The sequence below is a fragment of the Chiloscyllium plagiosum genome, unplaced genomic scaffold (assembly GCF_037043375.1).
Source record: "Chiloscyllium plagiosum isolate Xiang-an unplaced genomic scaffold, Cpla_swu_hap1 HiC_scaffold_47, whole genome shotgun sequence".
Taxonomy (NCBI): domain Eukaryota; kingdom Metazoa; phylum Chordata; class Chondrichthyes; order Orectolobiformes; family Hemiscylliidae; genus Chiloscyllium; species Chiloscyllium plagiosum.
In genome coordinates, this window is record NW_028270185.1 from 24,069,786 (window position 1) to 24,141,874 (window position 72,089).

Genomic DNA, 72,089 nt, shown 5'->3' on the forward strand with positions numbered 1-72,089 from the left:
TGGTCCATGTGTTGGACCTCGGCCTCACCTTCACTGCGGGTGCTGTGGCTTGCCCTTGCTTTTGGTGCATTTGCTGGGTCTTGGCTTTGCCTTCAGTCTACACTGGGCCTCAGTTTCACCTTCAGTCAGTGTGTTGGACCTTGGCCTCACCTTCGGTCTGTGTGCTGGGCCTCAACCTCACATTTGGTCTGTGTGCTGGGCTGCAGCCTTGCCTTCAGTTATGCATTGGGCCTCAGCCTCACCTTTGGTCTGTGCACTGGGCCTTGTCCTCACCTTCGGTCTGTGCACTGGGCCTTGTCCTCACCTTCGGTCTATGCACTGGGCCTCAGCCTCCCCTTCGGTCTGTGCGCGGGGCCTCCGTCTCACCTTTGCTTTGTGCGCTAGGCTTCAGCCGTACCTTTGGTCTGTGCGCTGGGCTTCAGCCACACCTTTAGTCTGCGCGCTGGACCTCACCCTTGCCTTCGGTCTGTGCGCTGGGCCTCCATCTCACCTTTGCTTTGTGCGCTAGGCTTCAGCCGTACCTTTGGTCTGTGCGCTGGGCCTCTGCCTCATCGTCAGCCCATTCACTGGGCCTCAGGCTCACATTCGGTCTGTGCACTGGGCCTCTGCCTCACCTTAGGTCTGTATGCTGGGCCTAAGCCTCCCCTTTGGTCTGTGCCCTGGGCTTCAGCCACACCTTTAGTCTGTGCGCTGGACCTCAGCCTTGCCTTCGGTCTGTGCGCTGGGGCTCCATCTCACCTTTGCTTTGTGCGCTCGACTTCACCCGTACCTTTGGTCTGTGCGCTAGGCATCGTCTCACCTTTGCTCTGTGCTCTGAGCCTCTGCCTCATCGTCAACCCATTCACTGGGCCTCAGGCTCACAATCAGTCTGTGCACTGGGCCTCTGCCTCACCTTAGGTCTGTACGCTCGTCCTCAGCCTCACTTTCAGTCTGTGCACTGGGCCTCCGTCTCATCTTCAGCCCATGTTTGGGCCTTGGCCTTGTGCTCTTTGGTCCATGTGCAATCCTTGGTCTTGCCTTCAGTCTGCACACCAGGCATTGGGAACTCACAAGAGTCCCAGGTCAAGCCCTCAGTCATTGCCTTGCACTGGACATCGAGCCGACTGCCAAATTCAATAAAACCTGACAGTGCTACTGTCCAGAAGTTAATAGAAAGAAAACTAAAAAAAATTAGTAAAACTAGAAAAAGAAACAGTAAATGAGAAAAGAAGATAATGAAAGGGGACGAGAGTGGATAGGGTTGAGCCTACTCTGCCTCCATCTTGCAGAGATGTTGACTGACTCAAATCCATGTTGGCCCTACTCGCCAACTGCTACAAGTCCATGCTGGGTCTACCCACCAGCCCCGATGAGGCCACATTGGGAATATTCACTAACCACCCACGAGTCCATGTTTGGCCTACTCACTGCCGATGCCATCGCAACCAGTGTGTATGACGTATTCAGCACATTTCAACCACATTTCTATGCAGACCAAGCCAAAAAAGATATTTTCTATTTTGCCTTGTTTATTTTCTTACTCCCAAATGACCTTCTACTAGAATTCATGTGCTAGAATTCAGCACCTCCTTTCTGTAACCCACCAGTATTGTAATTTGATGAACTTCTGCCCATTTCTCATCTGCCTGAATATGTGATGGTCTCCATTCCCTCATCAAGATGCCATTTTTATTCTCCTTATTGTGCTGTCTGGGGCGGGGTGCATGTCTTCATCTGGAAGGAGTCATGGTGGTATGAGCGCCCCCTGTGGACAAGGGGGAAAGTTTCCTTTCATTTATGATGTATGTTGGTATGTTGTAGAAGTAGCTGTTCGAAGTTTTGATTTAGTAGTTTTGGAAGTTGCATTTTTAAACTTATACAAATTGTTTATGGTTTTCACTCAGTGTTCTTCCTCCCGATGGGTCACGGACTGTTTCGGGTGATCATGGCTAGCTATTCGTTTAAATGGTGCACCTGTAATGTTAAGGGGTGTCATTCACCAATTAAGAGCAAAAAGATACTCTCAAGCCTTAGAAAGGAGAGGGTCAATGTGGTTTTGTTACAAGAAATGCACTGAACTGATAAGGAGCATTTGAATTTGCAACAGGGAGGATTCGGCCAGGTGTTTTTCTCATCCTTGAATTCGAAAAGTAGAGGCATTGCTATTCACATCCGGAAGAATCTCTTGTTTCAAATGCTAGGCTAAATTAAGGATGAGTGCGGGTGATTCATAAATCTTACAGCTTTACTACATGGAGAGGAATATGGGATTCTGAATGTATATTGCGCCCCGGCACATCGCCTTAAATTCTTAACAGATCTGCTTTCTAGGTTGATAGCCCTAGGGGTGCGTCATACAATTATAGGGGGAGATTTTAACTGTGTTATTGACCCCGAGGTGGACAGGATGTCTCAGGGTCTTGCAGGTATGTCTCCACAATCCAAGCAGTTGGTGGACCTGAACAGGGAGTTGGGGTTGTGGGGTGTGTGGAGATGTCTTCACCTTGAATGGAGGAACTTACCTTTTTTCCGAATCCATATCAGTGCTGTACTAGAATTGACATATTTCTTGTCCCATTGACTTTTTGAATTCGGTGCAGTCTTGCAGAATAGGGAACATAGCAGTTTCTGACCATATGGCAGTGTACATGGAGGTCAAGGCCAGCGGTGGTGGGACGGGCTGCTAGCACTGGCACATGGACCCCCTTCCTCCTGAAAGATAGCAAGTTTATAGAATATTTCTCGCTGGAGTTTAAAATCTTTTGGGATATTAATTTAGGTATGGCCAGTAACCCATTGGTGCTGTGGGAGACTGCCAAGGCCTATGCACAGGGTTTGATTATTTCTTAAATTCTTCTATTCTATCATTCTCTTCCTCGAAGTGGGAGAGCAGCAATATTTGCTAGAGGCTCGCCTGAAGGCAGCTGAGACAGCATACTTTGACAGACTGTCTGCAACCAAATTGCAGTGGATTAGGGCAACTTTGAATGCTGCACTCACCCAAACAGCAAAGAGGGAAATCTCTTTTGTGAAACAGAGATTATTTGACAATGTTGATAAATCGGGTAGATATCTAGTGTACTTGGCCAGAAAGAAGAATGCCCCCCAATCTACTACATCTATCAGAGAGAGTGCTGGTACTGTTAATTGCAATGGTAAAAAGACAAATGCGGCATTTAGAAAGCTTTATTTTGAGCTGTATTGGTCGGAGGGCTGTGAGGACAGAATGATGAAGACTGATTCCTTTTTTAAGACCCTGGAAATTCTGGGTGTAACCCTAGAACAGGTCCCCTTTCTGAATGCTCCCCTGACAATTCAGGAACTACAAGAGGCCGTGAGGCTGATCCAGAGTGGTAAATCACCCGGACCAGATGGATTTCAAAGTGAGTTTTTTAAGGAGTACAGAGACAAGCTGGCCGGGCCACTCTCGGATACGTACAATTACTCATTCAGTCAGGGCTGCCTCCCATCTTCTTTGAGAGAAGCAAATATTTCTCTTATTCTTAAGAAAGGAAACACCCCAGAGGATTGATAGGCCCATATCATTACTGAGCATGGATTTTAAAATCCTGTCGAAAATTAAGGCTGGAGAGGACATTACCTTTTATTGTAAAGGAGGACCAGATGGGTTTTATTAAGGGTAAATAGGTCTATCAACAATATTAAAAGAGGATCAAATATGGTCTAAATATGCCAGCAGAGATCAATCCTTGGTAGTCTCCCTGGATTGCCAAATGGGTGGCAGTGCTGTATAGTGATCTGAACAGTGAGCGGTTCTCACTAAGGGTATAAGGTCAGATAGTTTTAGTGTCGCTGAGGCTACCATAAAGGGTGCTCTCTCTCGCCACTATTATTTACAGTGGTGATTGAGCCACTGGCGGAAGCTATTCGGATGGATCCCAATATAACTGACCTGCAGGTTGGGTCAGGTAGGCATAAAATCATCCTCTATGCAGATGACGTCCATCTCTTTTTAACTCATCCAATGACATCTGTGCCATGCTTAATACAAGTGATTAATTTATTTGGTTTGTTTTCAGGGTAAAAAATTAATTTCATAAAATTGGAGGCAATGCCTGTGGGGGGCCTTACTAGTATATTCAGTGTTGGGGATGGAACCCGTTTCCCCTTCCGGTGGTCACAGGGAGATTTTCTGCATTTAGGCATTTTTATTATCCTAGTGTTTGAAAAATTATATAAAGCCAACTATGTGCAGTTGTTAGAGAAGATAAGGCAGGACCTTTGATGCTGGGAAGATCTTCCGATATCGTGGTTGAGCAGAATAGCACTGGTTAAGATGAATGTTCTTCATTGTTTATTATATCCAATGCGAATGCTCCCTTTGATGCTGCAAAGGCAAGCACTGTGCAGTGTTTGCAGTTGGCTTGGATCTTTTATTTGGCATCATAGGCTGCCTATTATTAAGTTGGATAAATTACAGCTTCTGCAGGAGAGGTTTGGGGTCAAGATTTTCTGGACTTTAAGAAATACCAATTGAGTTCTTTACTATTCTATGTGGCTGAATAGGCCTGTCAGGATCCGTGATCAATCTGATTGCACATTGAGGCCTCCCAGACAAAATGCCCTCCTATTAATTTGTTGTTTCTGGACAAGATGAGAATTGTTATGGATCACTGCAAAAACCCAAATGTCCTAAACACAGTTAAAGCATGGAGTATGATGTGGCAGTGCGAGGGCAATTTACAAAAAACTTCCCCTTTCACTCCAATAGTGAGAATGTTGGGATTCCAGCCAGGGTTGATGGATTCTGGCTTTAAGCTCTGGGAGTTCCAGAGGAATCTCCTATTTTGGAGATCTATTGGATGGGGAGGACATGATGTCCTTTGAGCAGCTGAGTCAGAAGTTCGAGTGACCGAGGAGAGATCTCTTTCGTTAATTCCAGTTTGGAGACTTCATACACAAAATGACTACATTGATGGCTAGTCCCTACAAGTCGGATATGGAGATGAGAGTGCTCCAGTCTATGGGTACCCACTCGGTTAGCACTCTCCATCACTTGTTAGGAAGTTATGGTTTGAAGGACATTGAACGGCTATGCAGAAACTGGACTCAAGAATTGGGGGTGGAAGTCTTGTCAAAGATATGGGAGGATATCTCGAAAAAGGTTAGGAAAATCTCGATTTGTAATAGGAGCTAGGCTATTCAACGAAGGTACTCCATTGGGCTCACTTGGCACCAGAACAGCTTGCAAAATTCAAGTCAGGAGTGTCCCCAATGTGACCGAAGTGTAAAATGGAGGTTGGTACTCTTACTCATTGCTTGTCGTCATGCCACAAGCTCCACAGGATGCCAAAGCGATTGTTTCCTCAAAGGATTTGGGAACTGAGGTTAAGTTGAATCTGGTGTCCCTCCTTTGGGTCTTCCAAATCTTCCCTTTTTGGATGCGCATGGGAATAAATTGGTTAATATTCTTTCATTCTGTGCGAGAAAGAACATTTCTGATGAGCAGGGTGTCAGAGATTCCCCCTGGACCTTCGGGCTGGCGTAGGTTAGTCATGGAACACATCCCCCAGGAATTCCTTACGAGTATGGTGCACTGGAAAAGGGAATTTGTTTACAGAACTTGGCGGCACTTTTTGAATTATATTGATGCAGACTTACCGGTTATATTGTTCAGGGTCTTTGTGTACCTGTGAGGGTTGTGTCTGTCGGTCTTGGGCCCCCTGGGGGGTGGGGGGGGATAGACTCCTGAACAAATATGTTTTTACTTACTATTGCTTCCAGTGGTGGGGCGCTTTAGTGAGATTGCACTGAGTGCAGTAATTTAAATGAATATAATTTGAGTTACCTTGCTACAACTTGGTTTAATTTTATTTTGTTTGTTTATTCATTTTTCTGTTTTCTCCTTGGTTATTTATTGAGTTGCAGTTTTTGTAGAGATTTTTTGCTTTTTTCTCGTGTTTCGGTAGTTTGTGGAGTAAAGTAGTGTTTGTTTTCTATTATTGTTATTATATTATAAAGTTGTCACACTATTTTGTACCGATTTTGTACTTTTGTAAGAAACTTAAAATCTTATTTCTCAATAAAAGTAATTATGAAAAATTATTATTTTTAATACTCTGTAATAACATTCTGTTTCTCACTTTCTTCTTCAATGTACGCTTTTTGACGCAACTGCTTTAGTTTTTCATTTTCTGTTGTAATTCAGCTAGCTTCTTTGAAATAAACATATCTTTGTCCTCCACCTGTTCTTGTTTTGTCTCAATCATGTAATCAAAGATACTTTCTGATAATTGAACTTCAACTTCCTTAACTTTCCTCTTTGATTCCACCTCCTGTTGTAACCTATGGCTTTGTTACCACACAGTCAGGAAAAACACCAGGATATACTTCATGTAACAGCTCAGTTGTCTGATTTTCCACTGGCTTTTCAACCACAGTAGGCATCTCCCTGTACTTTCAGAACCACGAATTTCTCTATCACTGCTACCACCAGTTTTGACCAGAATCTCCAACCACACTTTATATCATGGAAGACTGCTTTTTCACCCCGAGTTTCACTCACTCACTCTCTCTCTTTCTCTCTCTCTGTCTCTGTCTCTGTCTCTCTCTCTCTTTCACACACACACGCACACACCACTCATGCCTCATCAGTACTTGCCATGACTTGTCTCTCATAACCCCACATTCCTCTGTCCATCCCCATAGCAATTTCAAGACCCATTTCCAATCTATGCATATTTGCCTATTTTTCATGGTCCTTTGTAGTCTCTATCCCAACTTACTGGCTCAACCATTCGCCAGACCATGAAAGTCAACTCACTAATATCCATCATGGGCTGACCTCAGGAATCATGAAAAATGAGATAAAGTAAAGTTATATAAAAATAAGTGATTAGTGTTTATTTTGCAAATTTATTATATTGAGAAAAGCTCTCGTGCCACACGAATCCAGTAAACTCTCAGCCTTCTGTCAATTGAGTGAAATGGCAACAATTGTCTTTTTAATACTGTACTGTTTTAAAAGTGCAACAGGGATAAATCCCCAGACAGTGTTAACATTTCCAATGCGGTTTGACAGTTTGAATTTATCGTTGACGGTTCATTGACATCTCAACAATTCTTCAACAGCTTTGACCATTCTTTCATGTGCAATTATAAACACGTTCATGTGCAGTGTTAACAATCCCAAAAGACACCTGACCTCTTCCAAAGGGAATGTATCACTTCCTAAGGTGTCCTGGGACCACATCCTTTTGACTTCAAAAGGTTACGCTGTCTCTCCAAATGAATTCTCAACTTTAGATCTGTTTCTACCATGTTTAACTTGTACACTTTAAGGTTTAGATACCTATTCCTCCCAAATCACATGACTAGAGGCTGCTGATGATTTATATGAGCAGTTTCCTTCAGGAAAAATGATTGCACAGTTTAGAACACATCCCTATTCCACCCACCACACTCCCAACTTCCCACAAAAGCAGCAAAGGCTGGCTTTAATCGTGGGACTCTGAATTCAGACATGATCATGTGACTGAAGAGCTTACCTATGTGAAAATTCAGGCCTCGGTCTCTAAAACATCTGGCAAGTCTCCAATACAAACAAAGCAGTACAAAATGGTGAATCTAAAACTACTGTGTATCAGATTGTGATGGATATTCTCAAATGGGACAGACGGTTACTGGAATCCTAGAGATCAGATCAGACCAACCTCCCAAACGTTGCACATTGTTTTATTTCTTCAAATAAAAGAACACAACTAATTTAGTGACGATCCTCTTCATACAGTTAACAGGTTTGTGTAATAAAGAAGACACAATACCTTCGTTGAAACAGAAGGAGATGAGGAGAGATGTTTTTGATGGTGGCACAGCTGATGGTGGCCGATATATTGTGAGGCATGAGCCATTGAATGTAGAGGCTGGTGGGGTGGATGATGAGCAGGGCCAGTGCGAGGGTATTTTCTAGCCTAGATGAGCCTTCAGCACAGGTAATCTTTGTACTGGAGAAATGCCAACTTCCGACTTTGCACACAATGTGAAGCAATAGATAGTTGCTTCTAAGTTGAGAACTCAAATTATCCGCTGTATGAACACATCCAAGGAATGAGCAGGGCTGTGAATCAAAGCTCTGTTAGTTAAGCTCCAGTTACAGTTATTTATGGAAGTAATACAAGAAAGTTTGCATGACTTGGAGGTGCCGGTGTTGCGTTGGTGTGGACAAAGTTAGAAATCACATAACACCAGCTTATAGTCCAACAGGTTTATTTGGAAACACTAGCTTTTGGAATACCGGTCCTTCCTCAGGTGTTTGCAGTAGATTTTCAGTAATCCTTAAAAACAACTCCCTGACCAGATCAGAAGTATTTTCTTTACTCATACATATGGTGTGGGCGTCGATGGCTAGGCCAGCATTTGTTGACTGCCCCTTCCTTTAATTTCAAAAATATACTTAATTCATAAAAATATCGTTATATACCTACATAGTCATTGGAACAGTTTGTTCCTGTGCAGTCTTTGCATATTGAGAGCAAACAGTGGAAGTTTGACTCCTGACAGTTCCAACAAACCAAAGAGCTTTCCTTTGTTATGCAACATATTATTTACATATATTTGAGGCACCAGGAGTGTCCGATAACTGAATGGATACCAATTGCAGAAAAACAGTGGTCTTTCCTGACTGTGACTTGGCGACAGCTGCCCCAAACATTCATACGTCCTCAGCAAGTAGTTCTGAACCTTGGAATGTACCAATCTACAACACTCTATTGAGGACATCACGGAAGAAACAACACATTTTGGGAAGACCAAAGAGCATCTTTCACCAATTTGATTTTCTTGTGGTGCAGTTGATGTTTGTCTCGGTGTGTGCCCTGGGGAACAGACCATAGAGCACAGAGTCCCACGTCTCGGAGTAGCTCGGAATGAATCTTGACAAAAACCACTGCATTGTTCTGCAGATACATTGCAGCAGGAGATTCTTTTCCCTGTATTTTGTACCAAAATATATGTGACAATAAATAATTAAATCAAAATGAGATGTGTGACAGTCTCTAATGTCTCACATTCACATCAAGGGCAACATGTGATGGTGCATAGAGTCCGGGTATATGTGAGGGATCTCACAGGTGCTGCTTTTCTCAGAGACAGCCAAACGATGTCATACAAAGTTCTGGTAATGAGGCATTCTGCTGCAAGTCTTTGACAATCTGCTCAGGGAACAACCCGACATGATCCACCTCTCCTTTTCCCACAGGGTCTCGAGGACGCTACATGCTGACCACTTCCCGATGGACATGGGGCCCAGTGAATCATCATAGAATCCTCATATTGTGGAAGCAGGCTATTCAGCCCATCAAATCCACACCGACTCTCCAAAGAAACATCCCACCCAGACCCACTGCCCTACTCCTGTATCAGTGCATTTCCCTAGCTAACCCATCTCGCCTGCATATCCCTGGATGCTATGGGGTAATTTAGCATGCACCTAACCTGCACATCTTTCGACTGTGGGAGGAAACTCATACAGACACAGGGAGAACCCACCCTCCACTTCCGGCACCTTCCGTTGCCTCCACAAGAGGTGCAAAACCTGCGCCCACACCTCTACCCTCACCTATGACAAAGGCTACACATCTGACAGAAATTTTCCTGGACTTCCACACACGTCATCTACTGTGACCATTGCTCTCGATGTGGTCTCCTGTACATTGGGGAGAAAGGATGTCAACTTGCAGAATGTTTCAGAGAACATTTCTGGGACATACACACGACTCACCCCCACTGCCCTGTGGTCGAACACTTCGATTTCCCCCTCTTACTCCGCCAAGGACATGCAACTCCTTAGCCTCCTCCATCGCCACTCCCGAACCAACCGACGCCTGGATGACGATCGCCTTTTCTTCCACCTTGGGACCCTCCAACTGTACGGGATCAATGTTGATTTTACCAGTTTCCTCATTTCCCTTCCCCCACCTTATCTCTGATCCAATCTTCTCACTCAGCACTGCCCTCTTGAACTGTCCTACCTGTCCATCTCCCTTCCCAACTTTCTGCTCCATCCTATTCTACCATCACCCCAACTTCATCTACCTATTGCATTTCCTCCAGCCCTAACCCCCCTCCCATTTATCTCTCAGCCCACTTGGGCCAACCCCCCCCAATTCCTAATGAAGAGTTTATGCTCAAAACGTCAACTCTCCTGCTCCTTCAATGTTGCTTTTTTAGCACTAGCCTTTTTGACAGGGAGGATGTGCAAACTCCAAACAGACAGTCACCCCAGGGTGGAATCGAAGCCTGGCCCCTGGTGCTGTGAGGCAGCAGTGCTAACCACTGAACTATTAGACCGGTCCAAGATGGTTTTATCTGCATATTTCTCCACGAAGGACAGATGATACGGAAAGGTCCAACTGCTTAGAGGCCAATGCATCCCTTTGCCACACTGGTGACAGTAGACCCTCAGTAGCTGGTGTTTGCGTACTGATGTAGTCATTAGGATGAATCAAAAAGCTGTGGTGCTGGAAAAAGCACAGTTGGTCAGTCAGCATCCAAGGAATAGGAGAGTCAACGTTTCAAGCATAAGCTCCCATTCCTGATGAAGATGCCTGAACATCAACTCTCCTGCTCCCCAAATGCTGCTGACCCACTGTGCTTTCCCAGCACCACATGTTTTGTCTCTAATCTCCAGCATCTGCAGTCCTTGCTTTTTCCTCGGCCATTAGGATGAGGGCAGTGCTGGGTACATTTTTTTCCCCTACCCCCGCCTTCCCAGAGCTTTGTCCTTGGTGTCCCCGTGGACACAATCCACCTTACGTCTCAAACTAAGTGGAAAGTGGCTCAGGTGACTGCAACGGCACAGGTTTGGGAAATGGGCCAGACCTGCACCACATACATCAACTGAGAAAGTGCCTCAAAACTGATGACCGGGCAGTGGAATGGGAGTGAAGCTGTTGGTGTGGAGCAGTCAGATCCAAATACGGATTCCCTCTCCAAAGTCTATTTTGGAGTGCACATCTCTCATGTAGGTGTGTGATATCCTGTCAAAGGCCCTCTCCTGATCCAGACTGATGAGGCAGAAAGGACTACTACCACCACCACCACCACTCCATCCTTGCACGTAGGAGATCATATCCCCGAGGGTCTCAGAGATCATCCTGTTCGGTACAGCGCCAGTTTGGTCAGGGTGAAGCTCTGATCCTACAGCAGACCTGACCTGGTTGGTGATGACCTGAATCAGGATTTTGTAATCTGCAGTCAGCAGTGAAACCAGTCACCAATTTCTGATTTCCCTGATGTCCCCCTTTTCACTTGTAGACGAGATACATTTCCTTATGGATTCACTCTGGCCGGAAGCATACTGTCGTACCCCTCCAGCAGGTCCTGGCCTAAACAAGTTCCACAGAACAGAATACAAGTCGGCCAGTAAGCCATCCTTTCCAGAAGTGTTAATCTTTTCAAAGGACTCAAGAGGTCAACTCATCTGGAGATAATGGCTGGGCCACCCTCTCCTACATGATATTGCCTAAGGTCTCTATGACAGAGGATTGAAATGCATGGGAGACTGCTCTGCCTGTGAGCTTCATGTCATTTAATTTGGCGTAAATGGAGTTGTTGATCCTCAGGATGTCACAGTGAGATGACGCTGCTAATGACCAAATATGGGGCTGACGCTGATTGTTTAGAATTCGGGTTTCTTCCCATCCAACGCTCACCCTTCCAAAGTCTTCCACCTGAGGCAACCATCTCGTTTGCCCAGTGGCAGCACCTACTTTGACGGTGAGCAGAATGGGAACATTATTGTTGTTCCAGGAGACCAATAAAGTAACAGTGCTGGTGTTTGAATAAACACTATTTAGGGCTCTGCCAGCGATTTTATTACAGAATCCCTACAGTGTAGAAACAAGCCCTTTGGCTCAACAAGTCAACACCAATCCAGAAAATAATTGGAAACAATTGGTTTCCTCATCTGAGCAAGCATGTTGGAAATGGAGAAACTGGGAAAATGGAATAGTCCTTACATGAAGCTGCACGGTGATATCACTAGTCCCTATCATACTTCTCATTATCTCCTTCCAATCATTTATGCGTAATGGCTCACTCTAACTATAATATCTATTCCTGCAGAACTAGCCTTTTCACTATTATATTTGTTTCCGGCCCATTTGCCAATAACACGTCATATAGAGAAACGTAAGAATGCGCAAGCTCTGAGCCACGTCACAGTCAATAGTGGAGAGAGATAGAGAGAAGCTTGATGGAAAGCAGTGACACAGACAACATAGTTCACAATCAGCTTCCTATAAGGACTCCAATTCATTTTCATCACATCTGTTCCAGAAACGTGGAAGCATTGAAAGTCGGATCCGGAGTAGGACATCTGGCCCTTCAAACTTGCTCTATCACTCAATATGACCATGGCTGATCATCCAACTCAGTACCTTTGATTGCTTTGGCCCTAATAACAATATCTAATTATAACTTATTGAAAACATTCAATGTTTTGGCCTAAACTGCTTTCTGCAGCAGAAATTCCATAGGTTCACCCTTCTTTGGGTGGAAATCTCTCTTAGTCCTCATGCTAAATGGCCTTCCCTGATTCTGGAACCTTCCACACCAATGCTTCAATGTGACTTCACTTCCCCAAGGAGGATTCCTTGATTGTTAGAGACACCAGTCTCATCCATTCCATTATCAATACTTCTGCTCTCACCCATTTCTCTCTCTCTCTCAGAGGCTTTGCACTTTAATCTGCCAGAAGAGAACCATGTCTCTTCCCAATCTTCATTATAGGAATTTTTTGCAAATCTTGGTAATGACATTGTTTTCTGGCAAATTGATGGTCATCCATATTTTCAATGCTGGTCAATCACTATACATTCATCTTTTGATGTTGAATGAGAAACCAATAGAATTTGATGATTGTATCATTGAGTTGATGTGGAAGACTGTGTGAATTGTTTTGTTCTCTGACGGAAATCATGTAAATCTTGTGTACCACTGGTACAGGCCTTATATTCGGAACTGTCATCTTCCTTCATATCTCTTGAGAGTATGAGGTTACAGAGTTCTGTGGATGCCAGACAATATAACCAATGCCCATTCACTCATCCTGTTAATTTTCAACCCAGATGAAGCCACTTGCTTGCTCTTCCTCTATGGATGCATTTACACCTTGGTAGCTTTTCTGTTAGGTTGACTGGATATCTTTCTACAGCCTGTGATCACTTCCCATTTTACATTGAACTGCATATTTGCTGTTCTTTCACAAAGACCCTGTTCTAGATCATGTGGTACACATTGGTCTTCTCAGTTGGCTGGGAAATTGCTGCAAGAATTTGCAGAGGGAAATCTGAGGTTTCTACCTCTGTATCTATTTTTACTCTTTTAGTATTTGTGCATCTTTAAATTAATGAACCATAGTGATTACTGGTAAGTAATTACACATTTGCACCATTACACATTTCATTCCTGTGAAGCCAGAGTTAACATCTCCATGAGGTGTATGAAAATCTGTGCTTTTGCTCAGCCTGGAATTAATTAAGTTGGTTTTCATATCAACTTTCACTTGAGTTGATATGGTGTACTTCAGTCTGTGTACATGTGTGTCCATCTATCAGATGACCTCTCAACACTGTCTGTTTTTGTTTGTTCAATTATTCATTTCTGATCAATACTTTGACTGCATTTTATTCCTGGAATCGGTCATGATGAAGTTTGGAATGTTTACTCAAAAATGAATTCTGTTTACAGACATGACAGGATTGGGGATAACTCAGTTAATTATTAATCAAACTCCTGCTTTAAGTCAGCCCTAAAATAAAGTTAAAAATCACACACAACAACAGGTTATAATCAAACAGGTTTATTTGGAAGCACTACATTTTTAGAAATTTAAAACTTTTAGAATCACTAAATTCACCTGGAGAACACGAGCCGCCCACTTCTTGAACTTGGATTTAATTATCCCATCACAACTTTATGGATGAAGGTACAATCAGAATTGTTCATATTGTCGCAGACTTTCAGAGCTGGGCCAGATGAGTGAAGCTTGGCTCAATAGCTGTGGGATACCAATGTGTGTCTCTACACAGTGCGTGAGGAGACTGCCAAATAACCTTAGATCCCAGGGAGCAAGAGTCCATTTTGAACGCACGCAAGCAAATCAATTCATGTTGTCTCACTGTGAGGAAGAGACGCTTGCTGAAATACCTGCACTACTGTGTGTTTTAAAATGCCAATGGAAATGTGGTGAGTAAGAATGAAAGAGGGAAAAAGAGAAAGAAAGAAAAAGGGAGAGAGCAAAAGTAAAGATGAAAGATAGCATTAAAAAGTTTGAGTTTCTATCATTGTCCTAACTGAACCAACGGGCTATGCAGATTCACGTTCTAAAATATGTTTAATCACTGTTGCTATGTGGAAAATGTGGTAGGCAATTTGTATATAGCAAGATTCCACAATTAGGAATCTGACCAGGTAATCCGTATTTTCTCATGATCATACTTGAGTTTTAAATATTGGCCTCAGGCACTGTGCCATATTCCCTTCTATGCCTCAAATATTGTCATGAGATTTTTTATGTCTGGATGAAGAACAGATCTGGTGTCAGTTTAATGCTTCAGCTAAAAGCTGGCACATCTGACATTGCAGCACTCCCTCAGTAGGGCACTCCAATAACACAGCACTCCTTCAGTACTGACTCACTGACAGTGCAGCACTCCCTCAGTCGGGCACTCCAACAATGCAGCATTCCCTCAGTACTGACTCACTGACAGTGAAACACTCCCTCAGTATTGACTCACTGGCAGTGCAGCACTTCCTCAGTGTTGGACGGCACGGTGGCATAATGGTTAGCACTGCTGCCTCACAGCGCCAGAGATCTAGGTTCAATTTCCGACTCAGACGACTGACTGTGTGGGGTTTGCACATTCTCCCTGTGTCTGCGTGGGTTTCCTTCGGGTGCTCCGGTTTCGTCCCACAGTCCAAAGATGTGCAGGTCAGGTGAATTGGCCATGCTAAATTGCCCGTAGTGTTAGGTGAAGTGGTAAATGTAGGGGTATGGTTGGGTTGCGCTTCGGCAGGTCAGTGTGAACTTGTTGGCCTGAAGGGCCTATTTCCACACTGTAAATAGTCTAGACTAGATTAGATTACTTACAGTGTGGAAACAGGCCCTTCGGCCCAACAAGTCCACATCACCCCGCCGAAGCGTAACCCACCCATACCCCTACATTTACCCCTTACCTAACACTACAGGCAATTTAGCATGGCCAATTCACCTAACCTGCACATCTTTGGACTGTGGGAGGAAACCGGAGCACCCAGAGGAAACCCACGCAGACACGGGGAGAACGTGCAAACTCCACACAGTCAGTCGCCTGAGGCGGGAATTGAACCCGGGTCTCAGGCGCTGTGAGGCAGCAGTGCTAACCACTGCGCCACCGTGCCGCCCAGTGGTTAGCACTGTACTGACAGTGCAGCACTCCCTCAGTATTGACTCACTGACAGTGCAGCACTCCCTCATTACTGACTCACTGACATCAAATCACTAGCAACTAATAGACAACAAGAAAAACTATTTGTGTCCTCAACATTCAGTACAATCACTTTGTGTGTATCTCTGTCTATCTCTTTCTCCTCTGCTTCTTTAGGATAATTGTGTCGCTCCTTCTCATGCGCCCGGCTTTCTGCAGCAATTCCCTGGATGGTTTCCATGGCCAGTTCACATCTTTCAATTATCCCCAAGGCTACCCTGATAATGTGCAGCAGAGCTGGGATATCCAAGTTCCTAGGGGCTATGGCATCAAACTCTACTTCAGCCACATCAATATTGAGCCATCAGCCAACTGTGCACATGACTCTGTGCAGGTAACCCATTTAGCTGAGAACAGCCTTTATTGTCATGTGCACTCGAATCAATGCAATGTAAAGTTTGTAATGTCACCCCTTGATGCCATCTTATGTACAGAACACCTAGATACAGATACTTTAAGTGTCGTTGCACATTTGAAAGAGCGAAAAAAGACTAATACCGGATTACAGTGCTTAAGAGTCCAGAATAAGAATAAAATGTGTCTTTACAGTACTCAGGTTATACTCATTTTCCAACAGGAGTCTGTGCCCACTGGGCTTCAGAACACAAGGCCATGCTGCCTCTAGGTTCTGGCCTCAGTCCCCGACTCTCTCTGTTACCTGCTCCGGGACGTGACCATGACTCGCTCAGTTCCCAGCTCTGGGATTTGGCCCGCACTTACTCTGCTTCCCACTCCGGGACTCAGCCTGCACTCGCTCTGTTCCCCACTCCAGGACTCAGCTCACACTTTCTCTGCTTCCCGCTCCGGTACTCAGCCCACACTCTCTCTGCACCCTGTTACGATACTCGGCTCACTCTCTCTCTGCTCTCCACTCTGGGACTTGGCCTGCACTCGCACTCTTTCCCGCTCCAGGACTCGGCCCAAGCTTGTCCATAGAGAGCACAAATTGCCAAATTGTTAATACAGTCCTAGTTGAAGTGATGAACATGAATTTAGTTGCCAGTTTTTCCTCCTAACAATAAGATAACTTGCTTGCCTATCCTTATATTTATTACTGCGACAAGTCTAAATTCTTGGTAATAATCTCTTTGTTTTTATAATGTACATCTCTATTACTTTAAGAACATGGGAACTGGAGTAGGCCATTCAGCCATTGAGCCTGCCCCATCCACTCTAGATTATTGCTGATCAACATCCCAATTCCACTTTAGAACCAGAAGTGGAAGCAGAAGAAGGCCTTTCAGTCCATTGAACATTTACTTTACTTTTATCACAATAACAAATGATTCCCTTAATGATTGGGAATCTGTCTATCTCAGCCTTAAATAAAAGTTATCGTCCAGCCTCAAGACTCCTCTGTGGTAAAGAATTTCACAAATTCACCACTCTCTAAGAGAAAGAAATCTCTTCATCGTTGTTTTAAAAGGGTAACACTTTGCTTTGAGATTGTGCCCACTAGTCTGAGGCTCCACATTCAAATCGTTCCTATAAGAGTTGTAAAAACTTGTAGACTATACAGTCTGCCTTACAGTATCCCATTAGCAAAAGCCTGATAGCCTAAGAATTATCATTTCATTCCAAAACTTTGCTTTCTATCTATTAACTAATCCTCAATCCATTCTAGTATATCTCCATAATTCCACATTGTATAATTCTATTTACTAATTTCCTATGGGACCTTAACAAAAGCCTTCAGGAAATCCACACAAACCTCTATATTGTCTATCCTCAATATATCCTCAAACACTAGGACAAGTGTGTCAAATATGATTCTCTTTCATAAATCCATTTTTATTCTGACCATTCTTGCCATTTTTTCCAAATATTCAGATATCTCACATCTTATAACTAACATTTTGTTCCACCACAGATGGCAAGCTAACAGGTCTGTTGTTCTCCACTCGCTCTTTCTCTTCCTTCCTTCTTAAATATTAACGCTATATTTACCAATTTCCAGTCAGCAGAAATCTTTCCAAAATTGATGGAATTAAGAAAGGTAACCACCAATGACTCTATGTCTCTTTGCTGCTTCCTTCAACACTCTGGGATGAAGCTCAACTGCTCCAGAAGGTTTATAAACCCTTAATTCATCCACTGTGACCTCTTTACTGATACAAATGTTTTTTTAGCTTTTCAGTTACACAGGTCCCTTGGTTGCCTCACCTCTCGGAGGTTTTCTGTATATTCAATGTGAAGACAGATGCAAAATAACTAGTTTATCCACATTTACCAATTTTCCACATCCCCTTCTAATATTTTTCCTTTCATGAGTAGAAACTTCCATGGTCAGCATTTATGTTCCTTGCTAGCTTGCATCTATATTTGGTTTGCCCTTTGCTTGTCAGTTTCTTGGTTCTCCTTTCTTCAAGTTTGCTCATTCTCCCCGTGTCTGCGCGGGTTCTTCCTGGTGCTCCGGTTTCCTCCCACAGTCCAAAGACATGCAGTTTAGGTGACTTGCCCATAGTGGTCAGAGATGTGTAAGTTAGGTGCATTAGTCAGGGGAAATGTAAAGTCATAGAGGAGGGGAATGGGTCTGGGCAGGATATTCTTTGGAGTGTCGGTGTGGACTGTTGGGCCTAATGGCCTATTTCCACAATATAGGGAATCTATGATTCTGATTCTAAATTTCTCCCAATCCTCATGCCCGCCATTATTTCTGACATTCTTATATTTCCTTTTAATCCAATGGAACAGTAACTTATTTCCTTTACTATTGTTGATGCATTTGTTTTCCTTTGGTTGGAGGTGCCTTAGGAATGCATATCTGTTATAGACATGATAGTATTCTTTAAATATTCCCCATTGTCTGTCGATTGTAAAATAATTTAAAGTATTTTCCCCAGTCCACCTCAGCAAGCTTACTCCTCATTGACTCAGAATTTCCTTTGCTCAGACTTAAAACTGTAGTTTCAGAAAGAACCTTGTTGCATTCAAACTTCATTTAAAATTCTATTGTATTACAAACATTATTTTGCAAAGGTCCCTTTACAGTGTGATTATTAATTAACCTTTCTCCTTAAACAACATCAAATATAAAATATACTGATTCCCTACTTGGTTCCTCAACATATTATTCCAGAGAGCTATCTCGCACATACTCCAGGGGTTCATCCATTTGTGCTGACTTGCTTACTCCTGTTATATGCAGATTTACATTGCCCATTAATACTCAGGTTACATGTACTTGTAATTTCTTAATTTAGAGCATGCCCAATATTGGAACTATGTTTTAGCATTCTATAAACAATTCCCACCGATTCTACATCTTGATCTTATAACCAAAGAACCTACTGTACTAACACACTCATATATTTCCTTACTGGGAGTGATACTCTACTTCCTTTTGTTTTGTCCAAGCCTTCTAAATGGAAGATGTTCTTGTATATTCAGTGCCAAGTCTCTATAATGGCAATTAAATCATATCCATTTACCTCAGTTTGCACATTCAAATCATGAACTTCTTTTGTGAATGATGCATGCTTTCATATGAAGTGCTTTAACTCAGCCTTTTGAATATTATTTTCCATTTAAACCTATTTGATTTATCTGCCTGCCTGCCTATCCATCAACTATCTCCATCATCTGTCTAATGTATCTATAATGTGTTTTTAACTGTCCACCAATTTAATTGTCTATCTTTATGTTTCTTCACAGCCGTCCTATATTGTCTAGCTGTTTTTATATTTTTACATTGATCTTATGTATGTTTCCATTAGTCTTGCAGTCTATCCCTCAATCTCCAAATTTTTCGATGTAACTATTTCCATTGATTGTAGGTCTCTATTTGAGGGTCTCACAGTTGAAACTATGAAACTAATATTATTGTGTCATTTCATTTTCCCAGATCTTTTGTGATGAAGCTATTTATTCTCCAATCTGTGACAATAGCAAAGAGGACGTAGATTTCCAAGTCCCCCAAGAATACCACACCACAGGAAATTGGATGAAAGTCACTTTTAAATCAAATTTCTCCAATGAAGAACGTTATACTGGATTTGTTGCCCATTATGCAGCAGTTGGTATGAAGTTACTAGAAATTCACAGTCAGAATAGCATAAGGTCATTTGGGCTTTTAATTTGTGCTGATGTTTGTTTTAACATGATCCCTCCTCCTTTCTCTTCGTTTCATGTCATCCTTCTATTCCTCTTTCCCCGTGCATTAAAGCAGGATGTATATCTTGTGTCTGCACTTCTGAGCATTTCTGTGCTATTGAACCTGTGTGTATGAGTATGTGCATGTGTGTCTATGGTCATATGAAGTTTGTGTATGCGTGTAAATCTCTTCATATATCCGTCTGTGAATGAGTCTGTATGTGTTTGAGAATGCAGATGGGGGTATTTATGTGTTTACGTGTCTATATTGTTTAATTGTGCGTGTGACAGTGAATGTGTTTTTGTTGGAAACCTACATTTTGCATTTTTCTGAGTATATATCCATGAATCTGTATCTGTGTGCATTCGTGTTTCTATGTGTCCATATGTCACTATGTCGCTAGGTGTGTGTATTCTTTCATATGCTTTTGTTGTATGTTTTCCAAGAGAAGTGATGGTCCAGTAGTATTAGCACTAGACTATTAATCCAGACACCCAGATACTAATCTGGGGACCTCAAAGTAAGAGCCTCTGACATCAAGGCCACATTTAATAACGTGAGCAAACCTGGCATCAGTAGAATCAGGGCGGAAACTGTCCACTGGTTGGAGTCAATCTGACAGATAGGACGATGGTTGTGGCTATTGGTCATCTCAACTCGAGGAGATCTCTGAAGGAGTTACACTATATAGTGCTCTCGGCCCAATTACCTTCAGCTGCTTCATCATCACATTCTTTCTATTACCGGGTCAGAAGTGGGGATGTTCGCTCTCCACTGGCCCGCATGAGTGCAGTTCCAACAACACTCAAGAACCTTGACATAATCCAGTATAAAGCAGCCTTTTGATTGATAGCACATCCATAAACGTTCAGTCATCCCACAGTTTTGAAATTCTCATCCCAATGGCAATTTGGTCTACCTACAACACATGGATTTCAGCTGTTCAAGAAGGCAGCTTACCACTACCTTCCCAAGGACAATAAATGTAGATGCCACGAGTTATGCCCTCATCCAAAGACTGAATTTAAATAAAAAATGCATCAAGACCTGAAGGTTTGAGCTGACAAGTGCCAAGTAAACTCATACCAGGTTAATGTCCATCTCCAACAAGAGAGATTTTAACCAATCTCGCTTGACATTCAGTGACATTACCATTACCACTGTCACCATCCTCAGGATACCCATTGACTACAACCTGAACTGGACTTGGCATATAAATGCAGTCGATGCAAGAGTTTGGAAGCCTGCAGTGAGTAACTCACCTCCTGACAACCTGAATCTTCTCCACTCAGCACAAAGCACAAGTCAGGAAAGTGACAGAATAGGCCTCACTTGCCTGGATGAGTGCAGCTCAAACAATGTGCACGGATCTTGATATTAAGCAGGGCAAAAGAAGCCCATTTTATAGACACGATATCCACCATCTTAAATATTTAGGTCTTTATCCAATGTCAACATGGTACATCATCGACAAGATGATCTGCAATAATTCATCAAGGGGCCTTGAACATCACCTTTCAAATGTGAAACATCTGCCACCTAGAACATGAGCAGCCGATGCCGGTGAACACCACTTCTGTAAATTTTTTTTAATTCACTCATGGGACCTGGACATTGCTGGTTGGCCACCAATTTATTGCCCATCCCTGTTTGCCCTTGAAAAGGTGGTGGTGAGCTGAAGTTTTGAACCTCTGCAGTAGACATGTTGCATGTAGGCACATAAAGCCTTTAGGGAGGGAATTCCAGGATTTTGACCCAGTGACACTGAGGGAACAAAGATACATTTCCAAGTCAGGATGGTGAGTAGCTTGGAGGGGAACTTGCAGGTGGTGGTGTTCCCGTTTATCTGCTGCCCATGTCCTTTTAAATGGAAGTGGTCTTGCTGTCTGAAGATCTTTGATGAATTTCTGCAATGCATCTTGTCGACAGTATAAACTGCTATTATTGAGTGTCGCTGGTAGAGGGAGTGAATGCTTGTGGATGCAATGTCAATCAAGTGGTCTGCTTTAGCCTGGATGGATTAAGCTTCTTGAGTTTTGTTGGTGGTGCACCCATCCAGGCAAGTGGTAGCCTACCTTTTATCTTAGCCTGCTGGACACACTTTCCTCATTCCTGAAGAAGGGCTTATGCCTAAAACGTCGATTCTCCTGTTCCCTGGATGCTGCCTGACCTGCTGCGCTTTTCCAGCAACACATTTTCAGCAGTATTCTATCACACCCCTGTCTGTGCCTTATAGTTGGTGGACACTTTGGGGAGTCAGGAGTTGAGTTACTCATTGCAGTATTTCTAGCCTCTGACCTGATCTCATGGCCACTGTGATGGGTCCGGTTGAGTTTTTGGCCAATGGTCACATCATTAGATGTCAAGTGCTAGTGATTAGATTGTCTCTTGTTAGAGATGGCAATTGCTTGGCATTTTTGTGGCCTGGATGTTATGTGCCACTTCTCAGCCCAAGTCTGGAGATTGCCTCGAGCTTGTTGCATTTGAGTAAGGATTACATTCACTATTGACATAGTAACGAATGGTGCTAGAAATTGTGCATCCATTGTTGAAAATCCCCACTTCTGACCTTATGTTGGATGGGATTATTGATGAAGCAGTTGAAAATGGTTGAGCCTAGGACACTTCCATCTTCCACAACCATCTTCCTATGTGCCAGTTATAACTACAAAAAGCAGAGTGTTTGCCCTCTGATACCCATTGATTCCTGTTCTGCTGAGGTTCCTTGATGTTATACTTGGTTGAATGCAACCTTGATGTCAAGGGTTGTCACTCTCTCCTCAACGTTCTCCTTTCTGCCACATAATATCCTGATTTGGAACCATTCCTTCAATGTCACTGGGCGAAAATCCTGGAACGTACTTCCCAAGAGCACTGTGTCCTAACACGACCTGGAATGTAACAGCACGAGAGGGCATCACCACCTTTCTCCAGCACAATTGATGCTGACCTATCCAGCAATGCCCACGTCCTTTTAATGATTAATTAAAAGATTTTCACACCTATTTGTGATTCCTAATTCAGTCTCTGCCCGAGCAACATCACGGCAGTACTGTGAACAAAGATCAGACATCATGGATGCGGAAATCAAAATGGTCTCATCTTGGCATGATGTGAGACCATGTGTGGTCTGAGGCCAGTATTCTTGACTATAATTGTCAAACTCTGCCCAATCAAATCTTCAACTTCACCAACACATCAGTATCTGTGCCAGCTGTCAATAGTGCCTTGTGCACTAACACCATCATCACTACCACCATTCTGGCATGTGTCCCTTCCACTGCCTTGTGCATTTGGGATGGGAATTTCAGCATCATTGACATTCTGAACAGTGGGCACCCTGGCAGTGCCCATCATCTTCTTCCCCCTGTACAAATTAAACTTAACTTGATGCCCCCATCTCAGAGCAGGATGGGTCAAATGGAGCTCTGAGGAAGGGTCACTCGACCTGAAACATTAACTATAATTTCTCTCCACAGATGCTGCTAGAGCGGCAGAGCTTTTCCAGCAATTTTTGTTTTTTTTTCTGATTTTCAGCATCTGCAGTTCTTTCAGTTTTCATCCAGAGGTTACAGGCTTAGACTGTCTAGTATTTCCTGTTATGGCAATGTGCTCATTCCAGTCTGGGTGTCGAGTTATCAGCCCAAACTCAGCTGTTGGCATAACTTACTGCACTGCTGCAGATGTGTGACAGTGTCCAACCAACCATAACTCCCAAGAATAAGAATACCAAGGAGAAGGGTAATCCTCTGTATAGAAATGGGTTTGAGAGTTGGGAACTTGCCCAACTCCCAGTTATTGTTCCCTTGACAAAATCCTATATTTCAATTCTTGACTCTGTCTCTTTCCTCTTCCCTGTCCCACCCAACTGTCCCTGGCAATTTTGCTCTGCATCTGCCCAAAGCCCAAGGAGAGAAACCATAAAACTGACAAGTGACATATACCTGTCTCTATTTCATTGTAGATGTCGATGAATGTAAGGAAGAGAATCCTTGCAGCCATTATTGCAACAACTATATTGGAGGATTTAATTGCTCTTGCCACCCAGGCTACTTCTTGCAAGAAAACCAAAGAACCTGTGGGGGTAAAAAGTTTTCTATCTTTCACTTAAATATTTCATTGTGTTATACCACCATAAAGTTGGAATTAGAGAATGGAATGGATCCTAACCATTAATGCCCACGTCCTTTGAATGATTAAATAAAAGGTCACCTCTATTTGAGATTCCTAATTCAGTCCCTACCAGGGCAACATCACGGCAGTATTGTGAACAAGCATCAGACATCATGAGTACCTGGCGATGGTGACTCACATCAAAGGAAAGGATCCATTTTGATTCACTGTCTCCATTCCAGTGCACTAAATGAGCCAATCAGCTAAAGCCTCAACCCTTCATCTACAACTTTGCAATGTCAGTTTTGTTTTGGTTGCTTCCTTGCTTTTCTTGATGTCAACATTTCACTGCTTTTGAAAACAGCAATTTTCATCTTTATGTCAGCCTTGGTTCGTGGAAAGGTGTACACTTTTCTCAGCTCAAGCTAGTTGTGAGTTAGATCCCACTCCAGAGACTAAAGCACAACAATTTAGGAAGGGAACTCCAATGCAGTGCTGGACTGTCAGAAGTGCTTCTAAATGTAATCGAGTCGTGTTCCCTTCTGTAATGCAAGATAACCAGACTGCCAAATCGGTCACATCAAGAACCTATGTGAAAAACCAAGAGCTCAATTTCTTTTTTGATTGAGTTTTTAAAGGATTTAATATTGACCCACTGTAGCGGGGAGAACAACTATGTCATTTATGAGAAATAAATAGCCATTGGACTTCCTGAGGATGGGTGACAATATCTTCCTGAATCAATCCTCAGCAATTATTCTTTTGAAGGTGTCCCTGACAGTTGAAACTGGTGCCTAGATCTGATTACTATCCCATTGAAGAAAGTTCCAATATTACATCACCCTTTATTTTCCATCAGAGGCAAATGTTTAATGACAATACTCTCTAAATGGCTAATAGGGTTATAAGCTGAAAATGTGTTGCTGGAAAAGCGCAGCAGGTCAGGCAGCATCCAAGCAGCAGGAGAATCGACGTTTCGGACATGAGCTCTTCTGGATGCTGCCTGACCTGCTGCGCTTTTCCAGCAACACATTTTCAGCTCTGATCTCCAGCATCTGCAGTCCTCACTTTCTCCTCGATGATTTTAACCTACTGTGAATCCTCTTGCAAGGATGCCTTCCTTGAAGAAGCTCTCTTCCAGAAGGGCTCATGCCCGAAACGTTGATTCTCCTGCTCCTTGGATGCTGCCTGACCTGCTGCGCTTTTCCAGCAACACATTTTCAGCTCTGATCTCCAGCATCTGCAGTCCTCACTTTCTCCCCATAGGGATATAAGACAATATCCTTTGATATTTCAAGTAACCTCCTGAAATACATCTGCTGAATACGAATAGAGATTTACGGTATAAACTGCCCCATGTAGGATATATACACCAATCTGACAGAGTAAAAGAACACGTCACAGAAATATAATCCGATCTAAAGTAGCACTACTTTTGAATTAACACTGATTACAGTTGTTATTCTGTCAGTCTGATATCCATCCTGTGCTTTTCCAACAATAGTGAACCGCAGTGGGGAAGTGTTCACAAAATTCAGTGGTATCATCACCAGTCCAAATTATCCCGAAGTTTATGCAGAGAATTCTGAGTGCCATTACAATATCCAGGTCGACCCAGGATTTGAGGTGGTCCTGCAATTCGCAGAGGACTTCGAGGTGGAAGGGGATCCTTCAACTGGCTGTTTGTCCGATATCCTAAAGGTATGGCTATCTTTTATAAATGGCAAGTCCCTTAATCCCTACAGCAAGTTCCTAAAGGCAGTACTGGGCCTGTTGAGTCTCTCGATTTTGTTTCACTGCAAAAGGAGGAAGGCCATTCAATCTCTTGAACTGTATTCAGTAATGGTTTTGAAAGGTTAATTTTGGAGGCTGCATCATGGTGCACCCAAACTCTAACTCAAGATCCTGGTGGGGTCAAATGCACTTTCCCTAGCTCCTGATTATCTGAGTAATTATATCCAGCTTCTCATGTAACATGTGCTATTGTACAGTAAACTAAATTTCATTGTTAATACAAGTGAATCTTCTTGATGAGACTCACTCACAGTTAATTCATTAACACTATTAATGAAACAGAACCTTAGGGCAGTACAAGACGAGCATTCTATATTCTCTAATAGTATTTGGTTCCATATCACAAATAACATGTATACACAATATATTGGAATAATGAAGAGATTGTTACAACACAGCATAAACCCCTCTGCTAATTTTAACCAGCAACACTGAAAAGATTCAGTCTGTGCTATAATCTGTTAAAATTCAAGAGGCAAAGAACTATCTCAAAAGTCACTATTTAAAGTAAAAATTAACAACTTTATTTTTTAAAGCCTGACAGAGAATAATTAACTAACAACTACTTACAACTCCTTTCTCAAAACTATATTTTACCTACCCCTCTACAATACTGGTCTGATAAAAAAAAATCTGATATACAATTTACAAAAGAAAAATCACATTTCAGCACCAGTCAGCTTTGCCGAGTGTCCTCTGTAGATTTTCCTCTGTCTTTTTTTCTTCTCCCTAGGGACTCTGCTTCCCAGGTCTTTGATAGATAAAGGTACCTTTAAGAGAGCATATCTCGCTGCAGCAGCTCTCTCTAGTTGTTTATGCTAGCTACTCTTTGACACTGGGTGACTTGCCAAAATGTCTGTTATTCATAACCCAAAACATTGGATCATTTTGTTGGTTTGGTGTTGTCAAAACATTATTTTTTTTTCAAATTTGATTGGATTTTGGCCAAATTTGAATTTAGTTTTGTACCCTGGCAACACAGCTCTTAACTATCAAATATTACATTGTTAACTTGTTCCAGACTCTCTGTGCTTCTGTAAGTCCTTGCTAGCTTTCCAACTCTCTTAAAGGTACAGTATCCCTACATCTTCATGACAAGGCCCATTCTGGTGCCTGTTATATAAAAACAAGAGACCCATTCAGCCCTATCTGAAAAATATTGAACTAACATGGATGGGAGGAGGATAATTCTAAGCTCTTTGAACCTTTAACACAGCAAGAGAAAGGCCATTCATTCCCTCTTGAGCCTTCTACACAGGAACAGGAGGAGACTATTAAGCCCCTTTCAAGACACCTACTTGACTGGCTCTCTCTTGATGCTCAGAACATGACATGAAGCAGCCCTTCAATCACTCTATCTCTAACTGACAGAGTGTGAAGGCAAATTAACATAAACTAGTTTTGTCAGCAGGTCCAGGATTTAGAATGACAGTTCTGAGGAGAGACCTAAAGAAACTGCTGTTGGTTTCCTTTAAAGTAAAGAAAGCCAAGAAGGGATGTAATGAAATGTTCAAACTCATTAATGGATTAGATAGAAGACAAAGGAAGAAATAGTTTCTAATGGCATTGATTTGGTTTGATTCGATTTGATTTACTTGATTTGATTTTATTCATTGTAGTCATATGCACTTAATTACGGTGAAAAGCCTTGTTTTGCAAGCAGTACAGGCATATCATAGCAAACTAGGTAATACAGATCATAGGGCACTTAGACAGAGTAAGGCATTCAGGTTACAACTGCACAGAAAGTCTGCAAACCAAGATCAACGTTATTTGCAGTTAGAGAATCTATTCAGTGGTCTAATAATGACAGGGGAGAAGCTGTACTTGAACCTGTTGGTGCATGTGTTCAAGCTTCTGTATCTTCTGGCTGACTAAAGAGGTTAGAAGAAAGCATTACCGGGGTGGGAGGTGTCTTTGATGATATTGGCAGAATTTCTGTGGCAAGGAGACATGTAAATGGAATCCATAAATGAAAAAAAAGCAAAATTATTGGAAAAAGTCAGCAGGTCTGGCAGTTTCTGAAGAAGAATCAGAGTTAACATTTCAGGTCTAGTGACACTTCCTCACTTGTGAAGCAGGGTCACTGGACTTGAAACAGTAATTTTGATTTAGTTTCATAGATGCTGCCAGACCTGCTGAGCTTTTGCAACAACTTCTGTTTTGGTTTGTGATTTACAGCATCTGCAGTTCGTTTGCTTTCCACAAATGGAATGTCGGCTTGCATGATGGTCTGCGCTGTGTTTACAACTTTCTGTAGTTTCTTATGATCCTGGGCAGAGCAGTTACCGTACTAAGTCATGATGCATCCAGATCTCTACGGTGCATCCGTGAAAGTTGGTGAGAGCCCTTATGGACATACTGAATTTCCTTAGCCTCCTGAGGAAGAAGAGGCATTGTGCCTTCTTGACTGTCACATCTACATGGCAGGTCTAGGACAGATTGTTAGTTGCTGTCACTCCTAAGAACTTGACGTTCTCAAACTTCTCCACCTCAGCTACGTTGATGTAGATAGGGGTGTGTCCTCCTACTTTCTTCCTGAAGTAGACGATCAGCTATTTATTTTCACCAACATTGAGGGAGAGATTGTTATCTTTGCACCAAGCATTCTATCTCCTTCCGGTATTCTGAGTCATTATTGCTTAATATCTGGCCTAAAACAGTAGTGTCATCAGTGAACATGTAGATGGAATTCAGACAAAGTTTGGTGACAAGCTCGTGAGGTTGAGGTAGTACAGCAGGGAGCTGCATTTGCATCCTTGCGGAAAGCTGGTGGTGAGGATTATCGTGGAGGAGGTGCTGTTGTCTACCTTCACTGACTGCGATCTATGGGTCAGGAAGTTGAAGATCCAGTTGCAGAAGATGGCGCAGAGTCCCAGGTCACAGAGTTTGGAGATTAGATTGGATGGGGTTAAGATGGTGCTGTAGTTGATAAGTAGAAGCCTGCCACAGGTATCCTTATCATCCACATGTTCCAGAGATGAGTGTAGGGCTGGGGAAATGCTGCCTACTGTGGGCCTGTTGTACCAGTCAGCACATTCCAAGCGATGAAGGCAGGCTGGGGGGCTAGATTTGATATGAGCCATGACTAATCTCTCAAAGCACTCCATAGTTATGGAGGTCAGAGCCACCAGGTTGTCATCAATGAGGCACATTGCATGCATTTTCCTGGGTACTGGGAGGATGGTGGTTTTTCTGAAGCAGGTGGGGACTTCAGATTGTAGCAAAGAGAGGTTAAAGATGTCAATGAGTATTCTCGCCAGCTGGTCTGCACAGAATCTGTGCATGGCCGGGGACTTCATCCAGACCAGTCACTTTCCATGGATTCACTCTCAAGAAGGTCAGGCAGCACACAAAGAGCAGGAGAATTGACGTCTTGGGTAAGACCCCTTCATCAGGAATGAAGCTTGTGAGCCAAGGTGTTGGAGAGATAAATGGGAGGGGGTGGGGCTGGGAGAAAGGTAGCTGAAAGTGCGATAGTTTGATGGAGGTGGGGATTGATGGTGATAGGTCAGAGAGGAGGGTGGAGAGGATAACTGGGAAGGAGGATGGATAGGTAGGACGGGTTATGAGGGCGGTGCCAAGTCGGAAGATTGGAGCTGGCATAAGATGGGGGGAAGGGAAATGAGGAAATTGGTGAAGTCCACGTTGATGCCGTGTGGTTGGAGGGTTCCAAGGCGGAAGATGAGGCGCTCTTCCTCCTGGCGTCATGTGGCTATGGCATGGTGATGGTGGAGGTCCAGGACCTGCATGTCCGTGGCAGAGTGGAAGTATTCGGTCACGTTGCAGTGGGGTTCGTTGGTGCAATGGAACCTTCCAACCACATGGCATTAATGTGGACTTCACCAATTTCCTCATTTCCCTTCCTCCTACCTCATTGCTGTTCCAACCTTCCAGCTCATCACTGTCCTCATGACCTGTCCCACCTGTCCATGTTCCTTCCCACCGATCTGCTCCATCCTCCTCTCTGACCTATCACCATCAACTCCCCAGCTCCATCTACCTATAGCACGCTCAGCTACCTTCCCCCCCAGAACCACACCCCCTCCCATTTATCTCTCCACCCCCTCAGCTCACAGCCTCATTCCTGAGGAGGGACTCATGCCTGAAACATTGATTCTCCTGTTGCACGGATGCTGCCTGACCTGCTGCGCTTTTCCACTCTCGACTCTGATCTCCAGCATCTGTAGTCCTCACTTTCACTCTCTTGAAGGACAGTCTGACATGTTCAGTGGTGACCGAGGGAGTAAGTCATCCAGGGCTTTTGGGGCCGGTGATGCCATTCCATTGACACTCTGCTCGAACTGAGCATAAATGGCATTTGGCTCATGGGAAGGGGGCTGTGTTCTTTTTCACTATTCTGTTCTGCTTAATTTTTTATCCCGTTATGTCAACGGGGGATTACATTGGGGCCAGCGACCATAATTTTACTAGTTTTAAAATAGCGATGGAAAAGGATAGACCAGATCTAACCTTCCAAGTTCTAAACTGGAGGAAGGCTAACTTTGACGGTATTAGGCAAGAACTTTCAAAAGCTGATTATGTGCAGATGTTTGCAGATAAAGGGATGGCTAGAAAATGGGAAGCTTTCAAAAATGAGACAATAGGAGTCCAGAGACAATATATTCCTGTTAGCGTGACACGAAAGGCTAGTAGGTGTAGGGAATGCGGGGTGACCAGAGAAATTGAGGGTTTAGTTAAGCTAAAGAAGGAAGCATGTGTCAGGCATAGACAAGAGAAATTGAGTGAATCCTTATAAGGGGATAAAGGCAATAGGAGTATTCTTAAGAGGTAAATCAGGAGGGCAAAACGGGTATGAGAAAACTTTGGCAAATAGGGTTAAGAAGAATCCAAAGGGTTTTTACAAATACATTAAGGACAAAGGGTAACTACGGAGCAAATAGGGCCAATCAAAGATCAGCAAGTCAGCCTTTATGTGGAGCTACAGGAGATGGGGGAGATATTAAACGAGTATTTTGCATCAGTGTTTACTGTGGAAGATATAGAATGTGGGGAAATAGATGGTGACATCTTGAAAAATGTCCATATTAGAGACGAGGAAGTGCTGGATTTCTTTAAACTTATAAAGGTGGATAAATCTCCAGGACCTTATCAGGTGGAATGCAGATCTCTGTGGGAAGCAAGGCAAGTAATTGCTGAGCCTTTTGCTAAGACATTTGTATTGTCGATAGTCACAGATGAGGTTCCAGAAGATCGGAGGTTGGCTAACGCTGTAGCATTATTTGAGAAAGGTGGTAAGGACAAGCCAGGGAACTATAGACCAGTGAGCCTGATGTCTATGGTGGACAAGTTGTAGGAGGGAATTCTGCAGCATAGGATTTACACTTATTTGGAAAGGGGAGGACTGATTAGGGATAGTCAAGATGTCTTTGTGGTGGGAAATCATGTCTCACGAACTTGATTGAGTTTCTTGAAGAATTAACAAAGAGATGAGGGCAGAGCGGTGGACGTGATCTATATGGACTTCAGTGAGGTGTTCAACAAGGTTCCCCATGGGAGACTGGTAAGCAAGGTTAGATCTCATGGCATACAGGGAGAATTAGCCATTTGGATATAGAACTGTTTCAAAGGTAGAAGAAGACAGAGGGTGGTGGTGGAAGGCTCTTATCAGACTGGAGGCCTGTGACCAGTGGAGTGCCATGAAGATCGGTGCTTGGTCCACTACTTTTCATCATTTATATTAATGATTTGGATATGTACAGAGGAGGCATAGTTAGTGAGTTTGCAGATGGAGTTTTAGTGGACAGCGAAGAAGGTTACCTCAGATTACAACAGGATCTTGATCAGATGGGCCAATAGGCTGAGGAGTGGCAGATAGAGATTAATTTGGATAACTGCAAGGTGTTACATTTTGGGAAAGCAAATCCTAGCAGGACTTACACAGTTAACGGTATGTTCCTAGGGCATGTTGCTGGACAAAGAGACATTGGAGTGCAGGTTCATAGCTCCTTGAAAGAAGGTGCTTGGTATGTTTTTCTTTATTGGTCAGAACATTGAGTACAGGAGTTGGGACATCATGTTGTGGCTGTACAGGACTTTGGTCCAGCCACTATAGGAATATTGCATGGGATTCTGGTCTTCTTCTTATCAGAATGATGTTGTGAATGTTGAAAGGGTTCAGAAAAGATTTACAAGGATGTTGTCAGGGTTTGAGGACTTTAGCTATAGTGAGAGGCTGAATAGGCTGGGGCTGTTTTCCTTGGAACATCGAAGGTTGAGGGCTGACGTCCTAGAGATTTATAAAATCATGAGGGGCATGGATAGGATAAATAGACAAAGTCTTTTCCCTGTGGTGGAGGAGTCCAGACCTAAAGGGCAAAGGTTTAGGGTGAGAGGGGGAAGATATTAAAAGTGACCAAAGGGACAACGTTTTTACGCAGAAGGTGGTGCGTGTATGGAATGAGCTGCCAGAGGAAGTGGTGGATGCTGGTACAATTACAGCATTTAAAAGGCATCTGGATGGTTCTATGAATAGGAAAAGTTGAGAGAGATATGGGCCAAGTGCTGGCAAAAGAGACTAGATTAGGTTGGGATATCTGGTCGACAGGGACGTGTTGGACCAAAGAGTCTATTTCCATGCTGTACAGCTCTATGATTCTCGGACTCTATTTCATGTCGGCTTTGCCACAGGCAGTGGGGCTTGGGTCTCTAACTCAGTACAGTATTACCTCTTGTCATCTCAAATCACCTTGCGGATGTTGTATCTGGATTTCCTGTAAAGGTCTGAGTTGTCTGACTTGAACGCCGCACACCTGATCTCCAGTTGGCAATGGATTTCCCGGTTCATCCATGTCTTCAGGTTGGAGAACATAGAGATTGATTTCTTTGGCACGTAGTCATCCATGCATTTGCTAATGAAGTCCATGCTGGTGGTGGCATCCTTGTCTGGGTTGGCTGCAGAATTCTCAAATATGGATCAGTCCACCGATTCAAAGCAGTCCCACAGAAGGTCTTCCACTGTCTCAGACCAGCACTGTCCTATTTCTATGCTGGGTCCTCACGTTTCTACTTCTGTTTGTCAACTTGGAGGAGGAACACAGTGTTGTGATCTGACATTTCGAAGTGCGAATGGGGTATGGAGCAGTAGGCATCCTTGATGGCTGTGTAGGATGTTTGGCCCCCGGGTGGGACAGAAGATGTGATGATATATCGATAGCACCCTCTTGCGGTTGGCCCAGTTGAAGTCACCAGCTATGATGAATAAGGCTTTGGGGAATTTCATCTCGAGTGGGTTTGTACTGGTGTAAATTTCTTCACTTCCACCTCTGGTGGTCAGTCAGGATGGCAGTGATAAATTTGCACAGCAGGTAGTAGGGATGACATGAATGGTCAATAACTTGATGCAAATAAAGAAGCCTGAGGGACAAGGCCAAGGAAGAAAAATCTTCTCTCTGTGCAATAACTGACTGGGATTTGGAATGCACTCTCTGTACAGATGGTGGAAGCAGAATTAATTGTGGTGTTTAAAACTGAATTGGACAGATACTGTGAAAAAAAAATATTGCAAGGTGAGAGGAGTTTTTGTGAAATTAATCAGACTGCTGCTTGAGAGAGCCATTTCAATCCTGATGGGCTGTCTGGCGTCCTTCAGTACTAGAGTCTTCCATGATTCTGCAACTAATATAGATTTCCTGATTACAGATCACATCCGGAGCAAAGGAATATGGCCCCTTCTGTGGAGATAGTGCTCCGGTTATTCATGATCTTCTGTCAAATGAGGTGGAGATAACTTTCCGCACCGATGATCAAGGGGAAAGGAAAGGGTGGAAAATAATGTACAACTCAACCGGTAAAATATAGAATTTGCCAAAGTAACATGAACTTTACTGTACAGGAGGCCATGTAGCTTGTGGTTATGCTTCACTATTCCCATTCTCCCACCCTCTCCACGTCTCACCCCATCAGCATGTCAATCTCTCCCCTTCTACTTATACTCACTGGTAGTGAGTTCCGCATTCTCACCACTCTCGGGATGATGACATTTCTGAATATATTTATGAGTAACTGTCTAACGCTGACGTATCTTAATTTTAGATTTTCCCAAAAGTGGAAACATCTTTCCCAAGTCTGCTCTTTTGAAACTTATAATTTTAAAGTTTAATTCCAATCACAGCCCCCATACCCAAACTTCTTGAGAAGAAAACCCCAAACTTGTTTTTTTCTCTCTTTTCTAATTGTTGCTTATCCTTTAGTTCAGGTAGCATTCCAGCTAATTATTTTCAATCATTTCTTCAGAACCTTTATACGGTTCTTTACTTGCTCTACAGAGAATCATTTTAAATTTGATTCTGAAACATGGTATATCTAACAGTGCAATGCACCCAACGTACTGACTGTTCAACAATGCTGTGTTCCCTCATAGCAGTGCTGCCTCAGTACTGACCCTTTTACAGTGCAGCACTCCATCAGCACTAACTGTTCGATGATGCAGAACTCACTTAGTACTGACTGTATAACAGTCTCCATACTTTCCCTCAGTACTGATCCTCCAAACATGCAGTACTCTCACAGTACTGACTCTCTGACAATGCATCGCTATCTCAGCCTCTGACAGTGCAGCACTCTCTCAGTACTGACCGTCTGACCATGCTGCATTCCCTGAGTAGTGATTTTCTGACTATACAGCATTCCCTGGTCCTTTGGAAAGGCAGCATTTCTTTAACACTGATCATTCAATAGTGTAGTACTGGGGAAGGTGATGGCCTTGACTTTTGATTCCGAGTAGTGCTAGACTTTTCATTCAGAGATTTAAGTGATGTTCTGGAGACCTGGGATTAAATCCTGCAAAGGCAGATGGTCGAATTTGAATTCAATTTATGCCTCGAGCAGTCACTACGAAACTATTGTTGATTGTTGGCTAAAAAATGTCTGATTTGTTCATGTCCTTTAAGGAAGGAATCTGCTGTCCTACATCATCTGCAGCCCTGTCATTGATTCTTTATTACCCCTCTGGCCAATTAGGTATGGGTAATTAATGCTGGCTGAGCCAGCAAAGCCCACATCCTGCAAATGATTTTTTTCCCCACAACTCCCACAGTACGGATTCTCTGTCAGTGCAGTATTCCTTTAATAAGGAACTTATGATCTTCTGACAGTGCAACACTCCCTCTGTCCTGACCCTCCAATGATGCAGCATTTCCACACTGGGAATGTGAGCTTGTATTCCAAGCTCCAGTCTCTAGAATGGGACTTGAACCCTCAGTACCATGAATTCTGAATGAGAGTAATAGCCACTGTCCCATGGCTGCTGCAGGAAGGAGACCCAGTGGTTAGTAGAGTCCAGTTGTGAAAACAATTTCTATATTGTTGGCGACCGTGTACATTCATTAAAATATAAAGAGAAGATGTAATGTCACACTTTGATAAAGTAGGGACTGCTTGTTTCAAAGAATGTAGATCCGTGATGAGGGACTAATTCAAGATAATTGATGAATAAACCAGAGCAGTAGTTGAGAATGCATCCTTTTTATGAAGTGAGTTGTTATAAACTGGAACGTGCTACCTCAAAGTGCAGTTGAGAAAGATTTAGTAAGGATTTTCAAGAGGGAACTGATAAATTCTTCAAGTGGAAAATTATTTTTAAGCCTATAGAAACAGGGAATAATTGGATTGCTCTTTCAAACAGTTACCAAAGACATGATTTGGAGAGGCTGGTGTTGGACTGGGTGTACAAAGTTAAAAAAAATCACACAACACCAGGTTAATTGGAAGCACACTAGCTTTCAGAGCGACACTCCTTCATTAGGTGATGGAGTGTCGCTCCAAAAGCTAGTGTGCTTCCAATTAAACCTGTTGGACTATAACCTGGTGTTGTGTGATTTTTAACTTTACCAAAGACATATAGGTTGAATGCCATATTTCTGTGCTATATTTCTCTGTGACAGTATTGCTTGTTTAAAATCTAATATGGTTTCCTGTCTGTTTTGTCTGCAGCCAAGCAATGTCCCACTTACATCTTGGAGCATCATGTTATTCAGCCGAATAAATCAGAGTATGATTATAAGGACATTGTACAACTGAGCTGTGATGTTGGGTTTGAGCTCTATGTAAGTTGCATTCTCTTTAAACCAAGTAACGAGCATTGAGGGCTCTGTTAACTCTGTTCAACCCTGTTTTGATGTTTAATACATAAAGCTTTCATGCTGATTCAAGAGATTAGGAGCACAATTCCTTCTCTGGAGTGTTGTTAAAGTTATATACTACACATATTATCACCATTTGGGATTTTGATTTTAAAATAGAGGCAGATGTGTGGTTTCAGTTCTGTTCAGGTTATTTTTTATAAGATCAGAAAGTCATTTGGGAATACAGTAGTGACCTGAATAAATATACCCGAGCAGGCTTCAGTCAATTCTGTGACAAGACACATGTTATGTCAACGGATGATTTGTTTATACTGTTGTGTTTATACAAACCAGAAGCCATTAGTTTAGCTTTGACTTCAGTTCCAAAGAATCAGGAGTTTAATTTGGAAGAGAGAACTGTTTCCTCTTAGCAGGAGAATCAAGGTCAGGGAACAATCACCCTGTCTGAAGTGTTTTCGTAGCATCAGGGAAGAATAATAGAATCCCTACATTGTGGAATGCCATTCAGCCCATAAAGTCCACACCTTCGAAGTGCACCCCACCCAGACCCAACCGCCTACCTTATAATCCTGCATTTGCCATGGTCAACCCACCTCGATATTTTTGCAAAGTGGAAATCAATACCTGTCTGACAATTAAACCCAAACCACCGAGAGTAACTCACCTCGCCTTGTAATCTCATTTTAAAAACGTGTGAGAAATGGTTTAACCTACCTCTTGCACCCAATCAGTGATAAAGGAGTGCCTAAATGAAATGGAATCCTTTACGCACTCTATAATTAACAAGTAACAATTTATTTATATATCTTCAATATTTAACAGACTAACAGATTAGATTAGATTATGTTACAGTGTGGAAACAGGCCCTTTGGCCCAACAAGTCCACACCGACCCGCCGAAGCGAAACCCACCCAAACCCCTACATTTACCCCTTACCTAACACTACGGGCAATTTAGTATGGCCAATTCACCTGGCCCTGCACATCTTTGCGACTGTGGGAGGAAACCGGAGCACCCGGAAGAAACCCACGCAGACACGGGGAGAACGTGCAAACTCCACACAGTCAGTTGCCTGAGGCAGGAACTGAACCCGGGTCTCTGGCGCTGTGAGGCAGCAGTGCTAACCACTGTGCCACCGTGCCGCCCACAACAAAACAACTAACAAACTGAGCAATTCCTCTCTAACTACCTATTCCTGAATAAAACAAGATTGTAATAGTATGCTGTCCCAATAGCATAGGTCCCACTTATCTAAATCCAAGTAATAAGAAAACAATAAATTAAAACTTAGTCTCTCAAAGTTCACACAGAATGGATCCTCCTGAACTTTCTGTATGTTCTCCTGTCGTCTTCCTCTGGCTGAAATGCTTCTCAGGCATTTTCTCTGATACGTTTGCCTGGAATATTATCTAAACATGCCATGATACTTTTTGCTGAGAGTGTGGAGATATCTTAGCCCTTGAGATGGCAGTTAGCTCTCTCCTCTCTGTCCAATTATCCTTGTCTTTATACCCATGCGGACATGTTAATTTCTTTACAACCAAATTTGTTCAATGTTGTCAACACCACCAGATTTAAATTTAATTGGCTTTCAATCTCAAAGTGCTTGGTCAAATCAATTGGATAAATTTGAAAAGACTTGTTGAGTTGGTAAATATGCAGCTTGACTTTTTGATACAAAATGTTTCATTCTGTAAACATGGACATTAACTGCTGTTCAGACATCCACCTTAACCTCTAAACACTGAAAAGAACACCATGATTTAAAGAGACCATGCAATGCTTTCCATCATACCAACTTTGCAACAATATCCCTGGGTGATTTTACATAGCCAATCCACCAAGCCTGCACATCTTTGGAGTTGGGAGGAAACCCACACAGATACAGGGAGAACATGCAAACTTCATGTAGATATTTGCCTGAGGCAAGAATCAAACCAAGGCCCCTAGTACTATGAGGTAGTACTGCTAACCAATGAGCCATTGTGCTGCCCAAGCTTTACTTAGTGAAGTTTCATTTGTGAGCATTTGTATAGAAGTCTTCAAGTTGTTAGAACTGACAAAATAGTTTAGGTTATTAGAATTGAGAAAGATTCATGTCATCCAACTTGGAAAGAAATCATCCAACTGGTTCAGCAGTCCAAGGAAACAAAACAGTTAAGAGTCAGTAAAAACTAAAGTTTTGAGATGGGAGTGATATTTCCCTGGGACTGAATGTCTATAAAAGGATTGTATAAGGAAACATTGAGATGTGCTTTGCAGTTGGTATTGAGGTTTTATTTAACTGTCTTGGTATACATACAGTTTTGGTAAAAACAATGACTGCAGATGCTGGAAACCAGATTCTGGATCAGTGGCGCTGGAAGAGCACAGCAATTCAGGCAGCATCCGAGGACTGGCAAAATCAACGTTTCGGGCAAAAGCCCTTCATCAGGAATAAAGGCAGAAAGTCTGAAGCATGGAGAGATAAGCTAGAGGAGGGTGGGGGTGGGGAGAGAGTAGCATAGGGTACAATAGGTCAGTGGGGGAGGAGATAAAGGTGATAGGTCAGGGAAAAGGGGGTGGAGTGGAGTGGATAGGTGGAAAAGGAGCTGGGCAGGTCGGACAAGTCCGGACAAGTTGAGTTGCAGGAGGTTAGAAGCTAGGATAAGGTGGGGGAAGGGGAAATGAGGAAACTGTTGAAATCCACATTTATGCCCTGGGGTTGAAGTGTTCCGAGGCGGAAGATGAGGCGTTCTTCCTCCAGGCGTCTGGTGGTGAGGGAGCGGCAGTGGAGGAGGCCCAGCACCTCCATATCCTCGGCAGAGTGGGAGGGGGAGTTGAAAATGTTGAGCCACTGGCCGATTTGGTTGATTGATGCGGGTGTCTCTGAGATGTTCCCTAAAGCGCTCTGCTAGGAGGCGCCCAGTCTCCCCAATGTAGAGGAGACCGCATCGGGAGCAACGGATACAATAGATGATATTAGTGGATGTGCAGGTAAAACTTTGATGGATGTGGAAGGCTCCTTTAGGGCCTTGGATGGAGGTGAGGGAGGAGGTGTGGGCACAGGTTTTACAGTTCCTGCGGTGGCAGGGGAAAGTGCCAGGATGGGAGGGTGGGTCGTAGGGGGGCGTGGACCTGACCAGGTAGTCACGGAGGGAACGGTCTTTGCGGAAGGCGGAGAGGGGTGGGGAGGGAAATATATCCCTGGTGGTGGGGTCTGTTTGGAGGTGGCGGAAATGTCGGCGGATGATTTGATTTATGCGAAGGTTGGTAGGGTGAAAGGTGAGCACCAGGGGCGTTCTGTCCTTGTTGCGGTTGGAGGGGTTGGGTCTGAGGGCGGAGGTGCGGGATGTGGATGAGATGCATTGGAGGGCATCTTTAACCACGTGGGAAGGGAAATTGCGGTCTCTAAAGAAGGAGGCCATCTGGTGTGTTCTATGGTGGAACCGCTCCTCCTGGGAGCAGATACGGCGGAGGCGGAGGAATTGGGAATACGGGATGGCATTTTTGCAAGAGGTAGAGTGGGAAGAGGTGTAATCCAGGTAGCTGTGGGAGTCGGTGGGTTTGTAGAAAATGTCAGTGTCAAGTCGTTCGTCACTGATGGAGATGGAGAGGTCCAGGAAGGGGAGGGAGGTGTCAGAGATGGTCCAGGTAAATTTAAGGTCAGGGTGGAATGTGTTGGTGAAGTTGATGAATTGCTCAACCTCCTCGCGGGAGCACGAGGTGGCGCCAATGCAGTAATCAATGTAGCGGAGGAAGAGGTGGGGAGTGGTGCCGGTGTAACTACGGAAGATCAACTGCTCTACGTAGCCAACAAAGAGACAGGCATAGCTGGGGCCCATACGTGTGCCCATGGCTACCCCTTTGGTCTGGAGGAAGTGGGAGGATTCAAAGGAGAAATTGTTAAGTGTGAGGACCAGTTCAGCCAAACGAATGAGAGTGTCGGTGGAAGGGTACTGTTGGGGACGTCTGGAGAGGAAAAAACGGAGGGCTTGGAGGCCCTGGTCATGGCGGATGGAGGTGTAGAGGGATTGGATATCCATGGTAAAGATGAGGCGTTGGGGGCCAGGGAAACGGAAGTCTTGGAGGAGGTGGAGGGCGTGGGTGGTGTCTCGAACATATGTGGGGAGTTCCTGGACTAGGGGGGATAGGACAGTGTCGAGGTAGGTAGAGATGAGTTCAGTGGGGCAGGAGCATGCTGAGACAATGGGTCGGCCAGGGTGGTCAGGCTTGTGGATCTTGGGAAGGAGGTAGAACCGGGCAGTGCGGGGTTCCCGGACTATGAGGTTGGAAGCTGTGGGTGGGAGATCTCCTGAGGTGATGAGGTTCTGTATGGTCTGGGAGATGATAGTTTGGTGATGGGGCGTGGGGTCATGGTCAAGGGGGCGGTAGGAAGAGGTGTCCTCGAGTTGGCGTTTGGCTTCAGCGATGTAGAGGTCAGTGCGCCAGACTACCACTGCGCCCCCTTTATCTGCTGGCTTGATGGTGAGGTCAGAATTGGAGCAGAGGGATTGGAGGGCCGCGCGTTCTGAGGGTGAGAGGTTGGAGTTGGGAGGGGGGTCGACAGGTTGAGGCGGTTAATGTCCCGACGGCAGTTGGAAATGAAGAGGTCGAGGGCAGGTAATAGGCCAGCGTGGGGTGTCCAGGTGGATGCAGTGTGTTGGAGGTGGGCGAAGGGGTCCTCGGAAGGTGGGCGGGAATCCTGATTGTGAAAGTAAGCTCAGAGGCGGAGGCGACGGAAGAATTGTTCGATGTCACGGCGTGTATTAAATTCATTGATGCGTGGACGGAGGGGGACAAAGGTGAGTCCTTTGCTGAGGACTGATCGTTCGTCCTCCGTGAGGGGGAGGTCTGGGGGGATGGTGAAAACTCGGCAGGGCTGGGAGCTGGGATCTGGTGTGGGTGTAGAGCTGGGAGTGGGGTCGGAGCCAGTACCTGGAGTGGGTGTGATGGTGGGGGAAATGGGGGTAGAGTCATGAGCAGGGGTAGTGTTCCCCTCGGGGTTCTGGGGGGTGGGGATAGTGACAGTGGGGTCTGTGGGGGGCGTGTCAGCAGAATGCAGGTGAGTGGCGCTGGTGGGGGCGGAGGTGGTGACAGACACGGCAGTAGGGGTGGCGGAAGTCACTGAGCGTGTGGCATCAGCGATGATGTGAGGGGCGGAAGTGGCTGTGGGAGTGGCCATGATGGGGGCAGAAGTGACATCATCAATCAGCGTGGGGGTGGTAGCTGCATCAGCCGCATGGCTAATGGTGTTTCCGAGGCCAGGGGAATCTTCTGGAATGTTTGAGGAGCGCTGGTTATGGAGGTGGGTAGATAAAAGTTTGTTGTACTTACAGTTTTTGATGTTTGAGATGGAATTGAAATACTGTTTGTTGAGAGTATGGATAGCTTCTAACCTCCTGCAACTCAACTTGTCCGGACTTGTCCGACCTGCCCAGCTCCTTTTCCACCTATCCACTCCACCCCCTTTTCCCTGACCTATCACCTTTATCTCCTCCCCCACTGACCTATTGTACTCTATGCTACTCTCTCCCCACCCCCACCCTCCTCTAGTTTATCTCTCCATGCTTCAGACTTTCTGCCTTTATTCCTGATGAAGGGCTTTTGCCCGAAACGTTGATTTTGCCAGTCCTCGGATGCTGCCTGAATTGCTGTGCTCTTCCAGCACCACTAATCCAGATACATACAGTTTTATTTGGTTCTCTTTATTTTGCATAATGAACATATGTTCTGTTGTTAAAGAACATCTATCACTTTACATGAAAATGTTTCAATGACTGACCGCCATGGTGACCTACCACAAAAATTTAACCTATGAACTATCAAGGTGGGGCTCACTCTGGGATCTGATGACTTGTTTTACTATTACATATGTCCATAAAGAAGAGATTTGAATGAAAGAATTTCACCCAAAGCATCACTGTAATATTGATTGAGTGCTGAACCATATTTCAGACATGAAATGGAAGTTCTATAGTTCTCTCAGAGGATGCAAAGGTGCCATTATCAGTATTTTAAGGAAGAGCAGCGATCCTTTCCCCTCTGTTCTGACCAGTATTTATTCTCCAATTCAGTTCACAGAAGAAAGTGGTCTTTATCCCGTTTCTTTTTGTGGAAGCATTCTTTTTGCAATTTTGCTGCTGCTTTCCAATAATAGAAAGTACTTTAGATTGTCCGGGGTGTGGGGCTGGGGTGAAGGGTGATATTTATTTCTAGTCTTTATTTCATTTCAAAGTACTGGAAAACTCAGTGGGTCTGGCAGCATCAATGGTGAGAGACATTGAATTAACATTTTCAGGATAAAATGAGTTCCAAACAAGAAAGTTTAACAACAGAGTTCCAAACACAAGTCATCTTAGAATCAAAATATCTGTTTTTCTGTCTCCTGAGCAGGACCAAAAAAGACTTGGGGTATACACACACAAATCTTAGAAGGTTGTGGTCAAGTTGAAAGCATTCTCAAAAAATTAGACTGATCTTTGAATTTATTAACTGAAAGACTGTGTACAAAAGCAAGGAAAATATGCTAAACCTTTTTAAAATGCCATTTGGGCCTTCACAGGGTGAAGTGTATTTAATTTTGGGGTCCAAACTTTAGGAAGGAGTCAAGGCTTTGCAGAGACATTTACCAGAATTGCATCAGGGATGCAGGGCTTCAGTAATGTGTACAGACTGGTATATCTAGAACTATTCCTTTTGCAGCAGGGAAATAGTACAGACGTCTTCCAAATCATGAAGGGTTTAAAGAGAGTGTATAAAAGAGAAACTGTATCTTGTGGCTGAAGAGACAGACTAATTGGTAATAGAACAAGGGGTGACATGAGTAACTAATGTTTTTAAACAGTAAGTGCTTTTCTTTTTGAATTCAAGGTCAACCGTTGGAACAGATATGTTTGCGTATTTCAAATTAACTTGGGCAAATAATTGTATTTAACGTAAGTGCAAAGCTATGTGAAAAGAGCAGGGAAGTGGAGTTAATTGGACACTTCTATCAAACAGCCAACACATTGCATGATGGACTTAATTGTCTGACTGAATTATAGATTGGTTTATGTAACAGAAGGCAGGCGATTGGTCTATCGAGTCCAATCTGAATCTCTGCGAAAGCAAAGCAGGTAGGTCAACTTACCACATTTTCCTGTGTAGCCCCAACTTTCTTTTACTCATTATATATTTATCTAATTGTCTTTTAAAGGCCTCAACTGAATCTGTTTTTACCATTCTGTCAGGACGTACTGCCAGATCAAACCACCACTGTGTGAATTTTTTTTTATCATGCTGCTGTTATTCTTTTGCCAGTTGCCTTAAAACCAGATTCCTCTATTTCCTGCTCCTTTTACAACACACAACTTCTCCCAATCAACTCTGTCTGGACCTCTCAACATTTTGAACAGCTCAATATAATCTTTTCTTAATCTTCACTCCAAGAACAATTGGACAAATATTTTCTGCTCATCTTGAATACCTTCATGTCCTTCCTAAAGTGTGGTGTCGAGAACTGGTCAAAACACTCAAGTCCAGGTTGAATAATTGATTTATAGAGGGTTTTTTTCTTCGCTTTGCTGTTTTTCTTACTCAAGACCCCTCTTTATGAATCCCAGGTTTCTGAATACATAATTAAACACTGTCTCAATTTGAGCTGCCACATTCATTGACTTGAGCACATATACACCAAAATTCCTGTGCTTCTGCCCTCAAGTTTGGACTTGCTGTCCAACTTATGCTGTCCCTCTGTATTTTAACTATGAAGTTAAAAATCACACAACACCAGGTTATAGTCCAATAGGTTTAATTGTGTGAGAAACAAAAGCTCACTCACTTTAATAATTTCAGTCTGAGACGAATATCTGAATAACCACTTCTTGTTTTATTATTTGTACACCTATAGGTGGGTGCCTTGTCTAATCACCCGTTAAGGTAATTACAGAATGCACACTATATCCAAAAATCTTTCCCAATTTATACTATATTTTGTCCTTACTCCATTGTCTGTTCCCTGCTTCGCTTACGTCACTCATTTCCTTAAGACTTATCCCACAACTTCTGTTTATCCTATCTTGTTCATGACAAACTCTTATCTCTGACTCTTACCTCTGTGTGTAGGGTGTTTGACGTCAGTCTACTGTAGGTTATTGATTAGGCATATCTTTTCTTCTATCAGCATCTATTTCCATCCAGAGGCCACTTTGACCTCTTTGATTAGGGTTAGTTCCTGTGTCTTGAGGAGAGGAAACAGATGCTTCCCTGTTTGCCCATATATCCACCATTGTTCTGTATCCATGTCTCATGCTAACTTATCATTTATTTTGCTAAATAGGTATTTTCTCATTCCTATTCTATATCAGAATTTATACTTGCAGAAATAACATTAGTTCATTTATATCCCACAATTGGAAGCACAGTAGCTTTTGGAGCGACGCTCCTTCATCAGGTGATAGTGGAGGGCTCGATCATAACTCAGAATTTATAGCAAAAAATTTGCAGTGTGATGTAACTAAAATTATACATTGAAAAATTGATTGTCTGTTAAGCTTTTCATCTGTTAGAATACAGTGATAGTTTCACTTCTTTCATGTGTAAATCACAAAACCTTTTTTTTTAAAAGTTGCATTCTCGGGTTAGCTGTTAACAATGGTGATAGCTAGACAATATGTTGAAGGTGTTTAGCCCCCTGTGTTCTCTGTCTATGACCTGATGTTTAGATTGATTCCAATCTAAAAAGTGAGATAACAGAGTTTTACAGAAATTCATGCAGTTTTTGAGCTCAGAGTTCTAAATGAATGTATGCAATTTTTGAGCAAAGTGCACTGTAACTCTGCAAGTACAAATTCACCCTACAAAATATATCTGTCTGTGTGTGTGTCTGTCTGTCTGGGGTGGGGGTTGTGAGTGTGAGAAAGTGTGTGTGTGTGTGTGTATGTGTGTAGTGAGTGCAGAGTGTCTTAAGTCTGTGAGGGGGTGCATGTGTGAGTGTGGGAGTCTATAAGGGTGTGTGTGGGTGTCTGTGTGCACGTCTGTGTGTACCTGTGTCCGTGTGTATGTGAGAGTGTGTGTGTGTAGTGCAACGGTGATCTCCTGTAATGTGAACCCAAGGTCCCAGTTGAGGCCCTCCCTATGGGTACCGAACTTAGCTATCAGCCTCTGCTCAGCCACTTTCCTCTGCTGCCTGTCTCAAAGTCCACCTTGGAGGATGGTCACCTGAAGGTCCAAGGCTGAATGTCTTGGACCACTGAAGAGTTCCCCAACTGGCAGGGAACCCTCCTGTCTTTTGATTGTTTTGCGGTGCTCATTCATCCGTTGTCATAGCCTTTGCTTGGTTTCCCCAATGTACCATGCCTCTGGGCATCCTTGCCTGCAACGTATAAGATAGACAATGTTGGCTGAGTCACATGAGTACCTGCCATGTACAAGGTGGGAGGTGTTTCCACACGTAATAGTGGTATCTATGTCCACTATCTGACACTTTTAACTACAAAACACTAGTCCGCTTTAAATCATTTCACAATTCTCTGCACTAAGTTTCGGCAGCCACATGTCCCCCATTCCATAAACCTCTTGATGCTTGTGATATCCTCTTTCCATTTCACAATATTTCAAAGTTTTCTGCCATTGATCCCATGATTCCATACAAATTATTACGGCTTGTCTGTCTCTGTCACACGTTTAGTCACCCTTCTCTCTAACTCCCTCTAGTGGAGCCACAGCTGATGACTGACTCCTGAGAACTTGCGAAACAATTCCTTGGTACTGCTTTAATACAATTCCATTAACTGTGCTCCCTGTAGGATTCAAAGCGAGAAGTGCGCATCAATTCCACCATGCTGCATTGCCAGAATAATGGGACATGGAACAGTGACTCATACTCCTGCAGACGTAAGTGAAGTTATGTAATGTATTCTAATAGGCTGTGGAATCTCTCTAGGTAAAAACAATGACTGCAAATGCTGGAAACCAGATTCTGGATCAGTGGTGCTGGAAGAGCACAGGAGTTCAGGCAGCATCCGAGGAGCAGTAAAAATCAATGTTTCAGGCAATAGCCCTACTTCAGGAATACAGACAGAGAGCCTGAAGAGTGGAGAGATAAGTCAGAGGAAGGTGGGGGGTGGGGAGAAAGTAGCATGGAGTACAATAGGTGAGTGGGGGAGGGGATGAAGGTGATAGGTCAGGTGGGGGGGAGGACTGGATAGCTGGAAAAGAAGATAGGCAGGTAGGACAAGTCATGGGGACAGTGCTGAGCTGGAAGTTTGGAACTGGGGTGAGGTGGGGGAAGGGGAAATGAGGAAACTGTTGAAGTCCACATTGATGCCCTGGGGTTGAAGTGTTCCGAGGCAGAAGATGAGGTGTTCTTCCTCCAGGCATCGGGTGATGAGTGAGTGGCGGTGAAGGAGGCCCAGGACATCCATGTCCTCGACAGAGTGGGAGGGGGAGTTGAAATCTTGGGCCTCAGGGAGGTGTGGTTGATTGATGCGGGTGTCCCGGAGATGTTCCCTAAAGCACTCTACTAGGAAGCGTCCAGTCTCCCCAATGTAGAGGAGACCGCATCGGGAGCAACGGATACAATAAATGATATTGGTGGATGTGCAGGTAAAACTTTGATTAATGTGGAAGGCTCCTTTAGGGCCTTGGATGGAGGTGAGGGAGGAGGTGTAAGCGCAGGTTTTGCAATTCCTGCAGTGGCAGGGGAAGTTGCCAGGATGGGAGGGCGGGTTGTAGGGGGGGCGTGGACCTGACCAGGTAGTCATGGAGGGAACAGTCTTTGTGGAAGACAGAAAGGGGTGGGGAGGGAAATATATCCCTGCTGGTGGGGTCTATTTGTGAATGATTTGGTTTATGTGGAGGTTGGTAGGGTGGAAGATGAGCACCAGGGACGTTCTATCCTTGTTACGGTTGGAGGGGTGGAGTCTGAGGATGGAGGTGCGAGATATGAACAAGATGCGATGGAGGGCATCTTCTACCAAGTAGGAAGGGAAATTGTGGTCTCTAAAGAAGGAGGCCATCTGGTGTGTTCTCTGGTGGAACTGGTCCTCCTGGGAGCAGATACGGCAGAGGCGGAGGAATTGGGAATACGGGATGGCATTTTTGCAGGAGGTAGGGTGGGAAGAGGTCTAATCCACCCTCCCCTTCCTGGACATCTCCATCTCCATTAATGACGACTGACTTGACACCAACAGTTTTTTACAAACCCACCGACTCTCACAGCTACCTGGATTGCACCTCTCCCTTGTCCTACCTGCCTATCTTCTTTTCCACCTATTCACTCTACCCTCTCCCCCGACCTATCACCTTCATCCCCTCCCCCACTCACCCATTCTACTCTATGCTACTTTCTGCCCACCTCCACCTTCCTCTCACTTATCTCTCCACCCTTCAGGCTCTCTGCCTATATTCCCGATGAAGGGCTTTTGCCCGAAACGTTGATTTTACTGCTCTTCGGATGCTGCCTGAACTGCTGTGCTCTTCCAGCACCACTAATCCAGAATGTGGAGTCTCTCTGTCCATCATTCTTCCAGTAATTACTTCCTTCAATCTTAGCTTATTGACCAAGTGGATATCTTCTGGTGCATTGCCATATCCCTACCTCAGGACTAGGAGGCACAGGTTCAAGGCCTAGTTTGTTCAGAGCTGTGTAATAACATCACTGAACAAGTTGATTCGAAAATATCTACCTTTTTGATCAAATAATTGTTCAGGAAGAGACAACAACAGGAGTCAGTCATTCTGCATTTCAAACATATTCCCATGTTCAATGATGTTATGGCCTGCCTGTCATAGTATCTCCTTATGTGGCAGGCTGTTCTGATTTACGCACTAATGAAGTATCTTGAGGCCAAGGGCACTTGATGTTTTGTCAGAACAGAACAGGAGGTGGACTATTTTTTTGTTTGAGAATGGCAGAATGCGGACCGTGGTTCCAAAGATCAAAGCGGAGAATCAGTTTGCTTAGAGACAAGAGAAAGAAAAGGTGAGGTTGGATGCAAATGTTGCTGAAAAAGCCAGCATCTGTTGCCTATTCATGAACTGAGGAGCTTCTCAGCTAGTTCGGAAGACAGTTAAGAGTCAACTACATTGCTGTGGGTCTGGAGTGACGTGCAGGCCAGACCAGGTATGTAGAGAGATTTCCTTCCCTCAAGACCATGAGTGAACTAGAGAAGTTTTAATCATAATTGACTATAATTTAATTGTTATTATTATTATCAATGTTGGGACTAGCTTTCAATTCAAAATTCATTTACTGAGTTTTATTTCCATGAGCTGCCATGTTGCTATTTAAATTCACATCCCGAGAGCCTGGTCTCCAGAATACTATATGATGGCATTACCATGATGCCTCCGTTTTCACATATAAATGCCTCATCTGTAGCTACATTGTTGGACTTGTATACAACAAGAAATAGTGACAGCTTTTAAGGAAAATACCATCAGCGTAGGTTAACCTTCATACTGCTTGGCATGAACAAACTGACAAAGGTAGATTTGATGATGTGGAACAATCCAGCAAACAGGTTATTAGTAATAATGAGTTAGCAGCATTAATTCATGATCCTCCAATCAAGGATCTTCTGGAAAAGAGTGATCACGATGAGTTAGAATTTCATGTTACATTTGAGGTTGAGAAACCTGATGTCTAAAACAAGTCTCTTAAATAAAGACAGTTATAAAGGTATAAACACAGAGTTAGTAAAAACAGACTGGAAAATTGTGAAATGTAAATTAAAGAAACAAAAAATTATAAATATTACTATTGAAGTTATGAACCTTGAAAGATATCTCATGATTGATTGTAGCTTATTGCTCGACTGTTTCCCATTCACAGCCGTGAACTGCGGACCTCCCAGTAAACTGACAAATGGACGTGAAAACTTCACATCCACAGTTTACAGACACTGGAATACGTACAGCTGTGAAGAACCATACTATGAACTTGAAGGAAACGGTGAGACCCATTGTGTTCATGGCAGCCAACAAGCATCCACGCAGTCTAAATCATATTTTCAGACTTGGAACTTACTCCATTCCTTGTAGTTTATGAAACATCAATGCTTGTGCACAAACCACAGAAAGCTAGCATACAGGTGCAGCAGGTAATCAGGAAGGTTCATGAATGTTGGTCCTTATTTCACAGGGTTGAGAGTTTAAGAGTAGGGATGTCTCACTCCAAGGTGTACAAGGCATTTGTGAAATCACAGCTGGAGTACACAGAGCAGTTTTGGTTCCTTTGGGAACTTCATCGGAGGCAGTTCAGAGAAGTTTCAGTAAGATGATCCCTGGTGTGCAGGGATTGTCTTATGAGCAAAGGTTAAACAAGTTGGGACTCTGCTCATTGGAATTTAGAAGGAGGAGAGATGATATCATTAAAACATGCTTGATTCTTAAGGAGTTTGACAGAGTAAATGTTGAGAGGATGAGAAGACTCACAGGAGAGTCTAGGACCAGAGGGCATGTTCTCAGATTTAAGGAGTATCAATTTAAGGTTGAGATGAGGAGGAATTTTTTCTCTCAGAGAGTTGAGTCTTTGGAACTCCTTGCCACAGAGCAGTGGTGAAGAGTATCCTTGTGTATATTTAAGGCTGTGAAAAATAGATTGTTGATCAGCAGGTGAGTCAAAGGTTATAGGGAATGAGCAGGAAAGTGGATGTGAGGAGTGTCTGATCAGTAAAGGTCTCATTGAATGGATAAGCAGGCTCTCGGGGCTGCATGGCCTACTCCTGTTCCTATTTCTCATGGTCTTATGTATAACAGTTAATATCGATGTCAGGATTTCTGGAACGACTGCTTTTAGAAGCAACAATAAACTTTAAGTAAGAGGGCCCATTTAAGACCGAGATGAGGAGGAATTTTTCCTCTCCAAGGGTAGTGAATTAACAAAACTCTTTAATGCAGAGGGCTGTCCATGTTGAGTCATTAAGGTACATTCAAATCGAAGACAGAATAAAATGCATTTCGCAACTCAGAACTGAGCATTTCTTATGGGTATTGGGCCATCGGTAGCAGTAGAATTGCATTCAACTACAATTTGTAATTTCACGGCAAAGCATATTTCCTTCTCTACCATTACTGTAGGGTCAGGCGAATGACCCAGCTGCAATGAAGAATGCAAGAGGGCAGGCCAGGAGCAGCATCGGGCAGACCTGAAAGTGAAATGAACTGAAGTGAAGCTACAGCACAGAACCATTTTCATGCCATACAGTGGTAGCCAGGGTTAAGCAATCCCTCATTCAATAGACCGGATCAAAGCTCTGCAGTCCTTCTGCTTTCAATCGTGCATGTTGGTGGGCAATTAATAACTCACTGGAAGGGAAATAGGTTCCTTCAATATCGTCAAATTCAATAGTGGGGGAGCCCAGCACCTTAGAGCAAAAGGCAAGACTGAAGCACTTAAGCAACCTTTAGCCTGAAGTGCCAAATAGATGACCCATATTGACTCCCTTCTGAGGTGCCTGCCATCACAGGCAAATTGCTTCATTTCACGTGATATCAACAAATGGCTGAAGGCACTGGATTCTGCAAAGGTTATGAGCATTGACAAGATTCCCCAAATAATACTGAATATTTATGCTCCAGATCTAGCCACACCCCAAGATGTGCTGTGCTAGTAGAACTACAACATTGGAACCTACCAAATAATGTGGAAAGTTGCTTCTGTCTGTCCTGCCCACAAAGTGAGAACAAGTTGAATCCATTATCTAAATGTACAAGTCAAAGTGTGTTACAATACACTCCACTTGTCTAGATGAGTGCAGGTCTGGAAACTTGACATCATCCCAGAAAAAAAATATGCATCCTATCCATCAATTTAATCATCCACTTCCTCCACATAGTAGCAGTGTGTACAATTTACAAGATTAAGCAAAACAGCTCATAAGAATCCTTCAACAGCACTTTCCAAAACCATAACTATCTGGATGGAGAAGGACAGCAACTGCATGAAAACATCACCACCTGCTCATTCCCCTCCAGGACACGCATCATCCTGACTTGGAAATCCATCATCTGTCCTTCACTGTCATTGGGTCCAAATCCTGGAACTCCCTCACTAAAAGCCCGATGTCAGTCAGCAACAGTCACAGAGTCAGCATTGCTGTGAAGTGGATTGTGAAGAGGATGGAAACATGGGACTAGGACATCATAACTATTACAGAAACATGACTGAGGGAGGAAAAGGACCAGAAGCTCAAAGTTCAGGGGTATAGATGGTATAGGAAGAATAGCAGGTGAGGCAACAGAGGAGGGGAGTTGCATTTTTGATTAAGGAAAATGTCTCGGCAGTATTTAGAGATGATATTCCTGGAGGGCCTTCCAGTGAAGAAACACAGGGGGAGCTGAAAAAAAAAAGAGTGTGATCACTTTGCTGGGATTGTACTATAGGGTTCCCAATAGTTAGCAAGAAATTGAGGGTCAATTTTGTAGGGAGATCACAGATAGCTGTAAGAATAATAGAGTTGTAAGACCTGTGGGCTCACCCATCTCTGGACTCATAGCAGAAGCAATGATGTAAAGATTGGAACAAACAGCCCTACCACAAATCCAACCCAAACTCTGGATCAGGTATGTAGATGACACATTTGTCATCATTAAGAGAACAGCAATCAAGAACACACACCAGATTGTGGACACCATAGTCACAGGGATCAGATTTACGAGAGAGGAGGAAACCAACAATAAACTCCCATAACTGGGTATGATGGTCCAAAGAACTGGGTATGATGCACCACAAAAAAGTGTGTAGGAAAGCTGCACACACCGACCAGGTGCTGAACTACAACAGCAACTAGCCAAACACACACAAGAGAAGCTGCATTAGCATCCTGTTCAAATGGGTGGCAACACACTGCAGCACTCCTGACCTACAAAGGGAAGATGAAGAACTTTTCTATGGATTATTTGCCAAGAATGGATCTCCCCATAAGTTCATCTGCAGATGCCTTACAAACAACGTGACAAGGACATACCATGACCTAACTCACTAGTCATGCTACCTTACATAAAAGACATGTCAGAACTGACAGCCAGACTTCTCCGAACATCAGATTCATGACAGCCCATAAACTGACAGCCCACGTTCAGACAATAACTCACCAGGACTAAGGACCCTCTGCCCACCATGTGCAAGACAAATGTGATTTACAAGATTTAATACAAAGTCCACGCAAAACACTATATAGGACAAACAGGCAGACAACTAACCATCCGCATCCACAAACACCAACTAGCCACTAAACGCCACGATTAGCTGTCCCTAATAGCCACACCCACAGATGACAGGGACCACAAATTCGACTGGAACAACACAATGATCACATGACAAGCTAAACGTAGGAGCCTGAGAATTTCTAGAAATATGACACTCAGCCACGGAATCCGTCAACAAGCACATTGACCTGGACCCAATATACCGGCCACTACAATGAACAACTGGAACCGGCAACCGGAAGCAGCAGGAACAAAACCAAATAAATTCCAGAAGATGCAGTACAGCAGCACTTCTCAGGAGGCTCCAAAGCACTGAAGATGTCACCTAGACAGGGGACAAAACATCTGTAAATCAACTTCCCAGCTTGACAAACATACCCATAACCATGACAACCAGCATTCGAGCTACAAGTCTTTACCTTAACCTTGAAGAGTTGTACTAATAGAGGATTCAAATTTTCTAAACATAAACTGAGACTGCTATAGTGTTGAGGGCTTGAGTGTGTTGAAATTTGTTAAGTGTGTTCAAGAAACCCTTCTCAACCAATACGTAAATGGACCTACTAGAAAAGGACCAAAACTTGACTGTTTTGGGAAATAAAGCAGGGCAAGTGACTGAGGTGTGAGGATCTTTTTGAAGCTGCTGGTTACCACCGTTTCAGAAATGGAGCTGTGGGTGGGCTCACTTTGGGGCTTTCGCAATGCTGAGATTATCTTTACAGCACGCTCAGTGAGGTACTCAAATCACACCAGGTGAAGACTGCAGAAGGGGGTAAGTTACAGCCAGGAAAAGTAAAAGAAGGCAGGTAGAGCAGGATACACTGTGGCCAACCCCTCCCTAAGATTTATACCTTTTTGAATACTGTTGGTGGTGGAAGCACAGTCATCTCTGGGGATACCAGTGAAAATCAGTTCCATAGAACCATATGTAGCATTGCTGTGTAAGACAGGAGGAAGAAGAGTAGCAAGGTTGTATTGATAGGTATTTTGAGATAGTGATAGATTATTAATAAGGGGAAAAACAGTCATTTCTGAGGCAGTTAAAGAGATTCCAGGCTGGTATATGACCTCCCTGGTGCCAAGATCGAAGATGTCACGGAGATGCTACAGGGCACCCTGAAGGGGGAGGGCGAACAACCAGTGGTCATCATATATATTGGTACCAATGAAATTAGTGAGAAAAAGGGCTGATGTCTTATAAGGTGACTATAGAAAATTCATTGATCAGATGAATACGTGGTTGAATAAATGTTGTAGTGAGGAAGGATAAAGATTTATTGACATTGAGACAGGTTGTCTGAAAGGTGGAACCAATACAAACGGGACCAAAGTGTTTGAAGGGTTGTTAGAGTTTAGAGTGGAAGGAGTGGAAACCTGGACAGATAGACAGAGGAGGAGCAAAAGATGGGGGATAGTATTAGATCCAAAGATGGGGCATGTAAAATTGTCAGAAAAGCATCAATTGTCAGAAAAAGCTAGCAAGAATCAGTTTAAAGTAAGCATTACAGTGGACCACAGTATCACAGGATCACAGTGCCAAAACAATCTGCAGCATGGAAAATGGCCCTTCAGCCCACAGTGTCCACACCAGTCAAAAACAACACCAAACTATTTGGTGGATTGGTCATGCTAAATTGTCCATTGTGACCAGGGATGCACAGGCGAGATGGATTAGCCATGGGAAATGCAGGGTTATAGAGATAGTGTGGGAATGTGGGTCTTGATGGGATGCTCTTTGGATAGTCAGTATGGACTCAACGGGCTAAATGGTCAGCTTCCACACTGCAGGGATTCTATGACTCTATTCTAATCTCATTTTCCAGCAATTGGCCCAGAGCTTTGTTGAGTATGCAAATGTACATCTAAATGTTCTTATGAAAGTTTCTGCCTCTGCCACCCTTAAAGGCAGTGACTGCTCATGAGGCCAATTTAAGAAAATTCAAGAGTCCCCAAAAACTACATGAACAGAACTCACAGTCAAAACTACAGCACTGCCTCCTGAGCAACTTGCTATAAGTAGAAGATAGTTATAGATTATGAATGATGTGCGTTAAAAATCATGATCATCCATATTGGACCAGGGGCAATGATCCCATGAGCCCATTTGGGAAAAAGGATGTAATTTTATGCAACCTTCTCTCTAATAGATAGCTCTTTCCCTTGACCTTTTTCTCTCCACCAGCTGTCTTTGAATGCTCGGCTGATGCTGAATGGGTGGACGTTACGAGTGGCCAACCGACCATGCCCAAGTGTAAACCAGGTAAATATTTAACAAAATACATGAAGAGAAAAACAACATGAAATCATTAAGTAATACCACCAACAAGGAATCCACTCACCTGTCTTGCCTCTATTGCTTTGTATGTAGACATTTTTAATTAAAAATACTCCTCACTGCCGTTTCCCCATTGCCTAAAAATGTACATTAGATTACTTACAGTGTGGAAACAGGCCCTTCGGCCCAACAAGTCCACACCAACCCGCCGAAGCGCAACTCACCCATTCCCCTACATTTACCCCTTTACCTAACACTACGGGCAATTTAGCATGGCCAATTCACCTGACCTGCACATCCTTGGACTTTGGGAGGAAACCGGAGCACCCGGAGGAAACCCATGCAGACTCGGGGAGAACGTGCAAACTCCACACAGTCAGTCGCCTGAGTCGGGAAATGAACCCGGGTCTCTGGCACTGTGAGGCAGCAGTACTAACCACTGTGCCATCTCCTCCTCAGAATTTTATAATCTGCTTCCATTGACTGTTAATGATCTTACTTAAAAATCACACAACACCAGGTCTATAGTCCAACAGGTTTATTTGGAAGCACGAGTTTTCAGAGCAGCACTCTGAAAGCTAGTGCTTCCAAATAAATCTGTTGGACTATAACTTGGTCTTATGTGATTTTTAACTTGGGAAACCCCAGTCCAACACCGGCATGTCCAAATCACTAATGATCTTAAGTAACCTACCATCTGAAAAAAAAATTCCTCCTGCTGCAGCTTCTTTTCCCATCATATATCTACTCATCTACTTACCAAATGTGCTGCTATAGAGACATTACTTTCTTGGGTTTTCAAAATCTTTCAATCTTGAACACCAGAATGAAGTCTTTTCTTTATCTTCTCAGCTCTGGGGAGAACAACTCCAGTGCATACAATGTATCATCGATAGTCAAAGGTGAGATACCGGAAGACTGGAGGTTGGCTTATGTGGTGCCACTGTTTAAGAAAGGTGGTTAGACAAGGCAGGGAACTACAGACCAGTAAGCCTGACATCGGTGGTGGGCAAGTTGTTCGAGCGTCAGAATGTCCATGTATTTGGAAAGGCACAGACTGATTAGGAGTAGTCAGCATGGCTTTGTGCCTGGGAAATCAATCATGTCTCACAAACTTGATTGAGTTTTTTTGAAGAAGTAACAAATAGGGCAGATCGGTAGATGTGATGTATATGGACTTCAGTAAGGCATTCGACAAGGTTCCCCATGGGAGACTGGTTAGTAAGGTTTGATCTCATGGAAAACAGGGAGAACTAGCCATTTGGATACAGAACTGGCTCAAAGGTAGAAGACAGTGGTGAAGGGTTGTTTTTCAGATTGGAGGCCTGTGAACAATGGAGTGCCACAAGAATTGGTGCTGGGTCCACTACTTTTCATCATTTATATGAATGATTTGGATGTGAGCAGAACTGGTAGAGTTAGTAAGTTTGCAGATGACACCAAAGTTGGAGGTGTAGTGGACAGCGAAGAAGGTTACCTCAGATTACAATGGGATCTTGATCAAATGGGCCAATGGATTGAGAAGTGGCAGAGAGACTTTAATTCAAATAAATGCAAGGTATTGCATTTTGGGAAAACAAATCTGAGCATGACTTATACACTTAATGGTAAGATCCTAGAGAGTGTTGCTGAACAAAGAGACCTTGGAATGCAGGTTCATAGCTCCTTGAAAGTGGAGTCACAGGTAGTTAGAATAGTGAAGAAGGCATTTGGTATGCTTTCCTTTATTGGTCAGAGTATTGAGTACAGGAGTTGGGAAGCCATGTTGCAGCTGTACAGGATATTGTTTCGGCCACTGTTAGAATGTAGTATGCAATTCTGGTCTCCATCTATCTGAAAGATGTTGTGAAACTTGAAAGGGTTCAGAAAAGATTTACAAGGCATTTGCCAGGTTTGGAGGATTTGAGCTATTGGGAGCGGTTGTATAAGGGTGTTTTCCCTTAAGCGTCGGAGGCTGAGGGGTGACCTTATAGAGGTTTATAAAATCATGAGGGGCATGGTTAGCATAAATAGACAAAGTATTTGCCCTGGAGTGAGGGAACCCAGAACTAGAGGGCATATATTTAGGGTGAGAGGGGAAAGATATAAAAGAGACCTAAGGGACAATGTTTTCACACAGAGGGTGTACGTGTATGGAATGAGCTGCCAGAGGAAGTAGTGGGCTAGTACAATTATAACATATAAAATGCATCTGGATGGGTATATGAATAGGAAAGGTTTGGAGGGATATGGACTGGGCACAGGCAGGTGGGACTAGATTGGGTTGGGATATCTGTTTGGCATGGACAAGTTGAACCAAAGTGTCTGTTTCCATGCTGTACATCTCTATGACTCTATGAACTTATGCAATCTCTCATCAGGAATTATAAGTTTCTTGTCCTTCGCACAAAGCAGCTCAATCTGTTTCCATACACTCTCAGAGAGTTTCATATCCTTTTGAACATAGTGCCCAGGATGAGACATCATTGTCCAGCTGGGATCTTAGCAATAACTTCAGAACAGTTTATCAAGTCTTTCAGGATTCTGTCATTCCCAGAGAGTTGAGCACAGATTTTGCCTGGTAATCAGATTTGGGGATGGCTTTGTACAATGGGCAACACAGTAGATGCTGTTTAAAATCTCTCACAATTGCAGTTTCTTTGTTTTATTTTACAGAAGATATTGTTTGGGTCCATTTTAATTGTACACATAGAGGGGATTGTAGTGTGGCTCTTGATGTAACACCATCTGACTGTGTGCTGTCCCCAAATCAAACATGTGCCAGGGTTTCAGTTTTGGGTAATTAATATTTGCAAGTCTTGCATTTGAGTGGTTATGAGAACTTATTAACTGCTCTGATTTTCATCCCTTCACAGTCTGTGGGATGAGCCGACTCTCCTCTGAACCTGGGCGCATCTTCGGTGGCAGACCAGCTGAGTTGGGCGATTTTCCCTGGCAGCTGCGTTTGATCATTGGTGGATCTGCATATGGGGGTGGAGCCCTGATATCTGATGGTTGGGTGCTGACGGCTGCTCATCTGTTTGACAATTCGCATCAGGTGAATATCCATGGTGGGATTGTTGACATGAGACATAGGTCACGAGAAAACCAACTCCCTGTGGAAGAGGTCATTGTGCACCCAGACTATAGGAAACAAGTCCAAAAAGTACAACCCAACTTTGATCATGACATTGCCCTGATTAAACTCAAGCAGAAGGTCAAACCTGGACCAAACTTGTCTCCCGTCTGCCTGCCTAAACCAGAAAAAACTTCATCACTGCAGCATGGCAAACTGGGCTACATTTCAGGGTGGGGAAGGACGGAAAGACATCAGAAGGCTATCTTCCTGCAGTATGCTGCCATACCTATCGCCAGCATGGACCACTGCACAGGTTCAAACTATGAGGAACCGAAGCCAATTTTCACCTCCAACATGATCTGTGCTGGAAGAAGTGATTTTGACTCCTGCCAAGGTGATGCTGGGGGACCCTTTGTGTTCAAGGAGCCCCAGGACCAGAATCGTTATGTGACCAGGGGCATTGTGTCTTTTGGACCCAAGCATTGTGGCATTAATGGGTTGTACACTCATGTGGAGAAGTATCTGGACTGGATTGAGACAACCATAAGGAAATATGAAAGAAACGAGGAGGACTGAACTAATCCATTCTGCTGTCAATCACAATAAAGTATAATGGTGAATTTGTGTATTTCTTTCTTTCTCGCCATTTTCCTTTCTGTCTCTTTGTATTCCTCTTTTTCTCCTCCTGAGAAACAGGAAGTCAAACCCTTTTGTGGAAGTCATACCCTTCTTCCTATTTCTCAGTCTCTTTCTCACAATCTCTGTCTTCAAATCTCTCTCTCTCTTTCCCTTTCCATATATAAAGTTAATTGGAATGAGCTGTGAAATAGTTCTGCCTCCCATTTAAAATAATGGAACCCCATTCTTGTGTGTGTATGTTTTTATTTGTTTCAAGTTTGAGAGACAGAGAATAAATGAGATAGGGAGGGGTAGAGGGACATGAATGAGAGGCAGAGGGGCATAGAGAATAAAATAGAGAGGGGGTAGAGATAGAGAGGAATAGAGATTATATATAGAGAAAGATATGGTGGAACAAATGGAGATAGATTCACACAAAAATATACAGCGCACACACAGGTGGAGATATATTTGGAAGGCAAAACAAAGAATGAGAAATACACAGCTATATACAGACACAGAGAGAGAGAGAGAGAGAGATGCACACGCAGGCAAATGGAGAGAAATAGAAATTTAGGGAGAAAGAAATATGGGCAAAGTTGCACAATGCTTTTGAAGTAGAAAGTTGTGTCTCAGCAATTTCCTGAATTTGAGGTCAGAAACTTTTCTCAGAATCAAAGGTAAAGAGGCCAGCTCAATCTCGGACTGTTACCAGGGATAGATTCAGTACCCAGGGAATAGAGAAGTGAGTACAAACAATAAATTAAATCTTATTAACATCTAATTGGATGATTTTTCTGCTCATCCAGAACTGAATGTTTGATAACTAGGCTGCAAAATAACAAAATTGGAGCAGTCAAGAGGGATGTTGGTGAGGTTATCTGCATACATGAGGAAACTAACACTGTGCCTCAGGTGACATTGGTTCCAGTTGAGACTGAAAGATTTTTAGGTTGTAAGTAACTATAATCTTTAAAGAATATTTGGATAACCACTTAAATTATCAGAATATCAAGGTTATGGACAAGCTGCAGGAAAATGGGACTCAAGTAAGGTTAGAGTAGTTTTTGTTGGTGAGTCTCAATAGACTGAAGGGCCTCTTCTGTACTATATGATTCTATGATCACACCTTGGCCTATGGTCACACCTTCAGTATAATATACTGAAGAACATTGGAGAAGAATATGAGATTGGATATGCATGAACAGAGAGCTCAAGGTTTGATTCTTTGAAGAAAAGGGATGGTGATGGTCGATTTAAAGGAGAGACTGGCAACACTGGAAGAAGGAAATCCATTTGTTATATCATTTAAAATTCGTGACACGGGAGGAAATGTTCTATGATCAACAATTTCGTGGGAAGAGAATCAAGAAGATAAAAAGAGTTTATATGAACAAATAGAGCACAACAAAGATATGAGTTTGGAAGTAGGACATTGAAGAATAAAATACAAGGCCATTGAGGCTAGTGGCAGGATGGATGTGGCAGAGATGACATCAACTGTTGCATTCTCCATCGCAATGCTTCTACACCCAGAATCCTATTCCCAAACAATTAGTGTTTTCCTCTCAGAGAAAAAATTCTGGTTTCCTTTTATTGGTACTTCTTGCAAATTGTGCTGATGAGCACAAGGTGAAAACTTTCAATAAAACGTATTCTTTCACTAATATCCATGTTCTGAACTACCATTGAGTTGAAAATGCATTATAATATTATTTTCCAGTTACAGATATACAATGTATTATTGAGGTGCAGAAGGGAATTGTGAATGGAGAATGGCATGAACATTTGAGCACAGATGATTGAAACACAGAGAGTAGTGTGAGATGACATGGAGAACAGATTGGAAAGTTTACATGGAGTGAGAGATTCATGGAGGATTAGAGAATAGGGACCCCAGAAAACACAATCAGTGGGAGGTCTGCATCACTGAGAATGAGATTTTCTCAGTGCAGACGCTGAGTGAGGAAAGCAGTGAAGAGTTCTATATAATAAAAGGTATCTGTAAGAGCAGCAGAAAATAAAGAGTGAGAAAAATAGTGGAGGAGAGTGGAACAAGGCAAGATGCTGAAAGGAGCATAAAGTGCAAGAGGATTAGACAGTTAGGCCAAGGTGTGATCATAGAATCATATAGTACAGAAGAGGCCCTTCAATCTGTTGAGACTCACCAACAAAAACTACTCTAAGCTTACTTGAGTCCCATTTTCCTGCAGCTTGTCCAAAACCTTGAGTATTCTGATAATTTAAGTGGTTATCCAAATATTCTTTAAAGATTATGAGGTTTTCTTCCTCAACTATCCTCCGAGATAGTACATTTCGCATTTCCACACCAGATGATAAATCTTTTCTTCAAATCCCCTCTAAACGGCCACTTGTTACTGCCCCTTCAACAAAGTTGCTTACTATCCATCCTGTCCATGTCCCTCATAGTTTGATTCACGTGAGTCAGGTTCTCTCTCAGCCTTCTCTGCTTCAAATAAAGCCACCCATTTTAACCAACTGAACTACTCCATTCCAGGCCACAAACTGGTGAATCTCTTCTGCAGCTCCAAGTGCAATTACTTCCTTCCTATTATGTCCAGAACTGCATGCAGCATTCCAGCTGTGGCCTAGGGGAAGTCTTATACAGCTCCAACATAACCTCCTTCCTCTGATAATCTATGCCCTGACTGATAAACACAAGTTTCCCACATAAAGTCACAGTGATGTGCAGCATGGAAACAGATCCTTCAGTCCAACTTGTCCATGCCAACCAGTATCCCAACAATATCTAGTCCCACATGCCAGCACTTTGCCCATATCCTTCTAAATCCTCGCTATTCATATACCCATCCAGATGCATTTTAAATGCTACAATTGCATCAGCCTCCACAATTTCCTCTGGCATCTCATTCCATACACACACCACCCTCTGTGTGAAAAAGTTTCCCCTTAAGGCCCTTTTATATCTTTCCCCTCTCAACCTAAATGTATGCCCTCTCGTTCTGGATTCCCTCACTCTAAGGAAAAGACTTTGTCTATTTATCCTATCCATGCGCCTCATGATTATGTAAATCGCTATAAGGTCACCCCTCAGCCTCTGATGCTCCAGGGAAAATAGCCTCAGCCTCTGATGCTCCAGGGAAAACAGCCACAGCCTCTTCCTATAGCTCAAATCCTCCAACCTTTTTCGAATCCTTTCAAGTTTCACAACAGCCTTCCAATAGGAAGGAGACCAGAATTGCATGCAATATTCTAAAAGTAGATTAACCGACAGCCTGTTCTGTCACAACATGACCCCCCAATGCCTCTACTCAATACTCTGACCAATAAAGGAAAGCATACCAAATGCCTTCTTTACTGGCCTATCTACTTGTGACTCTACTTTCAGGGATCTATGAACCTGTACTCCAAGGTCTGTTTGTTCAGCAACATTCCCTTGGACCTTACCAATAAGTGTACAAGCCCTGCTAAGATTTGCTTTTCCAAAGTGCAGCATCTCACAAATGACACTCCATCTTCCACTTCTCAGCCCATTGGCCCGTATGATCAAGATCCCATTGTACTCCGTGGTAACCTGTTTTGCCGTCCACTACATCTCCAATTTTTATGTTATCTAAAATTAAATCTCCTACGTTCACATTCAAATCAGTTATATAAATGATGAAAAGTAGTGGACCCAGCACTGGACCTTGTGGCACTCCACAGGTCACAGGTCTCCAGTCTGAAATGCAACCCTCCACCACTACCCTCTGTCTTCTTAACGATCCTACTAACACGACCTGCTACCTTCAGGGATCTGTAAACAAGCACCCCAATATCCTTCTGTTCCTCTGAGCTTTCTAGTATACTATCATTCATGGACTTCTCCCTTAGTTTGTTATTTCTTCATAACCGTATCACTTAGCAGGTTTAAACTCAATATGATGATGATTTTTTGATGATTTTACTGTCATGTATGTTTCATAGTGAGGAAAACAGTAAATTAGAGTAAAATATTATAATTGTCGCCACAATCTGACACCATTTTTAAAAAGTATAAGAATCAGGAAGCCACAAAAATAGAAGCTGTAGCTTAAACTGCATCTATCCTCAGCTGGCTCCTTGTCAACAAAGCCTGCACCACTATCGTTCCCCCACCACCTCACTGCTACCTGCACCGAACCCAACCGATGTTGAGGTTGCCACTCTCCAGGCACCATCTTTCACTGCTGGGCTAATTCTCCTCCACTACTGCCTTGCTGTCACATGCACGGACCCACAAAAGTTGGAGTCTCCTCTCTTGCTACTGGACCCACCTCACCAATGTAAACATGATGGCCAATCTGCAACTGCTTTGCCACCATCAGCACCAGACCCAACCAATAAAAACGTTGCCAACCCTCAGGCACCATCTCTTACCTCTGGGCCCACCTCACTAATGTTGTCTCCGCCAATATTGCAGCTGCTTATTCCAATGCCAGTTCCTGCGCTTGCCCCAGAAAAGTAAGTAAGCCCCTCAGTCGAGTCCACACTGGACTCACGTGGGGAGAGTGAGTCAAAGATAAAAAGAACAGACAAGAAAGGAAAAGAAACAAAAAGAAAAGCAGACAGACTGAATGAGTCTTGGGCTCAGGAGCTTTACTCCACCATCAATTAAAAGTTTTTAAAAAATGAGAAAGAAGGTAATAAGAGAGAAAAATGGATGGAGTGTTCAAGCTCCAGTGTTCAGGAGCCTGAACACAGCATTGTGTACACTGCCGCCATCATGACCAGAAGTTTGCCATTGATCTGCCCATCAAACCAATCCATTTAAGTCTTTCTGTAACCGAAGACCTTTCTTCTCACTGCCACCAACCTGAGCAATCTCCATGCCATCTACAAACTTTCCTACCATCTCTCACGCTTAGTTTCTTCAATATCTATAATCACAAACAATAAAAGATCCAGTACTAATTGCTGTGGCATGCCATGGGACAGGAGCATCCAGAGACACAAATAGCTTCCTACCATAACCTTCTGCCTTCCTGATTCCAGGGTCATAGATGTTTCAGAGTGGGCACATGATATTCTGAAAGGATAGGGTAGGCAGCCAGAGATTGTGGTCCATATTGGGACTAACAACATCAGCAGAAACAGAGATGATGTCCTGCAAATGGAATTTAGGAAGTTGGGTAAGAAGTTGCAAAGCAGATCTCCAGGGTTGTAATCTCAGGATTACTTCCTGTGTCATGCGTGAGTGAGGCCAAAAATAGGAAGATAGCATAGTTAAATGCAGGGGCTACAGAGCTGATGTAGGATGGATGGCTTCAGATAGCTAGATGATTGGGATCACTTCCAGGGCAGGTGGGATCTGTATAACTAAAACCGAAATTGCTGGGAAAGCTCAGCACATCTGGCAACATTTGTGAAGAGAAATCACAGTTCATATTTTGGGTCCAATGTCCCTTCCTTAGAACAGATGGTAGCTTGGAAAATGTTATTTTTTTATGCAGAAGATAGGGTGGATAGAGGGAGAAGGAGGAAACAATAGGTGGGTATAGTGCCCAAAGAGAGGGGAAAACAGACAAAGGAGTGGATTACGATCCTGGCTGGGAGGATGGCTAGCTGTTAGTGGCTAACAATGAGTTGTGTGTAATAGCAGACTATGTGATAACAAGGTCAGGTGTATGGGGTTGGGGTAAGGACATAGGAGAGCTCAAATCCTAAAGTTATTGAACTCGATATTGAATCCTGAAGGCTGCAGGGTCCCCAACTGTAAAATGAGGTGTTTTTCCTGCAGCTTATACTGAGCTTCATTTGAGCACTGCAGCAAGGCTGAGGGAGAGATATTGGCCAGAAAACAGGGTGGTGTGTTGAACTGACAGGCAACTGCAATTTCAGGGTCATTTTTGTGGGCAGAATGTCAGTGTTCTGTAGAGGCATCACCCAGTTTACCCTTTGTTTCCCCAGTGTAATGAAGTCCACATTGTGAGCAATGATTACAGTCGACCAAGTTGTGTGAAGCGCAAGTAAAAGATTGCTTCAAATGAAAAGTATATTGGATACGGAGGATGGAGGAGGTAAATGGGCAGAGATTGCAGAAAAAGGTACCAAGGAACTGTGGGAGGAATGGGGGTGGGGTGGGGGGGGGAGTGGGTGTTGGGAGTGAAGGAAGAGTGGACCATGGTGTCCCAAAGGCAACAGTCCCCTGGAAGACAGACAAGCGAGGGGATGGGAACATGTATTTGATGGTGGCACCTCACTAGAGGTGGCAGAAATGGCAGATAATGATCTTCTGAGTGTGGCCGCTGGTGGGATAGTAGGTAAGGTCAAGGGGAACCCTATCGCTGTTATGGGAGGGAAGGGAGGGCCAAAATGTGAGGTTGGGTCAGACCTGGTTGAAGGCTCTGTCAGCTGAAGGAATCATCAGCTGAGGAAGAAGATTCTGGAGGCTCCCTTGTGGAAGTCGGTCTCGTTGGAACATACGTGTCAAAGAGACAAGAAGAATTGAGAGAACGGAATAGGGTGTGAGGATGTATAGTCCAGGTCACTATGGCAGACGGTGGGTTTATAGTGGGCAGTCAAAACCAGAAATAGAAATAGAGATGTCGAGTAAGGGAAGGGAGGAGTCAAGGATGGACCAGGTGAAAGTGAGGATGGGTTGGAAACTGGAAGCGAAATTGATAAACCTTTCCACTTCTGGATGTGAGATGAAAACAGCACCAATGCTATCACTGATATATTAGAGAAGCAGTTGTGGGTGGGGGACGCAGAATAGGACTGGAACAAGGCATGTTCCATATACCCCACAAAGAGACAGGCATAACCAGGGCACATGTGGGTTACCATGGCCTCCCTGTGACCTGAAGGAAATGAGAGGAGTTACAACAGAAGTTGTTGAGGGGAAGGATGAGCTTGGCCAGGCGGAGGAGGATGGTGGTAGGTAAGGACGGTTCAGGCCTTTGCTCCAGGAGGAAGCAGAGAGCCTGAGACCATCCTGGTGGAGGATGGACGTGTAAAGGGATTGCACGGCCATGGTAAAGAGGAGGTGGCTGCAGCCTGCAAACTGGAAATTCCAAAACGGACATAAAGCAATAGAGGAATTGTGGATGTAAATGGGCTGGGACTAGACCAGGGCCGAAAAGACCCAGTCAAAGTAGGAAGAGCTGAGTTCTATAGGTCAGAAGGAGGTGGAAACAATGGGTCAGTCCAGGCAGTCCTGTCTGTGGATTTTAAAATGGAAGTAGAAGCGTGCTGAGCAGGGCTGGGATGCTTTCAATTTGGATGCAGTGGGGGGAGGGGGGAAATCATCAGATGAAATAAGATTAGTGACCATAGTAGATAAAATGGCCTGATGTTCCATGGTGGGGTCATGGTCCAGGGGAGATTGAAGGAAGTATCTGAGAGCTGACCCTTAGCCTCTGTAATGCAGGGGTCAGTATGCCGGACTACAACAGCACCACCCTTATTGGCAGGCTTCATAAAGCCAGGATTGGATCTGAGCATACAGAGTGCAGTCAGTTTGGGGACAGAGAAACAGGTGGTCAATGTCACATCGAAAGTTCTCAATGAACAGATAGGTTGCAGGGAGAAGATCAAAAGGAGGGGTCCACGTGGAGGGAGACTGTTGGTGGTGGAGGCGAAGGATTCTGTGGGAACAGGAGAGGACTCTTGCCCAAAGAAATGGACACAGAATGACTTTGCTGAGTGCATCATCGGAGAGCATAAGGTCAGTAGAGATGGTGGATACCCAATAGGAGGTGCAGTTGGGGAGGGGATGGATTCAGGGGGAAGGAGAGGAGAGGAAGGTTCCAGAGGGTCATGGAGTTGTTTCATCTTGTGGGCCTTGATGCCTGAAAGGAAAATAAACAGTTTACAGTTAGCACGGTAAAGGAGCTGGAGGAGGAGGAGGAACTACAGAGTGGTGCAGCCCTGAGTCAGTGTGATGTGATGCTGTTGGAGAGAGAGATTGAGAGTGCGCAAGTGATGATACATGGCATTGAGTGTGAATCTTAGGATGCAGCGGGAGTAGCTGTCTGTGGAATAGTGAGCATCACAGAGATACCTGTGATCCTGGCTGGATTCAAAGCAGGAAGGATGAACCTACATGGGGTGAGTCGGTAAGGAATGTGATGTTACTGTGGAAACAGATTTTAAATACATGGTCAAACACCAGAAATGACAGTGAAATTAATGACAGTGGACAAGAGAAAGGTTGGAGCAGAAGTCCCATCAGAGAGAGGAGCAGAATTCTTCAAGACGGACATACCCAGAAGAGCTAAGGGAGTGAGCAAAATACCAAATAAAATCCAAAAGAGATTTGGTAAAGTAAATCAGAAACAAAAACCAGAAATTGCTGGAAAAGCTCAACAGGTCTGGCAGCATTAGTGATGAGAAATCATGGTTAACTTTCCAAGTCCAGTGACCCTTCCTCTGAACTGATGGGAGCTAGGAAAATGTTGGTTTTTATATGGGAGAGAGGGTGATGGGAGGAGGTAAGGAGTGAATGATAGGTGGGGACAAAGCCCAAAGACAGAGAAGAATAATTGGACAGACAAAGTAGGGGACAATGATCTAGCCAGGAGGATCCATGCATGTCCCCAGAGCCTCCCCTCTGAGCTGAAGAAAATGAGAGGAGTTAAAAAGAGGTTGTTTAGGGTGAGGGCAAGCTCGGCCAGGCAGAGGAGACTGGTGGGGTGTGGGCACGGTTCAGGCCTTTGATCCAGGAGGAAGCGGAGAGTCCTGAGATGATCCTGTTGGGGGGTGTACGTGTAACGGGATTGCACAGCCATGGTAAAGGGGAAGTGGCTCGAGTCTGCAAACTGGAGACTCCAAAACGTAGGATCTGTCAAAGTAGGATGGGGTGCACCTGAACTGGTGGAGCACCAATCTCCTTACACACAGTTTTACTGGTGCCATTTGGGAGAGTTTAAACCAGTGTGACAGGGAGTAGGCACCAGCGCAGTAGGTGAGGATGTGGAGTGATTAAGAAGAAGGCACAGGTAAGTCTGACAGAAGAACACACATTGCCAGGTTAATGGACATGGCAGGACCTGCAGTCTGCAGTGTATTGATTATAATGCAAAGAGTAAAATAGATAAGGTAGATGAATTTAAAGCCTGGATTAGCACCTTGGATAATGATATTGTTAGCCATTACAGAAACTTCTTTGAGACACAGCCAGGACTGGCAGCTGGTGACTCTGTTTTGGGCCACTGAACGACAACGCTGCTTTGGAGGCTGGGGTCAAGTGTCCGAGGTCAAAAGCAGGGAGGAGAGGGGGAGGAAGAGAAAATCAAGAATAATAAACAGGTGTTCCATTTGGAGTGTCCTTCTCTGCTGCCATTTTTATGGAATTACAAAGTACAAAGAACAAGGAAAGTTTACAGCCCAGAAACAGACCCTTCAGCCCTCCAAGCTTGTGCTGATCCAAATCTACTGTCTAAACCTATTGCCCAATTCCTAAGTATCTCTCTTTCTTTGCTCCCCAACTACTCATGCATCCGTTTAGCCACACCTTAAATGAATCTAATACCTCTGCTGGCAATGCGTTTCAGGCACCCACACCCACTGTGTAAAGTACTTTTCCCATGTATCCCCCTTAAACTTTTCACCTCTCACCTTGAATGCATGACCTCTTGCTATTGAATCCATCACCCTGGGAAAAAGCTTGTTTGTATTTACCCTGTCTATACCCTTCATGATTTTGTAGTTCTCAATCAGCTGCCCCTTCAATCTCCTTTTTTGTAATGAAAACAATTCTAACCTACTCAAGCTCTCTTCATAGCTGGCACTTTCCAATCCAGGCAACATCCTCATAAACCTTCTCTGCACCCTCTCCAAAGCATCCACATCATTTAGGTAATGTTTCCAAACCAAAGTCTCGTTCAATTTTAACATAACCTGCCAGTTCTTATACTCAATACCCCGTCCGATGAAGGCAAACATATCATTAGCCTTCTTGACCACTCTATCCACTGTGCAGCCACCTTCAGGAAACAATGGATCTGAATGTCCAGATTCTCTTCTCATCAACTTTTCCCAAGGATTTTCCATTTACAGTACAGTTTGCTCTAGAATTAGATCTTCCAAAATACGTCACCTCCTGTTTGCCCAGATTGAACTCCACCTGCCACTTCTCTGCCTAACTCTCCAATCTATCTATATTCTTCTCTATGCTTTGACAGTCCCCTATGCTTTTTGCTACTCCAACAACCTTCCAGACATCTTCAAACTTACTGATCAGACCACCAATGCCCTCTTCCAGATCATTTATATATATCACAAACAACAGTAGCCCCAGCTTTGATCCCTTGGAACACCACTGGTCACCTTCCTCTATTTCAAGAAACTCCCTTCAACTCTGTCTCCTGTAACTCAACCAGTTCTTTGTCCACCTAGCTAGAACACACTCCACACCATGTGACTTCATTCTCTCCATTAGTTTATCATGGCGAACTAAGGTCCATGTATATGACATCTACAGCCCTTCCTTCATCTATAATCTCAGTCACTTCCTCAAAAGAACTCTACGAAATTGATAAGGTACGATCTCTATGGCACAAAACCATGTTGCCTATCTCTGATAATATAATTCCTTTCCAAATATAAATAGATCCTATCCCTCAGTACCTTCCCCCAGCAACTTTCCCACCACTGACATCAAGCTCACTGGTCTGAAGTTACCTGAAATATCCCTGCTACCCTTCTGATCAGGAGGACAACATGAGCAACCCTCCAGTCCTTCGGCACCTCACCTGTGTCTAAGGACGCTACAAAGATATCCGTCAAGGCCCCAGCTATCTCCTCTATTGCCTCCCTCAGCAATCTGGGATAGATCTCATTGGTCATGGGGATTTCTCCACCTTAATATCCTTTAGCCTATCCAACACATCTTCCCTCCTTATGTCAGTGTGATCAGAGAAAATAAACTTCTATCTCTAATCTCAACATTCATCATGTCCCTCTCCTCAGTGAACACTGATGCAAAGTAATCATTGAGAATCTCACCCATTTTCTCGGGTTCGACATACAGCCTTCCTTCCTTCCTTATCCTTTAGTGGACTAACCCTTTCTCTAGTTACCCTCTTGCTTCTTATATATGAGTAAAAGGCCTTGGGATTCTCCTTATTTATGCTCACCAAACTTATTTCATGACCCCTTTTAGCCCGCTTGATTTCGCATTTAAGACTGGTCCTACTCTCCCGATATTCCTCTAAAGCCCGTTCTGTTCTTAGCTGCCTGGACCTTATGTACTCTTCCCTTTTCCTCTTGGCTAGTTGCACAATTTATCGTTCATCCACAGTTCATGAATCTTGCCTTTTCTATCCTTTGTTTTCAAAGTGACCTGCCTTTCCTGCACTATTTTCAACCTATGTTTGAAAGCCTCCCACATATCAATTGTGGACTTCCCTTCTAATTGCTGCCCCATCCACATTTCCCAGCTCCTGACTAATTTTGATACAATTGGCCTTGGCCCAGTTTAGTATTCTTCTCTTAGGACCACTCATCTTTATTTATTAGTATTCTAAAACTTACATAACTAGGGTCATTATTCCCAAAAGAATCCTCACTGCAACTTCTACCACCTGGGCTGGCTCGTTCCCCAACATCAGGTCCAATATGGCCCCTTCCCTCGTCGGACTATTGACATACTGCTCTAGAAAAGTTTCCTGAATTCTCCTTATAAATTTTGCCCAATCCATAACTCTGACACTGCTAGAGAGCATCTCAGTCAATGTTGGGAAAATTAAAATCTCCCATCACCACCACCCTGTTGCCTCTACATCTTTCCATTTACCTATTTGTTCTTCTACCTCAAGCTCACTGTTGGAAAGCCTGTAATAAAGCCGCAATAATGTAACTGCACTCTTCTTATTTCTCACTCCCATCCATAATGCCTCACTATTCAAACCTTCCATAGTGTCCTTTTTTAGCAAAGTTCTGATATCATCCATGATCAGCATTGCAACTCCCCCCCCCCCCCCCCCCCAGCCGCCTTTTACTGCCTTCCCTGTCCTGTCTGAAGCATCTATATCCTGGAACATTTAATTATCAATCATGCCCTTTCTTCAACCAAGTCTCTGTGATCACAACAATGTCATCCTCCAAGGCATCAATCCAAGCCCTAAGTTCATCTGCTTTACCCACTGTAATCCTTGCATTAAAGCATATGTACTTCAGGCCACCAGTTCTTTTGCATTCATCTGCTCTTTGCCTACTCTTCCCCTTGGTAATGCTAACTTTGTGGTCCTTACAGCCTCTCCAGTTTCCAGCTCACTGTCTACTAGTCTTGTCTTCTGGTTCCCAGCCCCTTGCCCCATGAGTTTAAAGGGGGCAATTGATCAAGACTGCGAACTTTACTCAGAGATTACAATTAAAATGCAGACAGGCTAAAATAAAGGAAAGGAATTTGCTTACATGTAACTACTGAAATACTTAACAAAATCATGAACTACTCATTAAATGTTCGAATATATTTACATACCATAAACACACTTGCAAAGACAAATTCAGTAATTTCAATTGTCTCACATGTATGTCTAGCAGCAGGAAGACAACCCCAGATTTTAGCTGTGATAGAGAGAGGAACAAGAGCTTCCACATCCAGCTTCCGTATCCAAGCAACAGCTACTAAAGGCCTGGTTCTGTGGGACCTTTGCCCTACACATTCAAGCTGCTTTGATTTTTCCAACTTTAAACTAAAAACCCAAGGTCTCATAAGTTGTTTATTTTATTGACTTTGAGCAGACTATTTTACATCTCTGTGTCAACCATTCTGCATAAAAATATCCAGGACAAAACACATCACTAATAGATCCATATTTTTCCAAATGTAAGTAAATCTTATCCCTAAGACTCTTCTCCAATAATTTCCCACTACTGACACAAGGCTCAGCGCGCTGTAACTTTTTGGATTATCCCTGTTGCCCTTCTTAAATAAAAAAACATTAAACTGATTATTCTCCTGTTCCCCAGGGATCTCTGTTGTGACTAAACAGAATACAAGAATTTCATACAAGGCCCCAGCAATTTCCTCACCTGCCACCTTCAGCATGTCGAGATAGAATCCATCAGGTCCTGATAATGTGTTTACCTTCATGCGTTTTAAAACACTCAAAATCTCCTCCTTTTTCATATTGACATGCCCCAGAAGATCAACAAATCCCTACTGAGACTTGCCATCCACCATATCCTCCTGCTTTGTGAATAACAACACACTGGTTACAAAGGCCCAACAAAATCTCTTGTTCCCCAGGCACCTGAGGAAATTTAGCATGGCGGCAAGTACATTTATAGGTGCATCATCAAGAGCATTCTGACTGAATGTATCACAACCTGTTTTAGCAACTGTACCATTCAATGCCAGAGACATTTACAGAGAGTAGTGAACTCAGCCCAGATAATCACAAAGTCCAACCTCCCATCTATAGAATCCATCGACCAGGCCTGCTGTCAAGGAAAGGCCACCAGCATTCTTAAATACATCCCTCCCTGGCAATATTTTCTACTACTTCTACCATTGGGGAGAAGGTTCAAAAACCGGGACACACACATCAGCCGGTTTCGTAACAGTTTTTACTCTACTGTTGTTAGAATACTGAATGGACTTTCAAACTTTAACATTCGCCTTAATGTTTTTTTATGTTTTTGCTGCTATTTACTATTTACAATCTATACTACTTAACTATGTGATCTGCCTGTATCTTGGAACACGTGAAAATAAGTTCAATTCAATTCAAGTACTCAGTAAGGACCTTACCTAATTCTTTTGGCTTCATGCATAAATTATCTCCTTTGCTCTTGAGGGAACCTACTCTACCCCTTGCTCTAATACTCATGCTCCTTATGTATGAAATGTCTTGGGATTTTCTTTATCCTGTTTGCCAAGCATGTTTTCTGGCCCCTTTCATCCCACCTAATTCCTTTGAGTTCTATCTTGTTTCCTTTGTATTCGTAATGGGCTCTTTGATTCATCTGACAATTTATCTTATGTCAAAGGTTCCCAGTCTTATCATTCATCAGAACTTGCTGGTCCAGAACTCCATTCAACTGGACTTTAAAAGATTCCCATTTGCTGGATTTACCTTCAAACAGCTGCCCTCAGTTTCTTCCTAATATTTTAGTAATTAGTCTTCCCCCAATTTAATGCTTTCACCCAAGGACTAATCTTATCCTTATCCACTTAACATTTACAGAATGAGGGTTTCTGTTCCCAAAATGCTCCTCCACTGAAATTTCCATCATGTGACCCATCTCATTCTCCACACCGCCCTTCCCTATTTGGAATTTACATATATTGTTTTTTAAAAAAAACTGTCCTGAATATACCAAACATATTCTGCCCCATCCGAACACCAGATGCTAAGCGAGTCCCAATAAATATGGGGAAAGTTAAAGTCACCCACCAGAACAATCCTGTCATCACATTTTTTTCCAAAATCTGTCCACA

At 43.5% G+C, this 72,089-nt stretch overlaps 1 protein-coding gene across 2 annotated transcripts; it reads left to right on the top strand.

Annotated features, from left to right (window-relative positions):
- Positions 1-14,035: 14,035 nt before the first annotated feature.
- Positions 14,036-57,941, top strand: LOC122542923 (complement C1s subcomponent-like). 2 transcript variants are annotated; one of them, XM_043681066.2, is made up of 11 exons: positions 14,036-14,187; positions 15,585-15,801; positions 19,312-19,486; positions 23,525-23,644; positions 25,178-25,374; positions 33,130-33,277; positions 35,422-35,534; positions 45,341-45,428; positions 48,370-48,489; positions 53,929-54,006; positions 56,877-57,941. In XM_043681066.2, exons 1-11 carry the CDS (start codon positions 14,171-14,173, stop codon positions 57,653-57,655), a joined length of 2,052 nt encoding a protein of 683 aa, XP_043537001.2. In that variant the 5' UTR covers positions 14,036-14,170; the 3' UTR covers positions 57,656-57,941. The 2 variants fall into 2 exon arrangements, with proteins under 2 accessions (XP_043537001.2, XP_043537002.1); XM_043681067.2 differs by lacking the exon at positions 15,585-15,801 and having other exon boundaries at positions 14,071-14,187.
- Positions 57,942-72,089: the final 14,148 nt, after the last annotated feature.

Bases quoted from the DNA above. Each gene is read 5' to 3' on its own strand.
- LOC122542923 (XM_043681066.2), top strand. The intron at 25,375-33,129 runs GTATGGCTATCT...TCCTGATTACAG, and splicing joins GTTTGTCCGATATCCTAAAG to ATCACATCCGGAGCAAAGGA. The intron at 35,535-45,340 runs GTAAGTTGCATT...TGCTCCCTGTAG, and splicing joins ATGTTGGGTTTGAGCTCTAT to GATTCAAAGCGAGAAGTGCG.